Consider the following 72,089-nt stretch of genomic DNA (forward strand, 5'->3'; position numbering starts at 1 on the left):
ATCAAGACTGAAAACACATCTGTTTAGCTGTGCCTTTACTGAATGAGCACGGTGCTGCGTCCGACAGATTGCACTATTATGTTTTTCTCTTCTTCTTCATTCTTTTATATCACATTTTACCTGTTTTTATGTTTTTTAATCAGTTTTATTATATGTTTTTATTTATTTATTTTTTTTACTTGTTTCTTTTATTCTTGTTTATGTAAAGCACTTTGAATTGCCACTGTGTATGAAATGTTCTATATAAATAAACTTGCCTTGCCTTGCCTATAACATTGCATCTTGTTTGGAAATGAAAATCAATGTCAACGTCTAACCGAAAAGCAACTAAATATGTACATTTAATGACGTTACAGCTTGACGTTATGTGGATGTTACCACTATAACTTGTATCAGATGTTGGATTTTGGTTGCTATACCTGACGAATAAATGTCAGTATTTGACGTCAATATAACGTTGGCTTAAGATGTTGGCTCCACGTTGGATTTTGGTCACTTTCCAACTAAGGGATGCAACGATTAACCAATTTCACTATTACCCGCGATTTGTCACAGTTTATTAATCATAAAGGTTTCTCAACACAGCGTTTCTGCAAGGAACAAAACTGCTGTAACTAAAAGTTATAAATACTGTGTGCTAGTTTGAAGTTCTGAGCTTGTACACAGAGGCTAAATAACTACAGCAAAAGCTTTTAACGAAGGGTTATTCACATATTGTGTCTTTTGTGTGCGCAAGTTTATTTCTAATGGAGGCACGGCTTGCATTGCGACTCACACTTTCCAGGTACACCTAGTTGAAAGAATGCCGCAAGCACACCCAAAAAGAAAAAGAAAATGAACAAAGAATTTTGTAATATAGTTGATTAAATGTGCCTTTCAGGTAGATTTTGAGCAGCCTTTGACAACACTTATTCTCTTTAAAAGGGAAATATTAACTAATAGCTTAGATTTACATTAATTAAATTAGTAGACAAATACAATTTTTTTATTTATTCCATTTTTTTATTGAATTATTTATTCACTGTTAATCATTACTTCTGTTTAAATGGCAAAACGTTTTTGCCACTTTTTCATATATATTCATATATTTTTCATATATATTCATTATATATATATATATATATATATATATATATATATATATATATATATATATATATATATATATATATATATATATAGTTCTGAGCTATATATATATATATATATATATATATATATATATATATATTTAAAATTCTAATACTCGTTAACTTTACATAACACCTTGTCTAAGGAGTCTAGGGACTGTAAATAAATTTTATCCAGCGCGTCTGGTATAACGTTCATGTTGTTGTTTTTTTTGTGGTTACCTTCATGTTTAGGAGCACTGTGTAAATACACAATACAGTTCGCGCTTCATGCAACATGATCCATTAGTCATAACAGGGATGCCTGAGGAAATCTGGAGGATCATATGTTTGAGCTGAAAATGAAAAATGGACCTTTTTGAATGACATCTCGTGTGAACTATGAGCTAGTGATAATGATGTGTTCTAGTTTAGTGACGTCCCATTTTTTAACGGGAATGTTTTCATCCCTACCCCTTCTGACTTATTATTTTATTAACTTTTTTTTTTTTATAAAGGACCAAGGGGAGGATTTCAGGCTCTAAACTGGTATTGGGATTCGGCCTTAAAGACCTGAAATGTCGATCAGAAAAAGAACACGTTTGAAATGTAAAACAAGCTTCAAAATGGCATCCATCAGAAATAAAAAATAACAAAGCACATTCAGTCATTGTTTTCATTTTATAAGACTTCATCAAAGCTGGCAGGAGTGCGAGAACCTTGCAAATGGAATCGCATCTTTGATATTGTTGAGTCCCAGAATGCATTGCAGGTACCTCTCAAACCCCATCCCAAAACCACCATGAGGTACGGAGCCAAATTCTCTCAGCTGTAGATACCTGTTAGTCACAAAGTACACATATTAAATGACCGCATTTTTGACTAACAACTGAAAACTTGTCATGTTTTGACCATTTATATACACAACAACAGTGTTTTGGTGGCCTAAAAATTTCAATTTAGTTTACATGTACTTCACTTAAAGTATACTTAAAAAGCAAAATAAAAATGGCAGACAACAGAGTTCTATAGGTGCGTTCCAAATCACATACTTAGGCACTATTCTATGCCATTTTGTAGTATAAATAGTGTATAAGTTGTGTGCTCACATTGTAAAATAAAAATAATAAGTGCACTTTAATTACCCAGATGATGCACTTATTTAACCATTTAAATGAAATGTGTAATGATGGACACTTCACGGACTCAACGACCGCAGTTTTGCTCACGTAGCGGAAGTGGCTGAGCTTTCGGCCACTGATGTTTGATTATTTGTTTTGGATGGTGAAAGCGAGAGTGAGAGTGATTATTCCACCTCTCGATGGTGAACGCGGTTATAATCATGGCAGGTATTGTTTAGTAGTTTGGTCATTTATTTCACTAATTTGGCAACTGTCTAACGTCATATGGGAAGTGGTTTGAATTTCCACTTTGTTAAAAAACGTTAGTGTTTCATTTGGGACGACACTACATACATGTAGTATGCTGTCGAGTATGCAAGCGCATAAGTACATAGTGCATAAGTGCATTGTGTGCCATTTGGGATGCAACTTATGTGTGTGGGTGAGAAGTATTTCTTTACAAAGTGACATTGCCACTTATTGGTCTGTCATGCAGAATATGGTGCTTTAGATCATCTGTTTTTAATGGGATTATTTTTACCTTTGTCTGTATGCATAACTTTTCAAAAATCACTCAGGAAAAAAAAAAAAAAATTATATATATATATATATATATATATATATATATATATATATATATATATATATATATATATATATATATATATATATATATGTATATATATATATATATATATATATATATATATATATATATTTTTTTTTTTCAAGATGTTGTTAAAGAGTAAACATACCCTCAGTTAAGAATAAAATAAGTTTGATTGGTAAATATCAACCTACCATGCATATGTGTCCTCCAATCCAGCCCTGTGAAACAAGGCAAACATAACAGGGTCAGAGAAGAATTAAGACACAACAACAGGATTGATTTCAAATGTTTAGTTTCACAAGTACAACTTTTACAATTGCCTTAATTATTAAAGGTGGTTGAATTAGCTATTGTAGTTCAAATTCAAAATACTTTTGAAATTATGCAAATGCAGGTTGCTGCTATCGAGCCCATAGTTTAAACACCTACAACAATATATGAAAAAATGAATGTTTTCCATGTTAATAGGAGTTTTTGTCCAAACTACCATCCGAAATATCATGTTTAGAAACGTTTTCAATTAGGGTTGGGCGATGTCAACCAATTTGGCATCGTACGATGTCTAATGTGAAATATCGTGATGGACGATGGCATAGGCGAAGATGAATTAATCATTTATGACTACTTAATTATTGCATAACAAATATTTATTTGTAGCCTACTATTTTAACTACCTGACCCGCATAGTCTTTGTTTTACCCATAACCAAATCATAAATAAAATAAGTTCACACAAATTACTACCTGTCAATCACTTTTTCCGCAGGACTCTGGCATGAATAGGCAGAGTGACCTGTGTCGTTATAATGGTCTCGACAAACTCGATTGGTATAAAGTTGAACATCCACAGGAACCAACGAACAATATCTGAGATTTTCGCTAAGTACAAAAGTAAAAGTGAAAGATTGAAGCAGTGTGCTGATGCTGTGATAAGTTACATGATAGATTCAAAAGGCTGAAGAGTGGTTATATAGAGAAAAGGTTAATTAAATATCTCCTTTAACAACTATAGTGAGACACCATCCAGCGATACATCCTTGACAAACTGTCTGACGTGCACTGCTCTATGGAGCTCAGCCGAGCGCATAGAAGTGTGTGTGTGCAGCTGTGTTTGTGTGCGTGTGGCTGTGTGATTGTGTGTGTGTTTTTAGCGGACGGAGGGCTGTTCCGAAATGCTAGATGAAACACCAGTGTGGACGTGGATAATTTTCGTTCTAAAATTTTATTTTTATTATTTTTGTTTATAAAACTGAGACGTATTAGTGTAAACAGGGCCTAAGTGTGTATTTTTTCGAAGCGGGTTTGCGACGCAGGCGGGGCGGAGGATCGGCGATGCCAGCTCAGCATTGTGATACTGGCCATCAGCGATGAACGATGGCATCGTCTATTGACAGAACCCTAATTTCAATATCTCATGGCTAAACGACAGCATAAACTACTAAGACAATGATCACCTCAGCTACTGATCATGTGTGCTTTTTTAATGGTAAATGGTAATGGTCAGTTTGATTGACATTTTTTACGTGACATTTGTTGCCATATTGAAAGCAGCAGCAGACAGTTGACAATGATGACAAAAGTATTAGAAAACTACTCAGCATGTACTTTTAATAACGTTGAAGAGAATTAATACGTATTAATTAGATTCTAAACATTACCACTAAACTACCATTTAGTTGCTGAATGCACTATTCTGTGCCTCTGAATGAATGCTTTTAAATGTTTTTCTCATGTTGCATCTGGTGTAGACATTTAAATTGCTTGTCACTAGAATCTTGTCGCGTTGCGTGTTGTTAGGGTATGGAATTACAATTTACGCTGCTCAGCTAATGTTTACATTTGTAATATTTATATTATTTGCTCATTAAAAAAAAAAACATCTTATCTCGCAGAAGATGGCTGAATACACTGAAGAAGCCTTCAACACTGAAATGAAATACAGTACATTTTCTTCCAGGACAACCCTAATCAGGCAGCAGGTGGAACAAAGAGAGCAAAACAAGGACAGACATTCCAGCATGGAATGCATATTTTAAAGGAGAATAACTTACTTTAGCATTCTTTTTCACCAGTGATTAATTTGTAAATGAATAATTTCCAGAACAAAACCAGGAAGTAAAAGTTACATTGACTGACGTCCATCAAACAATTTCAGTTTTCCCAGTACATGACGTCATTAAACAGTGATAGCGAAAAAAAAGCATCACATTTTTGAATGGTCTTTCAATAATTTGAGCCATATAACGTTATAGGTCAGTCATGATTAAAATCGTGTAGCGGCAAACATAAAATATATAAGAACAATCTCCATTCAGTTCACTTTACTATTATGTGCCAAGTGAAAATCAAATAATTTAATGGCTCACAGTTACCTCCATTGTCATGTTGCCTGGCTGACTTGAGATTGTTTAGCGTCTGTCTCCTGCTATTCTCATCCATTCGTGCTGTTTCAGCCTCTCAAGATCTCTTTTGATCAAGCTCATTATCAGATTTACTCAAGGTTTTAAAAATGAAAACAGGCGTGGCCTCTATGCCATTTTGAAAAAAAAAACAAATATTATTTAGGAATGTCAATGGCATACATAGTCCAATTAAAAGAAGCAAGATAATTGCGAAAATGAAACAAGAAAAAATACAAATAATTAATTGGCAGGAGACACACCTATCACCTCAAGAACACGAGAAATTAAAGAGATTTGGCTTTAAAAATACTTTCTATTCATCACATAAATCAGGACGTAAGAGGGGTGTAGCTATTCTGATTCCTAATTCAGTGAACTTTGAACTTATATCAGAAATTAAAGATAAAGAGGGTAGATATATTTTAGTTAGGGGGAAATTAGATAATAAAGAAATTACATTATTTAATGTGTATGCTCCACCAGGAAGTACAAAAACATTCTTTAAGAAAATATTTAATTTGATAGTTACAGAGTCACACGGTACTTTGACAGTAGGTGGGGACCTTAATGTTCACATTGAACCCAGACTTGATACAACTAGTCCCAACAGAAAGAAAACTTCAAATGCTAAAATGATACAAAGACTGCTTAAAGAACTTGGCATGTTCGATATATGGAGAGAGTTTCACCCTAGGGAAAAACAGTTTACCTTTTATTCAGCATGTCATGCAATGTACTCAAGATTTGATTATTTATTCATGAATAATTCAGATAATCACAGAATTAAAATCGTGCAGCGGCAAACATAAAATATAAGAACAATCTCCATTCAGTTCACTTTACTATTATGTGCCAAGTGAAAATCAAATAATTTAATGGCTCACTCTAATCTAATCTAATCTAATCTTCAAGAAGAGCCCAGTTACCTCCTTTGTCATGTTGCCTGGCTGACTTGAGATTGTTTAGCGTCTGTCTCCTGCTATTCTCATCCATTTGTGCTGTTTCAGCCTCTCAAGATCTCTTTTGATCAAGCTCATTATCAGACTTACTCAAGGTTTTAAAAATGAAAACAGGCGTGGCCTATATGCCATTTTGAAAAAAACAAATATTATTTAGGTAGGCCACTATGCCATTATTTATTTTCGCTGCTCACTGCGTGCAAAACAATAATCACCAACCAATGAGAGTGATTGTAAACCTAAGAAAGCCAGTTGGCTGAAAATATTGTTGAGACCATCATGTGTTTGTGTGCGCATATACATTTATTTTTTAAAACAGGCTTTAAACACACATGTATGCGTGTGAGTGAGTAAAGGTGTACACCACGCACAAGTTAATGCCGGACCATTTAAAATAAATACCAGAACGCAAAACACAAATATCTGACATTTTCCTGAACAGAATCTGGTAAGATCCGGCTCAAATTAAGCCCTGATGTTCACCGAGCATGTTTCTTAAATATCTGCAAACATATTGTGCCATTTTTATGCTTCAGTGGAGTCAAAGCACCTTTAAATGCATCTGTGTTGTCATTTTAATTTAATAAATTTAACTTATGCTTCGGTCAAATCACAAAATCAGTTTAAAACTGTACATTTTACATTTTGAGTTTAGTGGTAAATGATCTAAACACCTCTGACTGTCTACTGTGCTCATAAGCTTGTGTGTGACTGGTTATAAGGTTCGGCAGCAGAAAAACAAACACAATGATGCAATGCATGAACATCTAAATGTAATGCCACAAACTGTCGTTTTACATTCATTTTGCAGGGGGATTTTTGTGCTCACCTTAGTGGTAAATTTTAATGGCATCTTTAGTTTTATTTTGCAGTAATAAAACATGTTCACCATCTAGAAAGCTTCACATTTCACAATTGCATATTTGTCTATTTTTAAATAATTAAAACAATGTTTTCATTATTAATCTGTGATAAATTTGCTAATATAAAATGTACCCGTGTATACAGTATATTATAAAGTGCATCTGGAAAGTATTCACAGCGCTTCACTTTTTCCAATTTATTTAATGTTACAGCCTTGTTCCAAAATGGATGACATTAATTTATTTCCTCAAAATTCTACACACAATACCCCATAATGACAATGTGAAAACAGATTTTTTATAACTGTTGCAAAGTTATTAAAAATAAAAAAAACCTGAAAAATCATATGTACATAAGTATTCACAGTCTTTGCTCAATACTTTGTTGATGCAGCTTTGGCAGCAATTACAGCCTCAAGTCTTTTTGAATATGATGCCACAAGCTTGGCACTCCTGTCTTTGGGAATTTTTACTTTGCAGTACCTCTCAAACTCTATCAGGTTGGATAGGAACAACAGTGTACAGCCATTTTCAGATCTCTCCAGCAATTCAGCATTCAATAGGACGATAGGACTGGCTGAGCCACTCAATGACATTCACAAAGTTGTTGTAAAGCCACTTCATTGATATTTTAGCGATGTGCTTTGGGTCATTGTCCTGCTAGAAGATGTACTGTCGCCCCAGTCTGAGGTCAAGAGCACTCTGAAGCAGGTTTTCAGTCAGGAAGTCTCTGTACATTGCTGCATTCATTTTTCCTTCTATCCTGACTAGTCTTCCAGTTCCTGCTGCTGAAAAATATCCCCACAGCATGATGCTGCCACTATCATGCTTCACTGTAGGGATGGTATTAGTCTGGTATTGAGCGTTGCCTGGATTTCTCCAAACGTAACGCCAGGCATTCACTCCAAAGAGTTCAATTTTAGTCTCATCAGACCAGAGAATTTTGTTTCTTATGGCTTAAGAGTCCTTCAGATGCCTTTGGGTTATTGATCACCTTCCCGACTAAGGCCCTTCTCCCCCGATCACTCAGCGTAGATGGCTGGCCAGCTCTACGAAGAGTCCTGGTGGTTTCAATCATCTTCCACTTATGGATGATAAAGGCCACTGTGCTCACTGGAACTTTCAGAGCAGCAGTAACCTTCCCCAGCCTTGTGCCTCGAGACAATGTCTTGGAGGTCTACAGACAATTCCTTTGTCTTCATGCTTGGTTTGTGCTTTGGCATGCACTTTCAACCCTGGGACCTTATATAGACTAGTGTATGCCTTTTCAAATCATGTCCAATTAACTGAACTTACCACAGGTAAACTCCAATTTAGCTGCTGAAACATCTCAAGAATGATCAGTGGAAACAGAATGTACCTGAGCTCAATTTAGAGCTTTAAACCAAAGTCTGTGAATCAGGGTTTTTTTTTTTAAATAATTTTTAACAGTTTCAAAAAAATCTTTTTTCACATTGTCATTATGGGCTACTGTGTCTAAAATTTTGCGAAAATAAATTAATTTAATCCATTTGGAATAAGACTGTAGCATAAAAAATTGTGGAAAAAGTGAAGTGCTATAAATACTTTCCTGATGCACTGTATATTTGGGCCTCATAAGTGTTGAATTATTATATCGTGCATCCTATATTATTAATTGTTAAAAAATTTGAATAAAAATTCTTACTGTGATAGTCTTTGTGTTAAAAGTTGTAGTCTCTCCTCTCTCAGAGATCCACCACAAAGCTCCCCGACACCAGGAACCAAGAGGTCTACAGCAGCTGCCTGTCGAAAAATACAAAAATAAAATGATTAAAAAAACAAAAAGCAGCACATGGGGTGAAGAAAATCAAGATGAACATACTTCATACCTCAGTATTCTGCGTTCATGCAGTCAAAATCATTATAATTTAAAAACGACAACTGATATTCTATCATGTGAGTGTTCATTTCCCCTGACTGACTGAAATATGACATGGCATGAATGCTAATTAACTAATAAATGTTTGTCAAGAGTGCTGAAAAGAGCTTATTCTTACTGTATGTCTGGGGTGGTCCTGGTTGTCTCTGGCATAGAATGGCTTTAACTCGTAGGGATAGTTTACAACAAACACAGGGGTGTTTCCGCAGTGCTTAACAAGGAACTTCTCATGTTCCGTCTGAAGATCACAGCCCCACTAATGCGAAGAAAAGAAAGGGGTAGAAAGTAAGTATAGATGTAAGAGAAAGGCAGAAAAGATGCTTTATGAACTAGACCTGCCACGTTTTTGAAAAATTGTCTCATTATGAACTTATCACTTGAGTTCATCGTGATAATGTGCTGTATTATGATTTTAGTATCAAGTTGAAAATATTTGAGCATTAAATGCATTTAATGCTCATTTAGGCATGTAGACATGGTCAAAACAATCTGCTGCAGTTTAAACAGAGCATCAACATGGGGAAGAAAGGTAATTTAAGTGACTTTGAATGTGGCAACGTTGTTGGTGCCAGATGGGCTGGGGTCCGTTCTTCGTACGTGGATTACTCAGTTAGCTGGATTTGGATATTGACGATTTGACACGATCCAGGATCGTTTCGTTCTTCAAAGCTGATCCGAGAGTTGTTGTCATGGCAACAGTTCTGCTAGGTCAAACCTGATCGGGAGCAGGTTCAATTCATGTAAACAGGATTAGATCGGCTCAGTTCAAGCAAAGATAATACAGAAAGTATGTTCGGAATTCTGATATTTTCTTACAGTAGTAGTTATATACACTTGGGAAAATAATACATAATTTTTAAATATATATATAAAGTTATAGTCATTAATAAAATAAATAAAGTTATACATATTAATAAAACGTATGCAATCTGCACCCTCGAAATGAAAGTACAAAGACTGCCATCTGGTGCAAAGAGAAAACTTATTGAAATGAACTTTTTAGATCGCTTTAGAACAAATTGTGTATAATAGAAATGCACAATATGTGACTTTTTTTGAAGCAATAATACATTTCAGCAGTCATAAACATGTTTTGATAGTTAATATGCCAGTGATTTGATGCTTCACAAAAGTTGCAGACACCTTTACCAATATGAAAATGCTTTTGTAAACAACCAGTTATTCTTTATACACCGATTAAAAAACGGCTACATTAATAAAGAAAATCTTTTCTAAATGTAGAACTAAATGCATTGATTTGCATTGAAATACATGATGAATACTCTTGTCTTGACAAATGAAAGTGTAAAGCCTGCAGCTCACAACAAATGTGGAAAGTTCTTGCGTGTCATATTTAACAAACCATTTACTGCTAATTTAATGTAATTTTGCTCACATGGATAATTGAATATTAATCAGATGATGTCATTACGCTGCTATGCCGTCAGCCAATCGTTGCATTGCTGATCATGATTTCGAGGATCGATAGATCTGTCCTTCATAACACACGCACCGATCTCAGATCAGTTCATCCAGACATTCTAATCTGATTCGCGAACTTGTTTGAAGAACCAAATTAGCGAGAGATCAGTTATCAAGATTAGAAGATCCAGGATCTGCCAAATCATCTTAGATCATTTAAGCGAGGTACGAAGAACGGACCCCTGGTCTGAGTATTTCATAAACTGCTGATCTACTGTGATTTTCACGCACAACCATCCCTAGGGTTTACAGAGAATGGTCTAAAAAAGAGAAAATATCCAGTGAGCAGCAGTTCTGTGAGCACAAATGCCTTGTTGATGCCAGAGGTCAGAGGACAATGGTCAGATGGGTTGGAGTTGATAGAAAGGCAACAGTAATTTAAATAACCACTCTTACAACCAAGGTATGCAGAAGAGCATCCGTGAACACACAACATATCAAACCTTAAGGTGGATGGGCTACAGCAGCAGATCACACCAGGTGTAACTCCTGTCAGCTAAGAACAGAAAACTGAGGCTACAATTCACACAGGCTCACCAAAATTTGACAATAAAAGATTACACAAATGTTGCCTGTTTTGATAAGTCTCAAGTTTTGCTGCCACATTCGGCCGGTAGGGTCAGAATTTGGTGTCAACAACATGAAAGCATGAATCCATCCTGCCATGTATTAATGGCTGAGGCTGGTGGTGGGGGTGGTGTAATGGTGTGGTAATATTTTCTTGGCACACTTTGGGCCCATTAGTACCAATCAAGCATTGTGTCAATGCCACAGCCTACCTGAATATTGTTTTCTGCCCATGTCCATCCATTTATGACCACAGTGTGCCCATCTTCTGATGGCTACTACCAGCAGGATAACATGTCATGTCATAAATTGTGAATCATCTCATACTGTTTTTTTGAACATGACAATGAATTCACTGTACTCAAATGGCCTCCACAGTCATCAGACCTCAATCCAATAGAGCACATTTGGGATGTGGTGAAACGGGAGATTTCCATCATGAATCATGACAAATCTGCAGCCACTGTTCTAAGGCCTTTCTGAAAGCAAGAGGGGGTCCAACTAGTGTTGGGTATCGTTTGGAGTTATTTTAATATCGGTGCTAAAATGCTTTTAATACTGTACCGTTGCCAAAACAGTGCCTGAACTGATACTTTTAGCCACAAAATTATGGTGGATGACTCTAGAAAAATCTTTTATTTGACAAAATCTTTTAAAAAATGTTTTTAAATAAACATAAATTCATATTTTATAAATTTTGAATTGCGTTGATATATTTAATTTGATCATTTGTTGATTAGCATGAATATAAGATTTGCATTATGAAACTACATTAGCTTACTACTGTTAAAAGGCTGTCATCAAATTACTGAACTTGTTTTTTTTCTAGGGTTGGGGCTTATGACTGTGTTTACATGGTTATCAGTAATCTAATGATTTGCCTTAATCTGAATAAGGCAATAATATGGTCAAGGTGTTTACATGACTTGCTTTTAGATCGACTAACGTCATAGCATCAAAACATTACCCATGTTTCCCCCGGAGTTTCATTTAATTTCAGGTGTTTAATTTTTTATATTTCAACTTTAACTGCCGTTTCACTTTTATTCAGGAACATCTCATTTATGCCCCCATGATAAACAGGTATTTGATGGACTGGTATAAGTGTGCTCTTTTAATGCAATTTGATACTGCACAGTGAATGGAAAGAAAAAACCTTAGCAATTCGCAACGCAGGTGTCTGTGGTCCTTTAAGGTTATCAAAAATCACTGTTTACACGGTAGTCTAGACTCTTAATCAGAGTATTGTCTAAATCATATTAAAATCGGAGCATTGGTGTCCATGTACCTACTCATCGAAAGTGCCAGATGATGTTGCAAGCTTTCAGAGTAAATTCCTCTGCCTTTAAGTTGATTCCATGAGCCCTCAAAAATTTTGACGAGTTTCCCCTTACACGCAACTTTTGTAAAGCATCTGCTTCACATTGCTGTGTCAGAATCCTTGCTAAAATATGCTTTAGAATGCTTAATTTAAGGAAAATTTGATGAACGCGATCTTGTGTGTTGATCTGAAGATTCCCTCTTGCTCACCGAATGCTCTGTACTGCGTGCGTTCATTCCCTAAGCAACAAGAACAATTGCCTGACATTGCCTGTCCGTATTCGTCAAAGTTGTTTAGAATAAAATGTTCAGAGATGGTGTAACAATGCGTACCTCTGTGTGCCTTTGAGGCACGCCTTGATACTTCTTACGTCCTTGTCGCAGCACCAGTGGCACTGAAATTAGGCACTAAAATTCATATCCTAATTCAGTCCGGTACATACCGGTTACAAAGGTACTGGTTCAAAGCAGGTTCTAGTACATTGTATGTAATAAAGTGATCGGTACATGTATATTATTTTATCAATTATTTTGCAACATAATAAGTAATAAGTAGATTAGTATTAAGTGCAATTTAAAGGTTTGCCTATTTTAGCTAGGTTAATTAGGCAACAGTGTTTTGTTCTGTAGCCAACTGAAAAGGGGGCTAAAAATATTGAACCAAATTTTATTTAATTTTTTTACAAAAAATTTTAAACAGCCAAATTAAAGACTTAAGACCTTCTCAAAAATATTAAATAATAAATACTATAATTGGTACTATAATATAATTGGAGTTGATCTTTAAAGCAAAGAGGTCTCAAGGGTTGGTGTATATTAATTAGCTCAGAAATATACAGGGTCAAGGCTATGGATGGATTTAAAAACATACAGCAGTACTTTGTATAAATTCTAAACTGGACTGGTAGCCAGTGTAGGGAAAACCAGTACAGGTGTAATGTGTTCTTGTTTTATGGTGCCTGTTAAAAGCCCAGCAGCTGCATTTGGGACCAGCTGCAGTCACAAGAGAGAGGCCTGTCTCACACCCAGATACAATGCATTGCAACAATCCAGATGAGAAGAAGCAAAGGCATGAACCACCTTTTCCAAATCACTGAAAGATAGGACACACTTCAGCCTGGCAATATATATAGAAAAAATAGATATAGAAAAAAAAAATAGAAAAAAAACAACTATTTTTGACAATCACATTAATTTGGTGATCCAATTTAAAGAGTCAAAGACAACAACAAGACTTTTTAACAGAGGAATGTCATTTTCAAGGAATCATCAACAGATTGCCATTACAATCTGAACCTTTTTGACCAAAAACAATCAATTCACATACAGTTGAAGTCAAAATTAATAGCCCCCCTGAATTATTAGACTGCTTGTTTATTTTTTCCTTAATTTGTGTTTAACAGAGAGAAGATTTTTTTTCAGCACATTTCTAAAGATAATAGTTTTAATAACTAATTTCTAATAACTGATTTATTTTATCTTTGCCATGATTACATAAATAATATTTTACTATATATTTTTGAAGACACTTCTATACAGCTTATAGTGACATTTAGAGGCTTAACTAGATTAATTAGGTTAACTAAGCAGGTTAGGGTAATTAGGCAAATTATTGTAAAACGATGGTTTGTTCTGTAGATTATAAAGGAAAAATTAGCTTAAAGGGGCTAATAGATTTGTCCCTAAAATGGTGTTCAAAAAAATATAACTTTGAAACTGCTTTTATTCTAGCCAAAATTAAACAAAAAAGACTTTTTTCCAGAAAAAAAAAAATCAAAAATTTCAGAATAAAAAGACAAAGTGAAAATTTCCTTGCTATGTTAAACATCATTTTGACAATATAATAAAAAAAAAGGAAAAAAATTCAAAGGGGGCTAATAATTCTGATTTCAACTGTATGTCCTTGTTCAGTAAGAGAAAGTTATTCGCTAACTAACTCTTCACATCAGCCAAACAATTTGACAAAGCCTAAAGGGAGCATTGATCCCCAGATTTTATGGGGAAGTAGATTTGAGAGTCATCAGCGTTTAGGTGATAATTTATGCCATGCTTTTCAAATATTTTTCCCAACAGAAGTAAGTAAATGGAAAACAAAACAGGACCCAGTATCGAGCCCTGTGTAACCCCACACATTAATTGAATGACAGAAGAACAAGAGTTGCCCAAACTGACTGATATAGTTCTATCCTTTACTTCAGATATGAAGAGAACCAATTAAGATATATAAAAAACATTATATTTTAACTTCACAGGAGGGCTAATAAATACAAAATATGTATTTACATATAGTGTGTATACTTTGTGTATTATTTCATTAATATTTAGAAATATTATTATATATAATAATAAAAAAAACATATGGTCCTATTGAATACTTTATACAAGACAATTCTTAAAAAGGGGAAAAAATATATATGAGCAAAACAGTCAATTAAATGTTTAATCACAATTCATCATTCTATCATATATCATAATGCATTACATAGGTTAAGCTGCGATGTAAATTTTAGTGTACACAACTAATGCTGTTCTGTACTTGCCTCAGGGCTGAATGTGAAGTTCTGTGAGCTGCTCTTGAGAATGTCTATCGCCTCTGTGTAAGAAATGCTGGAGATAGCAAATATAACTCAATTTAGATTTACAAGAGCGATGACAGTTACTCATATGATTTAATAACAATAGTCTTATATTCAGCATATTTTAGATCTAATAAAATAATGTAGTGTTTTTGCAGTGCCTACTTTGAAAAGTACAGTGAGCTAAATCTGGGAAATGAAGACAAAATTGAAAAATAATACGTACACATTAAATTTTCTGTTCAACATGGGATCCACTTGCTCCTGGGGATGAAAAGGAGTTTATTATTACCAACATTTGTTTTGCACAAACACTCAATGCTCTAATAAAAGCTTTGTTCATCATACCCGATGTCCTGGTGCCACATGTTTGTGAAATAACTCTACATCCTCTGTGCAATTTGAAAACACATGCTCTGTGGCAGCCTTGAATAAGTCCTCCATTACCTGGAGATGAAAAACAAGCTTTAAGATGAACAAAGTATAACTTGTTGATGATCAATCCAACTTAAGTGCCCCATTATGATCTTTTTTTTTTTTTTTTTTGCACATAGTGTATAATTAAGATGATTGTGAATGTAAAAGGTGTGTAAACAAACAAAAATGGGAGATCCTGACTTACGAGATAACTCAAATTAAAAATTTAAAGTCAGAATTGCGAGTTATAAAGTCACAATTCTGAGTTATAAAGTCGTAATTCTGAGTTAAGTCAGAATTCTGAGTTATAAAGTCAGAATTGCGAGTTATAAGTCAGAATTCTGAGATATTAAGTCGAAATTCTGAGTTAAAAAGTCGCAATTACAGGTTATAAAGACAGAATTGCGAGTTAGAAAGTCAGAATTCTGAGTTATTAGGTCAGAATTGCAAGTTATTAAATCAGAACTTTGAGGTATAAAGTCAGAATTGCAAGTTATAAAGTCAGAATTCTGAGTTATAAAGTCAGAATAGCAAGTTAAGTCAGAATTCTAAAATATAAAGTAGCAATTCTGAGTTATAAAGTTGCAGTTTCGAGTTACTAAGTCAGAATTCCGAGTTATAAGTCAGAATTTTAAGATATAATGTCGCAATTCTGAGTTTTTTAGTCGAAAATTTGAGTTATTAAGTCAGAATTCTAAGTTATAAAGTCAGAATTGCAAATTATTGTTGCAATTCTGAGATATAGTCGCAATTATGAGTAAGGCCAGAATTCTGAGTTATAAAGTCAGAATCCTGAGTTATAAAGTCAGAATTGCGAGTTATTAAGTCAGAATTCTGAGTTACACAGTTGCAATTCTGAGTTATAAAGTTGCAATCTTGAGTTATTAAGTCAGAATTCCGAGTTGCACAGTTGTAATTCTGAGTTATAAAATCAGAATTGCAAGTTATTGAGTCAGAATTCTGAGTTCTAAAGTCAAAATTGTGAGTTAGGTCAGAAGTCCGAGTTATAAAGTCAGAATTGCGAGTTATAAGTCAGAATTTTGAGTTATAAAGTCAGAATTCTGAGATATAAAGTCGCAATTGTGAGTAATAAAGGAGTTTCCTGTTATCGCGACAGGCCATTAATGGAGTGACTCTTTCTTTAGGTTCTCTGCTTGTGAACTGATATGGATTTGCAGCCCAATTTTCCCAATAAGAGGGCAGAAGGACCAATAGTATCTGGATGCAGCCGTTATGATGCAAGCTGAGATTGCATTGCCCAGAGATGCAGAGTCAGACACAATGTACTCAGTGGAGCTAGTGACGTCACTGTGAGGGGTAGGGTTAGGGGTGGGGTTAGGTGAGTGCATTAAAAAGCTTTAGATGCAGTTCAGATTGCATCTGCACCGAGTCTGCAGGCAGACCCCTCTCAGGATTACACACTATTTGGTTGACACTTTTACTGAATTGCAATATGAACTAATACAACCCTTTTAGTTTTAGCCCATAATGTACAATACATGTGTCTGCAGCTCCAAGTACACCACATGAGGGCACCCTTACATCATGAAATTACAGCTGCAACTAAATGTAAATCATATCAACACAAAGAGATAAATAATATAGAAGTCATAATTTTAGCCTTTTAGAGCAATCACACAACTAATTGTTTCAGATGCTCTGTTTAATGCTTTATAACTGCTATTTAGACCAAATGGTGAAATAAGTGGCATAATTCATAATGATCAAATCCATACGAATGAACAGCCTAGTTAGACCTACATATTTCCTTTTTGAAAGTGTGATAAACAATAAACAGTCGTATACAAGCTTTTTGTTTTTATTAGGGGCTAATGTGCATGTGTCTTTAACGCCCCATTGATGGACAGTTTTTATAACAGAAAACCCTTTATAACTCGCAATTGGCTTTATCACAGAATTGCGCGATATAAAGCAAGAATTCTGACTTTATAACTCACAATTCTGACTTTATAACTCACAATTCTGACTTTATAACTCACGGTTCTGACTTTATAACTCACGGTTCTGACTTTATAACTCAGCATTCTTACTCAACTTGCAATTCTGACTTTATAACTCACGATTCTGACTTTATAACTCAGAATTATGACTTTATAACTCAGAATTATGACTAAATAGCTCAGAATTATGACTTTATAACTCAATTCTGACTTTATAACTCAGAATTCTTACTCAACTTGCAATTCTGACTTTATAACTCACAATTCTGACTTTATAACTCAGAATTCTTACTCAACATGCAATTCTGACTTTATAACTCACGATTCCGACTTTATAACTCACAATTCTGACTTTATAACTCAGAATTCTGACTTTATAACTCAGAATTCTGACTTTATAACTCACAATTCTGACTTTATAACTCACAATTCTGACTTTATAACTCACGATTCTGACTTTATAACTCAGCATTCTTACTCAACTTGCAATTCTGACTTTATAACTCACGATTCTGACTTTATAACTCAGAATTATGACTTTATAACTCAGAATTATGACTAAATAGCTCAGAATTATGACTTTATAACTCAATTCTGACTTTATAACTCAGAATTCTTACTCAACTTGCAATTCTGACTTTATAACTCACAATTCTGACTTTATAACTCAGAATTCTTACTCAACATGCAATTCTGACTTTATAACTCACGATTCCGACTTTATAACTCACAATTCTGACTTTATAACTCAGAATTCTGACTTTATAACTCACAATTCTGACTTTATAACTCACGATTCTGACTTTATAGCTCACGATTCTGACTTTATAACTCAGCATTCTTACTCAACTTGCAATTCTGACTTTATAACTCACGATTCTGACTTTATAACTCAGAATTATGACTAAATAGCTCAGAATTATGACTTTATAACTCAATTCTGACTTTATAACTCAGAATTCTTACTCAACTTGCAATTCTGACTTTATAACTCACGATTCCGACTTTATAACTCACAATTCTGACTTTATAACTCAGAATTCTGACTTTATAACTCACAATTCTGACTTTATAACTCACAATTCTGACTTTATAACTCAGCATTCTTACTCAACTTGCAATTCTGACTTTATAACTCACGATTCTGACTTTATAACTCAGAATTATGACTAAATAGCTCAGAATTATGACTTTATAACTCAATTCTGACTTTATAACTCAGAATTCTTACTCAACTTGCAATTCTGACTTTATAACTCACAATTCTGACTTTATAACTCAGAATTCTTACTCAACATGCAATTCTGACTTTATAACTCACGATTCCGTCTTTATAACTCAGAATTCTGAATTTATAACTCAGAATTCTGACTTTATAACTCAGAATTATGACTAAATAGCTCAGAATTATGACCTTATAACTCAATTCTGACTTTATAACTGAGAATTCTTACTCAACTTGCAATTCTGACTTTATAACTCACAATTCTGACTTTATAATTCGCAATTCTGACTTAATTAATCAAAACAGCGACTTTATAACTCTAAAGTCTGACTTATTACCCCAGAATTGCGACTTTATAACTCACAATTCTTTCTGACTTAATAACTTGCAATTCTGACTTTATAACTCAGAATTCTGACAATTTACCCCATAATTGCGACTTTATAACTCAGAATTCTGACAATTTATCCCATAATTGCGACTTTATAATTCAGAATTTTGACTTAGTAACTTGCAATTCTGACTTAATAACTTGCAATTCTGACTTTAAAACTCAGAATTGCGACTTTATAACTCAGAATTCTAACTTCTCGCAATTCTGACTTAAATTAAAATCTGAATTTATAACTCACGATTATAGTCACTATATCAGAAAACCCTTTATAACTCGCAATTGGCTTTATCACAGAATTGCGTGATATAAAGCAAGAATTCTGACTTTATAACTCACGATTCTGACTTTATAACTCAGAATTATGACTAAATAGCTCAGAATTATGACTTTATAACTCAATTCTGACTTTATAACTCAGAATTCTTACTCAACTTGCAATTCTGACTTTATAACTCACAATTCTGACTTTATAACTCAGAATTCTTACTCAACATGCAATTCTGACTTTATAACTCACGATTCCGACTTTATAACTCACAATTCTGACTTTATAACTCAGAATTCTGACTTTATAACTCACAATTCTGACTTTATAACTCGGCATTCTTACTCAACTTGCAATTCTGACTTTATAACTCACGATTCTGACTTTATAACTCAGAATTATGACTAAATAGCTCAGAATTATGACTTTATAACTCAATTCTGACTTTATAACTCAGAATTCTTACTCAACTTGCAATTCTGACTTTATAACTCACAATTCTGACTTTATAACTCAGAATTCTTACTCAACATGCAATTCTGACTTTATAACTCACGATTCCGTCTTTATAACTCAGAATTCTGACTTTATAACTCAGAATTCTGACTTTATAACTCAGAATTATGACTAAATAGCTCAGAATTATGACCTTATAACTCAATTCTGACTTTATAACTGAGAATTCTTACTCAACTTGCAATTCTGACTTTATAACTCACAATTCTGACTTTATAATTCGCAATTCTGACTTAATTAATCAAAACAGCGACTTTATAACTCTAAAGTCTGACTTATTACCCCAGAATTGCGACTTTATAACTCACAATTCTTTCTGACTTAATAACTTGCAATTCTGACTTTATAACTCAGAATTCTGACAATTTACCCCATAATTGCGACTTTATAACTCAGAATTCTGACAATTTATCCCATAATTGCGACTTTATAACTCAGAATTCTGACAATTTATCCCATAATTGCGACTTTATAATTCAGAATTTTGACTTAGTAACTTGCAATTCTGACTTAATAACTTGCAATTCTGACTTTAAAACTCAGAATTCTGACTTTAAAACTCAGAATTGCGACTTTATAACTCAGAATTCTAACTTCTCGCAATTCTGACTTAATTAAAATCTGAATTTATAACTCACGATTATAGTCACTATATCAGAAAACCCTTTATAACTCGCAATTGGCTTTATCACAGAATTGCGTGATATAAAGCAAGAATTCTGACTTTATACCTCACTATTCTGACTTTATAACTCACGATTCTGACTTTATAACTCAGCATTCTTAACTCGCAATTCTGACTTTAAATCTCAGAATTCTGATTTATATATATTTTTTAAATTGTATTTATTTTTTTATTCAGTGGCAGGAACAAGCTTTCATAGTTTTTACTGCATTTCAGAAAAATTATTTTAGTCCACACAGAATAAAGTGCATCATATGCGATGCTCAGAGTATGCACACAAGTACATCTGTACTTGCAGTCTACCGATTGTGTAATGGTCATATGAGAGAGACTTGACGAATCAGCAAACAATACACAATCGTTTTGAAGACCAATTAGAAAGCGATTGTGGATAGCCACGCCTCATTTTTCAAAAGTTTGTCTGAACTGTGCCCAAGTTTGAGCCCCTAATTCTATTGTGAGTGCTCTGTATTGTGACCAAAGGCAGTCAGTTTGGCCGGTGTCCGGATATTTTATCCTACCAATCAGATTATGCAACCAACACTGTATTTGAATGATTCTGAGGTTGGGGTTATGGATTAGGTAGGTTAGGGCAATATTACAGCTTCATATCACAGTACTCCACATTTAAATTTACACTGATAGCCAAATCTGATGGGTAGCATATTGTATATTGTTAAGTGTAGGTCAAATCTAACAACTCGTAGTAGCATGTGTTAGCTATACTACTTTGCAAATATTTTTAAGCATAATTACAAGTTGCGCACGTTGGTGACCTTGAGATAACACACATGAATGAAGGCTCCGGCACCTGTCACTGAGTACCTATGGTTACTACTAATATTTAAGAGAAGTACATTTATTTCAACTGTCATCAAAACTGACTGAATTTTAACAGACCATGGGATAAGGGGGCTAAAGTCTTTATCAGTTGCTTGATAGTGTCTTTTACCCTACAATGATTTCATTCCTTTTGTGAGTTTTACCTTCATGAGGTCATCTAGTGACTCTGTGAAAGCGATCTCTGCCTCTACCATATAAAACTCAGCCAAGTGCCTCCTGCTTTGAGAATTCTCCGCTCTGAACGTGGGTCCAAATGTGTACACAGCTGAAAAGGCACTGCAACAGGCACAAACATATCATTCACAACATAGATTAGCATTCAGCTTTAGCAAAGAACACTTCTAAAGTTACAGCTCTATGATAAGTACTTTCATTTTTGTGTACATGCTTCTAATTCTTTAGAGTTTTTAATACAAAATAATACTTAAGGTGATCTAGAATGGTTTTGTTTTGATTACTAAAGATTATATATTTTTATTTATAATTAATTTTGTTGTTGCTAGTTAAAAAAAACTGTGGTATATTCAATGCTTTCATTTACACAAAATTTGTAAATGACTGTATTTCCTGGAAATCATTATTGTTGTGAAGGGGCATGGCCGAGAGACGTGGGAGCTGAGCCTAATATATATATATTAGGGCTGTCAAATGATTAAAAAAATTAACATAATTAATCACACTTTTTTGTAATAATCAAGGTTAATCATGATTAATCACGAAACGTCGTATTTATTACAGAAATAAAAGCACAGGCATTAAATGCCATTTCAATTTCAAAACAATCAAGGCCAATAACAAAAAAAAAAATTTACATGTTGGATTTTAAATGGACTACACACACACACACACGCATGCACGCACGCAAGCACGCACACACGCACGCACGCAAGCACGCACAACACGTGCAGTACAGAGGATCCTTGGAGCGAGGGAGGTATCCCTTCAGATTCATCAACACGCATGATCACCTTCATCAAATTTGCTTAAACTAAGCGTTCTAAAGTATGGCTGTATTTTACAAGCAAGGATTTTGACACAGCAACATGAAACTTATGAAACGTGAGGGCTCATAAAGGCAGATAATGGGGCTGTCTTTGACAGCTTGCGACTTCATCTGCCATTTTCACTGAGCACATTTACATCGACACCAATACTCTGCTTATATGATTAAGAAACTGATTAAGAGTTTACCATGTAAGCAGCCATTTTTGATTACCTTAAAGGATCATGCATGTCTTTCCGTTCGCCATGCGGTATCAAATTTCATTAAAACATCCTGAATGAAAATATGCTGGATGAGAGAGACCTGCTAAACTGCAGTTAAAGTTTAAAGAATAAAAATGAAACACCCAGAATTGCATGAAACTCCATGCAGGATAGCCTGGTGATGCCACATTAATTGTTTTATACTGAAACTTTTCTTCTAAAAGTGCGTCCTTTGTGTTATCCAAATTTCTTTGCACGTAAAACACACGCAGGGCCAGAGCAAGCTGAACTGGCACTCTAGGAAAACGACAATCACGCCGCCCTCAACCCGAAAGTGAAAAAAGAAAGTAACTTTTTTGCTGATAAAAGCGAGGACTGTGAGGTAGAGGGTCGGTGTAGCTGAAAGTGAAAGTTAAGACCGGGGGGGTTCGCTCATTATTCTGCTGCCCAAGGCTAGGTTGCCTCTATGCACACACCATCCCTGAACACACGTCGACCACAACAGGAAAAGAAAAAAAAATGCAACTGCGTATAATTATTTAACTGCGTTAAATATTTCAAATTAATCATATATATTTGGAGAGTTAAGGTGTGGAAAAGCCCCATGCAAGTATACAGTACCACCCAGACTGCTGCATGCCCAGAGTGAAGCATGGTGGTGGATCAGTGATGGTTTAGGCTGCAATATTATGGCATTCCATAAGCTAAAGATTTGTGCTACATGGGTGCATCCCCTCTAGAATGGACTACAGAACCATTCTGGAGGACCAGGTGCACCCAATGATAAAACAAAATATCCTAAAGGTGGTGCCGTGTATCAGGATGATAATGCACCAATACACACAGCAAGACTGTTGACAAAGTAGCTTGATAAGCATGAAGGCAAAGTTCTCATATGGCCTGCACAGTCACCAGACCTAAATATTATTGAGCCACTTTAAGTGTTTTGGAGGAGCGAATCAGCAACGGGGGCGAGGCAGTGGCGCAGTAGGTAGTGCTGTCGCCTCACAGCAAGAAAGACGCTATGTCGCTGGTTCGAACCTCGGCTCAGTTGGTGTTTCTGTGTGGAGTTTGCATGTGCTCCCTGCCTTCGCGTGGGTTTCCTCTGGGTGCTCGAGTTTCCACCACAATCCAAAGACATGTGGTACAGGTGAATTGGGTAAGCTAAATTGTCGGTAGTGTATGAGTGTGTCTGTGAATGTGTGTGTGGATGTTTCCCAGAGATGGGTTGCGGCTGGAAGGGCATCCGCTGTGTAAAAACTTGCTGAATAAGTTGGCGGTTCATTCCGCTGTGGCGACCCCGGATTAATAAAGGGACTAAGCCGACAAGAAAATGAATGAATGAGTCAGCAACGGCTTTCTTGCACCAGCATCAAAAAGTGATCTGGCAACTATTCTGCAAGAAAAATGGCTCAAAAACCCTCTGGCAACTGTGCAGGACTTGAATCTGTCATTCCCAAGATAACTTCATGCAGTATTGGCTGCAAAAGGAGGCCCTACACCATTTGATTGAATAAATTATTGTGGTTGAATTATTGTGAGCTATTTAGTTGTTTTTTTTTATTTTATAGATGTAAATTAATAGATTATTTTGTACTATCTACAACCCAATACCTTGATCATAATAAACTTGTTAAAGCAAAACTAAAACCACCAAAGATGCGTATGATTCGCTATACAATTTGCTGACTGTGTTAATTACAAAATAAAAGCCACAAATTCCCAGCCAATGCCATCACGGAATTCTGAATTAGAATTAATAAAGTTAATATATTGACAGCCCAGATAATTAAGCTTTAAATAAGAATGTAGTGCGATTAAGAAGTCTGTCTTTACCCTGCCATCACCTCCAGATGCAGCTGTCCTGAGACTGTTAGATAAGCTGGCACAGAGAAGAAATGTGGGTCATCTGAGTCCTTTTTATCCCCTGTAGGCTTCAGAAAACACACACACACACAGAGCGATCAGCAAAAGCATATATGCGCTATATTTTGCTTTGTACAATTCACTCAAAAAGAAGAGGGTAATGATGTAAATTATATGCACCTCGACCTGGAAAAGCTCTCCAGCTCCCTCACAGTCATTCGAGGTGATGACTGGTGTGTGAATCTGCACATAACCGTGATCCTGTGACAATTAACACAATCAATATTCAGGCCAGGCATTCACATACAGATGGTGTAGGAACTCGATACCTTTAACATTAATTTGCACATGTAAATTACACGTTATATGGCTCAAAGATCTGTTTAATAGATCTGTATAATAGAATGTGCGTAGTTATTTGTTTTTTTTTTGTTTTTTGGAGCAAACATGAATGCCTATAATATGATTTAGAGAGGGTCCCTACTAAAATGTCTGTTTTTGTCATTGTATGGAATCTATGACATGCTGTATTCTAATGAATGAAATAGATAATAAAAAAAGTTAATAAAGATGGTATTTCCATCATTCAAAAAGTACAGAAATGTAAATAAAAAACTGTAAATGAAAAAGCTTATTTAATGACTGTCCTATCACTTAAAAACAACAAACCCAGCGCATCTCTCTATATTGAGGCTAAACACTGCTTTATTAGTATTATTATTATATTTATTTAATTAATTCAATCATTTATTTGTGTATGTATGTTTATACTTTCATTTGTTGTCTTTTATTTCTTTAATTTTACTTTCCAAAATGAATCCTCATTTCACTTAAGTTTAAAATGATAATAAAGTTTGTTAACAAGTTTTTAATGATTATTGAAGGACTTATAATGCTTTGTTTCGTTGTTTCATCTTCATTTACAAGTTACTGTATATTTTGTATCCCGTTCTTTTGAGCCCCCCAGGCATAGTCACAAACTGCTGTTACTCTTAAAAACATGCTCTTAATTCCTTAGTGCTGCGGCAGCACTGCATGCATCGGCAATGGTCATTTTGAAGTGTCACTCACTGTTTGTTTCCAACAAAATATTTAATATTCAGTATATAAAAAATATACATTTATTCATTAATATTCCTTTGGCTTAGTCCCTTATATAATAGGGGGTCACCACAGTGGAATGAATTCGCCAACTATTCCGGCATATGTTTTACGCAGCGAATGCCCTTCCAGCCACAACCCAGTACTGGGAAGCACCCATACACTCCTTTACACACACAAACACTTCGGCCAATTTAGTTTATTCAATTTAGCTATAGCCTGTCTTTGGACTGCAGGGGAAACTGGAGCAGGGGGAAACCCACACAAACACACAGAGAACATGCCAACTCCACACAGAACTGCCAACTTGCTCAGCTGGGACTCGAACCAGTGACCTTCTTGCTGTGAGGCGACAGTAACAACTGAGCCACTGTGCTTGCCTCAAAAATATACATGTTAAAATAAACTAATAAATAAATGAGCAACAAAATTAAGAATTATATATATTTTTCAACTTAATTAAAAATCATTTCAATGATATTGCAAGAGAAACCTTTTTAAATATGTCTAATAATATGTTCTGAATGAAAACAATGTCTGTAATCATTTAAAAATGGACATGCTATTAAAATGCTTTTTCAAATGATTATTACAATACAACTACAAATCACAAATAGTTTTTTCTTTTTCAATAATGAAGAACGAGTAAGTTCTGTATGTCTATTTTCAAAATAATAACAGCTTCTTCCTTTATTTAGTAGTGCTATTCATTGATTTTAGTGATTATATACATTTATTTATTCATTTCAATGCATTAATCATGTGTTAAAAATGTTGGTGTAATCTGGTAATCGTCCACATTTGATGTTTGTTAGTGCAACTGGCATTAAAATGACATAAGCTTAAAAAAATGTATATACACAGTTGAAGTCAGAATTATTGACCCCCCCTTTTTTAAATATTTCCCAAATGATGTTTAACAGAGCAAGAAAAATTTCACAGTATGCCTGATAATATTTTTTTTTCGTCTGGAGAAAATCATGTTTGTTTAATTTGGGCTAGAATAAAAGCAGTTTGTAATGTTTTAAAAACCATTTCAAGGACAAAATTATTAGCCGCTTTAAGCTATTTTTTTTCGATACTCTACAGCAGTGATTCTCAAAGTGAGGGTCGGGACCCCCCGGGTGGTCGTGGGACAATGAAGCGTGACATGGATGATAAATCTATTTATTTTTAATAAACCATTAGAATTACCATATTTTATCCATAACCTACTGAAGAGGGGAAAACAAAGTCGTTTAAAGACACTATTTACTATATAGTTACTATAGTAGCTTATAGTTACTAGTTCTATTGGATATGACCCCTGGGGTAGTAAATAATATTAAAGACACAGCAATAGTGTCAGATGCAGCAGATTGATTTTATGGCACCAGGTAAAATTTTCTGGCCAATTTACAGCACTGACATACATTAAACAAATTAAACGAAGAATAGACTTGGGTCTATTGGTGTGGGTGCGTCATTGCATGCAAGGTTTCTGTATATTTATAACCACCTCAGAGGATATTGGCTGTCACGAATCACTGGAATTGTCATTTTGTGGGTGGCAGGCTAAAAAAAATTGGGAACCCCTGATCTACAGAACAAACCATAATTACACAATAACTTGCCTAATTACCCTAACCTGCCTAGTTAACCTAATTAACCTAGTTAAGCCTTTAAATGTCACTTTAAGCTGTATAGAAGTGAAAAATGAAAAATATCTTATATTTTATGTACTGTCATCATGGCAAAGATAAAATAATTCAGTTACTAAAACTAGTTATTGAAACTAATATGTTTAGAAATGTATTGAAGAAAACTTCTCTCTGTTAAACAGAAATTGGGGGGAAAAAATAAACAGGGGGTCTAATAATTCTGACTTACTCTGTATTTAGGTGCATTTGAACAAAACATATTTATTACCAGGATATATTTTTAAAATAATATTTTAGTTACAGAACATCTTTAGAAATAAAGAAAATAAAATTACAAATTACAACATTTCAACAAATTTGTAAATATTTTTTTTGTTTCTCTTGATTTTAGCTATATTTGAAAATGTTATTTAATATTTTTTTGTTAAACATATAAATTGGGCTGCAAACTTTTGAACCATTATTGTAAGTTATTTTGTTAGATTAGCTCCAGATAAGGCTTCAGTCCTGACTGAACTAATGTACATGCACAAATATAATATTGTAAAGCATCCTATAAAAAATATTAATTTAAATGAGAGCTCTTCTAATTTTTCCAAGCCTGTTAATGATATCATGAATTATAATGTATTATTTATATATTATTTAACAATTTATAGGAGTCTTACTGACCCACAATGCTCGTACAGCTGTGCGCATTTCTTTGTTTATTTATTGCCACAACAGCAACTTATTACTTTTTTTGGACAAGATCTATATAGAGAAGTACATATTACATACCAATTAGGGGTGTAACGGATCACAGTTGATCCGTGATTCGTACTGATCACAACCCACAGTTCAGAACACATGCGACCTGCAGATTAATACTTTTTTTAACTTTACTAAATTTGTAACGATCACAGAGAGATCATCTTTAGCATCATTTAAATCACACATATGAAAGCATTTAGGCTTTCCTGTAAATTGTAATGATGACAGAAGAAGTTGTGGGAGGTTATTAGAGATGTGGTGGGTTTCTTAGGTTATTAAAGGTGTTTTCTGTCACTACTTGTTTAGCCTGCGTAATTGCATTCAGTGTAAGCTGGACTATTAACCATTAAAAATCGAGATCTCAACAATCGGGATCTCAACAACCAACGAACATACATTATAAATAATGGTGGTTTGCATGTTTATTAATCCTCTGAATCGCTGCATTCAAATCTGTGTGTGAAGAAGTTTAAATTTATAGTTTAAATATAACCAGGGCTTGACATTAACACCTGCAGTACTAGCCTGCCAAATGCTGGTAGATTTTAGCTGTGGCAGGTTAGACAGACACCTCCACTAGCCACTTCGCCTGGTTGAAAATAATTAAGTTGCCAGACCTGCCTCATCCCTATGTATACAAATTTAGTTTAGGAGCGATCGTCAATTTGCGCGCAAATGTGATCTTAAAACCGAAAAGTAGCATGATTGATAGCTGTTCCCCCAAGCAAAAGAAAGCAGGTGAATACTGAATAAGAGGATAATTGGGCGCACACTGAGACACAGGCGATCTAGCTTGCTGACGTTGTGAGCAAGGCACAGCTAAGGTGAAGCATGCGAGTGCTAAAAAGCTCCAGTTCCCAAAACAACTGTGCCTGAAAACGTAAATGGTGCGCTTGTTCATTCATTTATTCATTCATTTTCTTTTCGGCTTAGTCCCTTTATTAATCTGGTGTCGCCACAGCATAATGACCTTCCAACTTATCCAGCACGTTTTTACGCAACAGATGCCCTTCCAGCCGCAACCCATCTCTGGGAAACATCCACACACACTAATTCACACTTATACACTACGAACAATTTAGCCTACCCAATTCACCTGTACCGCATGTCTTTGGACTGTGGGAGAAACCAGAGAACCTGGAGGAAGCCCACGCAAATGCAGGGAGAACATGCAAAATCCACACAGAAACACTGAGGCTCGAACCAGAGACCACCTTGCTGTGAGGCGACAGCACTACCTACTGCACCACTGTGTCCCCTGGTGCACTTGTTTGTCTTTGAAATAGGTTGGAAAAAGTTGTGCTCATGCACCAACAGTTATCGCTTTGGCTTTTACCATTCTTTGAACAGATTATTAATAGGCCTAAAGTTAACTGTGTGCATGATCATCCTTTCCCACACAGAATGTTTTTCACTTTATTTTTGTCAATATTTTTGTTTATCCATTTACCTGTAGTTATCTGATGATCTGGGGTCTTTAGCCTGGGCAAATTACTATGTATAGCTTTAAATAAATGAGAATAATTTTTTTGAAACGTCAATTGTTTTTTTTAAAGAACATTTTTGTTCTTGTATGTATACACAATGTTGAGCCCTAAAAAGTAATGGGACATAATATTAATAAAAAAGTTAAGGAGGTGTATAACACAATTTAAATAAAGTATTTTTAGCTTGCCAAAATCAAATTTTTGCACATAAAATATATTTATCTAACAACAAACTTGTGGCTATTGAAAACGGTGAGTGGTTAGTAACGTTGCACAACTATCAGCCACAGTGGCTGGTGATCAAAAAAGTTAATGTCAAGCCCTGGTGATACATGGTAAATCACTGATGTTTATGGTAAAGATTAAAAACACCATCATAAGCATTTAACTTGACGCTAAAAAATAAAAGTTGTAGGCAGCAATTACATTATTTAACCAATAGATGGGCATTAAAAATATGCCACTGAATAATTCCTCAAAAATTATCCATCTAGCAATGAAACACGTTTTATGAGTGAATAATTGAATTACTTTTTGAAAATCAGACTAAAAATAAATATGGGTTATACAAATTTTAATGTTAGATTTATACTTTTAGCATTTTCAGTAACAGTAGTAGTAACAGTGAATTTTCACAGCACTGAATATTTATTTTTATTCAGTTGACTATTTATTTGTTTTATTTTTAATAAAATAACAGGTTCTAAGTTCTGTTTGTTTAAACCAAATGCTTTTTGTAGTACTGTTTTTGCATTAAATGGAAAGCAAATGACTTTTGTCTTCTCCCCTTGTTGGCTGATCCGAAAAATGGTCTGATCCGTGACTAGAAAACCATAATGTAATCCAAATGGTGGGATTTTTGTTTCGCTACACCACTAAAACTAATAAATAAACACAATAATAAGACAATACAAAAAACACTTCACAATGTACATTAAAACATTAAATATGATTTATCACTTCAGTATAAAAATAATCACTTTCCTGCAAGCAAATTCTTGCAGGAGAGACATTTTTAAAAATACGCATCAAAGTACCCTCAGTGGAGCAACCTGCGAAATTTGACGCATGACCCTGTGTTTCCGATCTGACGCATTCGCGTGCGTATGAATAGAGGTCTAGGGGAGGAAAAGCCCAGTGTAACTGCAATTTTCGAGCTGCACAATTAATCGTAAAAAGATTGCGATCTCGATTTGACCCCCTAGACGATCTTAATCCAGCATTTCTACGATTCTGTCAATCATATTTTCAAGTTCAGGAGAGAAGCATTGGTGGCCGCACAAGTCTTCACATTGTTTTACATACGTTGTTCAGCAACGTGGACACCTCCAAATAGTGTTAAAAGAGTCTCATGCTGTATTTATAAGATACAATTAACCTCAAAAATGTAATTTCTGTCTTCATGTAATGTATTTGCGACCGCAAAATCACACTTGACGTGAGCTGACCGTCAGTTGTTACCACAGAGAGGGCGTGAGCACGTGCACGCCTCTGAATGAATTTACTTTAGTGAACAGAACCTGTTGTGAATAACAGGTAATAAACTTGTAAGTAACATTCAGTTTGTGCCACAGAGTGATCTTTTGGGAGCCGCGTGCGAAGTGAACCGCTGAGCAGTGAAAATGAAACCAAAAGCGCACAGTGTTGCCAGATGTAGCTGACTGGTTCCAGCCCAAAAAGTATCCAAAACCCGCCGAAATGCAAAAATACCCACCCTGCTTCAGTTCTCACGAAGATCACGTCAGTGATAGACATTAAGCAGAAATTTACAGATTGCAAGCATATGTCTCGAACCGAATAATTAAACATCAGAATTATCATCAGCATCAATGACCAGGACAAATCTAAAATCTGTTCAAGTCCACCATTCTAAGTCTATACAAAATTTAGCATTTTAACCAACAGTACAGCTAAACAAAGCCTATTGCAGTTTTACCATGTTTGAGAATAACAATAATAATAGCCTACTCATATTAACCTTTATTTTATATCTACAGAATCGTGAGAAAATTTTAGGCAAAAAAAAAATAATAATAAAAATCGCTATTCTCATTTTAACCAGAATCGTGCAGCTCCACTCAGTGTAATATCCTTGTCTTGTAGTCTTTAAAGGAGACCTATTATGCCTATTTTTAGAGTGTGTCTGTAAAGTTTCAGCTCAAAATCCCCTATACCTAATGATTTATAACTTTTTGAAACTGCCCATTATAGGCTTTGATCTTAATTTTGCCATTTTAGGGACTGTCCCTTTACATTCAAATGAGATTATGCTGCCAGCCCTCTTTTCAAAAGAGGGTGGAGCTATGAATGCCAAATGCCTATGTGTCAGCATAGTGGCAGTTTAAAAACAAGGTTAACGTCCTATGCTAAAGAGGTAGATGCCCCTAATGGGCAGGGCTTTCCCCCTCTGATGACATACTTAGGGAGAATGTTAATCAAAGTGTTTCTGCAGACTTAATCTGTTTTTTATTGAATATGATTACAAAAAATGTATGACTTCTTACCATTAGAAGCTGGTTATATTCACAGTTTGTTGCCACACAACTGTTTTTAAACCTCTTCTAAAAGTAATTTTTGCATAATAAGTCCCATTTAATACTTCATATTGTAACAAGATGATTATGGTGAGAAAGGCTACGGTTGTGAGTGTGTGTGCGCATTTAAGCAAATTTTACCCTGAAGAATGACTGGATTGCGGCTGTAGCTTCACTGCGTATCCTGAGCATGGAGCTGAAGGCATTAGTTCTGCATCTGAGGTGAGGAAACTGCCTGATATACTCCAGAGGATGACGCTCCTTGATCTTAAAAGGAAAGTCCTGCAGCAGACATCATGGCTCAGTATATTCAACATGACCTGATCAAGATGTTTCATTAATCTCTGTCCATCGATTTTATCTGATGGATTAATTTTGATGTCAAAACTCACCATCGGATTACATTCTCCAACCACTTTAATACTCTGAGCCTGTAACTCCACGTTTTGCCTCTTATTTGGGCTCTTCTCTAATGTGCCGGTAATGTCGACAGCACAGCCAAACGTGAGGTCTCTTGACAAGAAAAGAAGAAACATCAAAAATAAACATTTCAACCCTTAAATTGTAATTTTCAAAGCATTTTAGCAATTACAAAATCATATCATCAGGAACCACAATTTTTTTTTTTTTTTTTTTTTTTTTTGGTGAACTCCAAAGATGCTGGTAGCTGTTGACTTGGATAAAATGAATCACATTATTGTGAGCACCTGTGTGTGCGCGTGCATATACACACAAAATTAATAGCCCTCCTGTAAAATTTTAATTATTTTTCAAAATATTTTCCAAGTGATGTTAAACAGATCAAGGAAGTATTTCACAGTATTTCCCATTATATTTTTCTATAAGAGAAAATGGTCTTCTTATTTCTTTTAGTTTAACTGGAATAAAATTAATAATAATAAATAACGTTAAATAATGCTAAGGTCATTATTATTCTCAGTTGGCTACAGAACAAACCACTTGCCCATTTGAACCATGTCTAGTTAACCTAGGGCGACAGGTGGCTCAGTGGGTAGCACTGTTGCCTCCAACCACAAAGTCGCTGGTTCGATTACCAGCTGGGCCAGTTGGCATTGCTGTGTGGAGTTTGCATGTTCACCCTGAGTGGGTTTCCCCTACAGTCCAAAGACATGCTCTATAGGTGAATTGGGAAAAACAAAATTAGCAAATGAGTGTATAAGGGTGTTTCCCAGTACTGCGTTGAGGCTGGACGGCTTAAAAAGCTCTCTAATTGTCTGTCGGTCAGTTTGCTAAAGCTGCGTAAAAAAATATTTCTTAAAGTTTTTTTTTTTTTTCTATTCCAAATATCTCAAATAAATATATAAATGAATCAAGAATCATTTTCTACCAAAATAAAATATCTTGTTTTTATAAATAATATGTAAAAAATTGCTAATTTTTTCCTTCAAACAAACAAAATAATCTGCCAAATGGGTAAGCAAAATAATCTGGTTTTCACGTAACTATTTTGCTTGTTTTCAGTGAAAAACTCACTTGATATTGGCTTACTTTTGTTACATATTTGCTTGTCTAGAAAACGCTTTTTTTGACTAGATTATTTGGACTAGAAACAAAACAAAAAACTTCAAGTAAGAAAAGCACTTTTTGCAGTATTGTATTTAATATACATTTGATCTTAAAAATAGTGTTGAATACACAAGAGCAGAAAGCACCTGGTGTTCAGTTGTGAGCTGGCAACAACCTGTAGTGGTTGCAGTGAACTTCCATCATTCAAATGTAAGAAGAGATTGTCTTTCTGTGGCCTGACCGATCGAACCCAGCCCTGCAGGAACAGCATACAGAATTTCAGCATATGCTACTATAACTGTGGGCATTACCATTAGGATCAGGTTTTGTTAAGAAAATAATAGATAGCATACACTATACTAAGATCTTTTCTTTAATTTCATTGATTCCAAAATGTGATTTTGGCCACAAAAATGTAATGCTACAACAGAACAAGATAAGATTAAGAGATAACTTAATATTCAACCATACAGACAATCCTCACACACATTTTAATTAATCATTTGCAGGGTTGGGAAAAGTTATAACTTTGAAGTTTACATACATTTTGAAGCGACTTCTTCAATAATAAACTAAATGTGGTACATTTTAAGGAACGTATTGCATTACTTTTTCATCTGGGCTGGCTTTTTAGTAATAAAAAGAAAAAAACTTATATTTTTAAAGAAATGCCATTAAAAATGCTAAATAAGGTGTAGATGTAAAAAAAAAAACTCAACAGTGTATATTAGTGATATTTTAGTAAAATATTTTTATGAAGTTTAATTTGTTTTATAAATAAAATTATTTGATATTTTCAGTTTTCATAATTCATCCTTTTTGTAATTTTACTTTTTTTTAATTAGATTTTCATTACTAAGATTACAATTATTATCTATTAGGGCTGGATGATATTGTAAAATCAATATTTTATTTTTCTGCGATAAATTTTGTGATACCAATACAGTTTCATAAAATAGTTTGAATAGCACTATTTGACGTTTTTCAGGGGAGCCTAACAACATTCTGGTACAGAAATTGTAAAACCACAATGAAATAATTGCTTTTCTTACTTTGTCTTATTTGTAGACCAAATAATGAAACATTCTTAGATCAAGTAAATATATTGTTTCGCTTTCAACTTAAGATGAAATAAGTAAAAATTAAGAGATTTTTTTTCTTGAAATAGGTGAAATGATCTGCCAGTGGGGCAAGTAAAATTATTTTGTTTTTGGTTTGATATGAAGACATTTGGACTAGCAAAAAAGACAAAAATTCTAAGTAAGAATAACTATTTTTCTTTTTTTTCCATAAATCATACATATTCCTTATAAATACAGTAATTACATACAAATGCTAATGATTTATAGATCTTCTAACATTTCCATTACACACCAATTTTTAGGTAGTAAAACGTTTTCAATGGTTTCAATAATATATATATATATATATATATATATATATATATATATATATATATATATATATATATATATATATATATATATTTTTTTTTAAAGTACCATTTGAATGCCCTAAGTTACAGTTGAAAATTTAAATTTATAGTTGAGAGTTTAAATTATTAAACTCTCTTTGATTTTTTCATGTTTTTTATATTTTATAATATTATAATATATTTTTTTAAATATTTCCCAAATTATATTTAATAGAGCAAGGACATTTTCACAATATGTCTGATAATATGTTTTCTTCTTGAGCAAGTCTTATATGTTATGTTTCGGTTAGAATAAAAGCAGTTTTTTTCTTTATAAAAAAAATAATAATAATAAGTAAAAAATGTTAAGCTACAATAATTTAAGATAGATAGATAGATAGATAGATAGATAGACAGACAGACAGACAGACAGACAGACAGACAGACAGACAGACAGACAGACAGACAACAGAACAAACAATCGTTATCCAATAACTTGCCTAAGTACCCTAACCTGCCTAGTTGACCTAACGTTAGTTAAACCTTTGAATGTGACTTAAAGGTATATACAAGTGTCTTAAAAATATCTAGCAATATTTTATCTACTTTAATCATGGCATAGTAATATATTATTTTCTGTAATCATGGCAAAGATAAAATAAATCAGTTATTAGAAATTAGTAATTAAAACTATTACGTTTAGAAATGTGTTAATAAATCGTTTCTCCGTTAAACAGAAATTGGGGGGGAAATAAACAGGGGGGCTAATAATTCTGACATCTACACATTCTCGTTTACAATGTAGTTTCTCACCTGTATTCTAACATCTGAGCCCGTCTCTTTGCATGCAAGCGCATCAGATACTCTCATTTTCTTGGAAATCATGCGACTGCAGAGTCGGTCCAGAAATTTCGAGCTACACCGACAGAATAACGACGAGGAGAAAGCAGGAATCCGCTGTAATGTGAGCGACATGCTGTCAGCCTAGTGTAGAGAGTGAACCAGATTATGATGTTTATCTCTGCTTCTTCCGCTTTTGAATGCCTGTGCCGTTGACACCCACTAACGTTAATTTGGATATAATAAAATAAAATATGAGAATAAAAACTTGCGTTTCTATAACAGCTCGGATAGTTAGTTTCGTTTGTCTCTGTTTTGACATTCACCCTGCTCTCCACGCGCTTCCTGAGTCGAATGACCGTCATGAGCAACGTGACGTGTATGTGGCGTCCCATTGGTCAAAGGTGCCATGCGCAGGAACTGTTTATCATTTAAAGGGATAGTTCACAACATAATATAATTTACAAACCACTCAACTTAAAATTATTCATAGATTTTATCCAGTGAAACAATTTTATAAAAATATTCAAAAATGACATTGACGTGTCTTGCTCTTTCTGTGAGACTTCTTCTGAGTCTATTACTTGTTTTGGGAATGTCCCTTTGTTAAATCTTTCTGGTCTGTTGTGAATTCTCGTCCAAACGGTTTGTAGTGATTTTTATTTAAGCTACAAGCATAATATTTTAAAAAATAATTCCTTAATTCAACTTTTTATATAAACCTCCTTATTTATTTATTGGAAAGTTTTAATTATATACATAAATGCAAATATACTCAATGTAAGCTAAATATTGTATTTGTAAAATGAGAATTGGAAGTCTACTTTAAAACCGTCATGGAGTCTCAGAACAAGAAAGCAATTCAAACTTCAAACAAAAAAGTGCTTTATTTAAAATTCTACATTCATTTGTATTATTTTTTTATGTGCCCTCGTTTATTTAATTATATTTAGTTTCTTTTTCTTTCTTGTTGTCTTTCTTTTGCTTTACCTTTAATATATTTCTTTAAAATGTTCACATTTCTCTTGTTGCAAAAAATGTCATCTTTGTATTTCTTGTACTATGCTTTCATCTGTTTGTATTTCTATTGCATTTCTGTTGTTATTGACTGTTGTAATTGCAATAAAAGGTTGTAGTTGTGCAGGATCATAAAAAGGAAAAATAACATTTAATCACACTTCATTCATTTATTCATTTTCTTTTCGCCTTAGTCCCTTTATTATTCCGGGGTCGCCACAGCAGAATGGACCGCCAACTTATCCAGCACAGATGTCCTTCCAGCTGCAACCCATCTCTGGGAAACATCCACAGACACTCATTTACACTTGTACATTACGAACAATTTAGCCTACCCAATTCACCTATGCTGCATGTCTTTGAACTGTACGGGAAACCAGAGCACCCGGATGAAACCCACGCGAATGCAGGGAGAACATGCAAACTTAACACAGAAACTCCAATTGACCCAGCTGAGGCTCGAAACAGTGACCTTCTTGCTGTGAGGCAACAGCACTACCTACTGCGCCACTGTGTCGCCTAATCACACTTCACTAAATATTCACAAATTCTATTGTTTCCAGCATTTGTTGATACTGATCATTAACTTACAAAATCCATTATAATGTTTTTGGGCGATTCTATGTAGTTGCCAGGTAGCCTTGGTGTCCAAAGCCATCATTTTTCACCTTTTTTAAGTTTAGATAGTTGGTTATTAAAATGTATTACATGACATAAAAATACATTACATATACATATTTTTTATATACAATACATATTTTTTTGTAAAATTTTGTAAAATGGTTTCTTGATGTCCAAATTAGTCAGTGTATTTTTCCACCATGTATTGTTGTTATTATTAGTAATAATAACACATATTATTTTATTTGACTTTTCTTTTGGCAATACAAATTTGGTTTTGTAACAAAAAAAAAAGTTTTATAATGTACATATATATATATATATATATATATATATATATATATATATATATATATATATATATATATATATAAACATATATATATATATATATATATATATATATATATATATATATATATATATATATATATATATAAATAAATATAAATATAAATATATATATATATATATATATATATATATATATATATATATATATATATATATATATATATATATATATATATACACACAATTGAAGTCAGAAATATTCGCCCCTTTGAGGTTTTATTTTTAACATTTCCCAGGAAGGGCATCCTCTGCCTAAAAACATGCTGGATAAGTTGGCGGTTATTCTGCTGTGGTGACCCTGTATTAATAGAGGGACTAAACCGAAAAGAAAATGAATGAATGAATGAATGAATGAATGAATAATTGAATGAATGAATGAATGAATGAATGAATGAATGAATGAATGAATGAATGAATGATTTTAGATTAACAGAGCAATTTTTTTTTTTTTTTTTTACAGTATGTCTGATAATATTCTTTCTTCTGGAGAAAGTCTTATTTGTTTTATTTTGGCTAGAATAAAAGCAGCTATTTTTTTAACCATTTTAAGGACAAAATAATTAGCCCCTTTAAGCTATATTTTTCCGATAATCTATATACAGAACAAACCATCATTATAAAATACCTTGCCTAATTACCATAACCTGCCCAGTTAACCTAATTAACCCAGTTGAGCATTTAAATGTCACTTTAAGCTGTATAGAAGTGTCTTGAAAATTATCTAGTCAAATATTATTTACTGTCATCATGGCAAAGAGAAAATAAATCAGTTATTATAAATGAGTTATTAAAATTATTATTTGTAGAAATGTGTTGAAAAAATCTCTACATTTACAATAAATTTGGGGAAAAATAAGCATTCGGGCTAATAATTCAGACAACTGTATATATATATATATATGCTTAACATTTATTATTATTATTATTATTATTTTTATCATCATCATCATAAAATCACATCTAGCAAAAGATAAAAGCTGTCTGCACTTAAAAACAATACTTTTTTTTTTTTAACTGTCCGGCCCACATTTAAAAATTGGTCCAGCCCTTCTGGCATTTGCCAGAATTGCCAGATGGCCAATCCGCCCCTGCACCCACCCCAAAAAAGGAATACAATATAAAACCTAGTTATTCACTTACATTTCCTTAAACATATCTAATCTGATTCTGGAATATTCCATGACTAAAAGCATGTTTTCCATATTTTTTAGGAGAAGTCGCCACAACTGCCAACTATACCAGTATATGTTTTTCGCAGCAGATGCTCTTCTAGCTGCAATCCAGTACTGCGCAACAATCCTTCATTCACATACGCACTCATACACTGGACAATTTAATTAATCCAATTCATATACCGCATGTCTTTGGACTGCTGGGGAAGCCGGAGCAAGGAAACCCACGCCAACATGGGGAGAATATGCAAACTCAGTGTTACACAGTAACACAGAAATGTGTTCTATGTGGTAAACCATCAAATGTTATGTGGTAACTGTGTAGTACTTTGTTGTTTTTTGGGACGTTTTACCACATGATTCTGTGCTGTACAGTATGTGATACTCCTGTAGTATTCTTGTGGTAGTGTATCACTTTCATATTGTGGTAGTATTTACCACAGGATTCTGTTATACAATATGTAATATTCCTGGGATATTCTTGTGGTAGAGCGTGTGGTATTACTGTTATATTCCTGTAATATTTTTGTGGTAGCATGTGGTATTTCATGTGGTAAACCATCAAATGTACAAAACAAAAACCATGGGATGATTGTGTAGTACTTTGTTGTTTTTTTGGGATGTTTTACCACATGATTCTGTGTTGTACAGTATGTAATACTCCTGCGGTATTCTTGTGGTAGTGTGTGGTATCACTTAAACATTTCTGTGGCACCACAGGATTCTGTTGCTTAGTATGTAATACTCCTGTAGTTTTCTAGATATATTAGATGTATATAAGTTCCTATTTAAATAGGGTATATGCCGAGCTAGTGCTGTTTCCATGCTGATACACTTCCGGTGACCTGTTATTGTGAACTTTTTTTCCATTTTATACGGTTCCTTATACAGCATCGATGTTGTAATGTCATTAACATACATTCAGTTAAATAAACTTTTGCATTTATTTAGTTGCTCAAGCGTAAAACGAGACAAAAAGCTGTTTACTCGCACGCGCCCGTCAGAATCGGCAGGCTAACGCAGAAGCTCCATTGAATGTACTGGGGTAAAATATATTGCTCATATTATAAGGATATGGCGGGGGAAATGTAATTTAATGCAGTGCTTCTTGTACAATCTGAGACCCACTTTAAATCGGATATCACTCAGCTTGTGGAGATCGCTGATTTTGAAAGAAAACAGACCTTAAACGCACCGGATTTTGCATTGGCATTCAATTCGCCGGAAACGCTTAATTTACACCATGGATGCTGTAAAAGGAACCGTATAAAGTATCTCAGAATATTACACAGCAAATGTAAAAATATATATTAAATATATTTAATATATTTTTTGTCCACAGCAGACGGCAACTCGCCCTGACGCAGATTCCCTGGTCCAATCAGGTGAGCCCTCCTCAGCGCTCGCCATGACAGCGAGACAACAGTGACGTGCCTTGTAAAAATTTGCATATGCATTCCTATAAAGCTCGTGTGCTCTGTCAGCGAGGCGGCCTTTGAGCCCTAGGCAGGGAGAACACAACCCCCGAGGACCCTCGGGGAAACACGGGCGGCCGGTAGTGGGGCCTCGCTGCGAGGGTTATGGTGGGTGGGAGTAGCGAGGCCCACTCATCTTCTATTTTAAACTATAGTTTCAAACTTTAGTTTACTATAGTTTGAAATAGAAACCATGGTAACTGTTATGATTAAACCTTTAGCAAAGAGCTTAGAATGACCAAGAGCAACAGACCCGGATTCCGCCAGTTTCAAGTGATAGCGATCGCTCGTCATTGCTGTCGCGATGGAAAGCAGCTGCTTTTTATTTATTTATTTTATTCAAAAAGCGCGTTATTGTTTCCCAAATTGTAGAGTGTCGCCTCTTGGTAATTCTATGCTCTTTGCTCCATGTCTGACTGTTGTAATGTTTTGCTTTGTTTTTCAGCTCAGTTGTTGAGCAAAGAAGGACTATTGAAGACAACAGTTGAAGACAACCGCGGGTTATATTCACGAGCGCGCGCATTATAATGTTTCCGGGCTGTTTTCTGAAAGTGTGTCTTGTTTAGATAAGTTTGCATGTCAAACTAAATAAACTATACTCTTTCTAAACACCTGTCTCGTGTTTTATTTGTCCTCTACAGCAATGCACTGTCATATAGGTCTGTTGAATGCATTTGTATGCAACATGGTTTGACAATACAGAAGTCTAACAAATAAATAGTTGTTATAAATGTACTTTCATTAGTCAACATTTGGTGTTATGGTTGTTTCATAACTATATTTATTATTATTCTGTATGTTTAAAACCAGCAAATTATACTATATATTTAACATGTCACATATACTTACTGTTATTTTAAAATTTGCCAAATAAAATGTCCTAAGACAAGAATGGGTGTTATTTTCGTTTTATGTCAACCTACTGTAGGTTTTAGGTTGACTGCAGCAGGTATAGGTATTCTACACAAACACACACACAAAGTGCTGCGGTGAAATGTGTTACTCTCTCCTCAATGCTGACCATGCAAAAAAAAAAAAAAAAAAAAAAAAACTAATTATTTTAAATGTTAAAGTTTAAAATAATTAAAAACTCAATTCTCAATAAAAAGTTACAAATAATTATATAAACAAAAATAAAGTCGGCAACACCGAAAAACCAAAGAATCCAATATTTTATTGTTATAATTATTATTTACTTAAAAAATCTCATGACAACAAACTTTTCTATTGTTTCTAATATAAATTCATAGGTGGAAACACAGCTCTGAAAAATACTTAGCAACAAACTCACAACCTGGGAGCTGACAGTGGAGCTTTTGTGTGTGGATGGTTAAGTGTATCATATGTTTTTGTGATTCCCTGTGATGATTTCTGTGCACATGTTACCTTACTGAGGCGATGGAATTTAATTTTGGCTTAGTTGCCAGAAAGATACATAAAACTGTTAACATCTGTACATTATGGCAGTATGCAATATACAATAAATGTAAGAAGTTATATGAGGAGGGGCTAACTAGCTAACAATGTAGCTTTCAAGTACACAGTTCAAGATAACAACAATATAACTTAAAACACAGCCTTATTTTAGAAACCCTCAAAAACATTTGAACACATTTTACTTACTCATTGTAGATTCTTATTTAAAGCCTAAAACATATCAGACTCTACATCTGAATTGATGGACAGAGAATGAAGCACACTCAGCAGTAAACAAATCAAACACCTGACTCCCTTAAAGGGCCAGCATTTTCTGAAAACTTTTTAAGACAGACAGCCTGTGGGAGTGTGTGGTGATGCCCAAATCATTGTTTTCAGCCTTCAAAATGCACGTCTCTATAATTAGCAACATAAAGCATCAGAGTGGATGGGACAGTAATGGTTGAACAGTAATTTGCTATTTATTGTCAAAGCTGTAATGAGTACATAAAATAAATTACTGTAATTTATTCTTTGCACTACACAATTTCATACAAAGTCTACTCCTTTTACAGTAAAATACTGTTTCCTTTTATTACAGCAAAACACTGGCTATTTTACAGTTATTTACTGCACAATCTACAGGGTAACACTGCAGTTATACTAATTAAACACACCTGATCAAACTAAATCTAAAGGTAGTGTGTTGAAGCAGGGCTGGAACTAAATTCTGCTGGGCTGCGGCCCTCCAGGAGTTTGACATCCCTGGTACATAGCATATTTTCAAAGGAACTGCCTACATTTATCACAATCATGCACATATCATTGAATAAAAACAATAAAAATATAAAAACTTCATCCAAAGCAAAAAAATAAATTAATAATAATAATAAATAATCTGATCCTCATGTTGTTCCAAACCTGTAGTAATAAAAAAGAAATCAAATAAAATGACGAAAAGACTCACTAGTTAACCCTTCACTATCTGTTTTACTATAATACGAGGAGTTCTTTTGAAAATGTGAATTTTTATGATAATTAATACTAGAGGATGACATTTAAAATATTGTCTAGCTAGCACATGCCCTTATGTCGTTACAAACTGTTGGGCTTTTCTGTAGCACAAAAGTTGGACTTAAGTTCGCTTCTGGTGTGCGACCGGATTTACAAAAATGTCCTGTGGTAATCCTGTGGTATTTCAGCAGTACAACATAAATTTACCACACAAAAAAATGAGCAAAGCTAAATATGACAGGATTACTACAGCCCTTTCTGCAGTGAAATTTCACATGAATTTACCATTGGATGAAGTATGTGGTTTCTCTGTTGTTTTTGTGTGGTAATACCAACACAGCTAAATATCACAGGACTGCTACAGCAATTTCTGCAGTACAATATCACAAGAATTAGCTTTTTTGTTCTGTTTTTTTCTAAAACATTTTTTTTTTCTCAGTGCAAGGTAAAATCAGTATGTTTTAAGTCGTTTAATTAAGAAATACCTATTCTTACAAAGTAACATCACATGTATTCATATTTATTGTAAAAACTTTTCAGTGTGCAAATGTTTGTGTACTGGAATAAATTTGCAATTGAAACAACAAGATGACCGACACCCTCCATTACAAACATTACCTGCGGTATTCTATGTGGTAAACCATCAAATGTTATGTGGTAACTGTGTAGTACTTTGTTGTTTTTTGGGACGTTTTACCACATGATTCTGTGCTGTACAGTATGTGATACTCCTGTAGTATTCTTGTGGTAGTGTATCACTTTCATATTGTGGTAGTATTTACCACAGGATTCTGTTATACAATATGTAATATTCCTGGGATATTCTTGTGGTAGAGCGTGTGGTATTAGCTGTTATATTCCTGTAATATTTTTGTGGTAGCATGTGGTATTTCATGTGGTAAACCATCAAATGTACAAAATAAAAACCATGTGATGATTGTGTAGTACTTTGTTGTTTTTTTGGGATGTTTTCTGTGTTGTACAGTATGTAATACTCCTGCGGTATTCTTGTGGTAGTGTGTGGTATCACTTAAACATTTCTGTGGCACCACAGGATTCTGTTGCTTAGTATGTAATACTCCTGTAGTTTTCTAGATATATTAGATGTATATAAGTTCCTATTTAAATAGGGTATATGCCGAGCTAGTGCTGTTTCCATGCTGATACACTTCCGGTGACCTGTTATTGTGAACTTTTTTTCCATTTTATACGGTTCCTTATACAGCATCGATGTTGTAATGTCATTAACATACATTCAGTTAAATAAACTTTTGCATTTATTTAGTTGCTCAAGCGTAAAACGAGACAAAAAGCTGTTTACTCGCACGCGCCCGTCAGAATCGGCAGGCTAACGCAGAAGCTCCATTGAATATACTGGGGTAAAATATATTGCTCATATTATAAGGATATGGCGGGGGAAATGTAATTTAATGCAGTGCTTCTTGTACAATCTGAGACCCACTTTAAATCGGATATCACTCAGCTTGTGGAGATCGCTGATTTTGAAAGAAAACAGACCTTAAACGCACCGGATTTTGCATTGGCATTCAATTCGCCGGAAACGCTTAATTTACACCATGGATGCTGTAAAAGGAACCGTATAAAGTATCTCAGAATATTACACAGCACCAAAAATGTAAAAATATATATTAAATATATTTAATATATTTTTTGTCCACAGCAGACGGCAACCCGCCCTGACGCAGATTCCCTGGTCCAATCAGGTGAGCCCTCCTCAGCGCTCGCCATGACAGCGAGACAACAGTGACGTGCCTTGTAAAAATTTGCATATGCATTCCTATAAAGCTCGTGTGCTCTGTCAGCGAGGCGGCCTTTGAGCCCTAGGCAGGGAGAACACAACCCCCGAGGACCCTCGGGGAAACACGGGCGGCCGGTAGTGGGGCCTCGCTGCGAGGGTTATGGTGGGTGGGAGTAGCGAGGCCCACTCATCTTCTATTTTAAACTAGAAACTTTAGTTTACTATAGTTTGCAATAGAAACCATGGTAACTGTTATGATTAAACCTTTAGCAAAGAGCTTAGAATGACCAAGAGCAACAGACCCGGATTCCGCCAGTTTCAAGTGATAGCGATCGCTCGTCATTGCTGTCGCGATGGAAAGCAGCTGCTTTTTATTTATTTATTTTATTCAAAAAGCGCGTTATTGTTTCCCAAATTGTAGAGTGTCGCCTCTTGGTAATTCTATGCTCTTTGCTCCATGTCTGACTGTTGTAATGTTTTGCTTTGTTTTTCAGCTCAGTTGTTGAGCAAAGAAGGACTATTGAAGACAACAGTTGAAGACAACCGCGGGTTATATTCACGAGCGCGCGCATTATAATGTTTCCGGGCTGTTTTCTGAAAGTGTGTCTTGTTTAGATAAGTTTGCATGTCAAACTAAATAAACTATACTCTTTCTAAACACCTGTCTCGTGTTTTATTTGTCCTCTACAGCAATGCACTGTCATATAGGTCTGTTGAATGCATTTGTATGCAACATGGTTTGACAATACAGAAGTCTAACAAATAAATAGTTGTTATAAATGTACTTTCATTAGTCAACATTTGGTGTTATGGTTGTTTCATAACTATATTTATTATTATTCTGTATGTTTAAAACCAGCAAATTATACTATATATTTAACATGTCACATATACTTACTGTTATTTTAAAATTTGCCAAATAAAATGTCCTAAGACAAGAATGGGTGTTATTTTCGTTTTATGTCAACCTACTGTAGGTTTTAGGTTGACTGCAGCAGGTATAGGTATTATACACAAACACACACACAAAGTGCTGCGGTGAAATGTGTTACTCTCTCCTCAATGCTGACCATGCAAAAAAAAAAAAAAAAAAACTAATTATTTTAAATGTTAAAGTTTAAAATAATTAAAAACTCAATTCTCAATAAAAAGTTACAAATAATTATATAAACAAAAATAAAGTCGGCAACACCGAAAAACCAAAGAATCCAATATTTTATACTTAAAAAATCTCATGACAACAAACTTTTCTATTGTTTCTAATATAAATTCATAGGTGGAAACACAGCTCTGAAAAATACTTAGCAACAAACTCACAACCTGGGAGCTGACAGTGGAGCTTTTGTGTGTGGATGGTTAAGTGTATCATATGTTTTTGTGATTCCCTGTGATGATTTCTGTGCACATGTTACCTTACTGAGGCGATGGAATTTAATTTTGGCTTAGTTGCCAGAAAGATACATAAAACTGTTAACATCTGTACATTATGGCAGTATGCAATATACAATAAATGTAAGAAGTTATATGAGGAGGGGCTAACTAGCTAACAATGTAGCTTTCAAGTACACAGTTCAAGATAACAACAATATAACTTAAAACACAGCCTTATTTTAGAAACCCTCAAAAACATTTGAACACATTTTACTTACTCATTGTAGATTCTTATTTAAAGCCTAAAACATATCAGACTCTACATCTGAATTGATGGACAGAGAATGAAGCACACTCAGCAGTAAACAAATCAAACACCTGACTCCCTTAAAGGGCCAGCATTTTCTGAAAACTTTTTAAGACAGACAGCCTGTGGGAGTGTGTGGTGATGCCCAAATCATTGTTTTCAGCCTTCAAAATGCACGTCTCTATAATTAGCAACATAAAGCATCAGAGTGGATGGGACAGTAATGGTTGAACAGTAATTTGCTATTTATTGTCAAAGCTGTAATGAGTACATAAAATAAATTACTGTAATTTATTCTTTGCACTACACTATTTCATACAAAGTCTACTCCTTTTACAGTAAAATACTGTTTCCTTTTATTACAGCAAAACACTGGCTATTTTACAGTTATTTACTGCACAATCTACAGGGTAACACTGCAGTTATACTAATTAAACACACCTGATCAAACTAAATCTAAAGGTAGTGTGTTGAAGCAGGGCTGGAACTAAATTCTGCTGGGCTGCGGCCCTCCAGGAGTTTGACATCCCTGGTACATAGCATATTTTCAAAGGAACTGCCTACATTTATCACAATCATGCACATATCATTGAATAAAAACAATAAAAATATAAAAACTTCATCCAAAGCAAAAAAATAAATTAATAATAATAATAAATAATCTGATCCTCATGTTGTTCCAAACCTGTAGTAATAAAAAAGAAATCAAATAAAATGACGAAAAGACTCACTAGTTAACCCTTCACTATCTGTTTTACTATAATACGAGGAGTTCTTTTGAAAATGTGAATTTTTATGATAATTAATACTAGAGGATGACATTTAAAATATTGTCTAGCTAGCACATGCCCTTATGTCGTTACAAACTGTTGGGCTTTTCTGTAGCACAAAAGTTGAACTTAAGTTCGCTTCTGGTGTGCGACCGGATTTACAAAAATGTCCTGTGGTAATCCTGTGGTATTTCAGCAGTACAACATAAATATACCACACAAAAAAATGAGCAAAGCTAAATATGACAGGATTACTACAGCACTTTCTGCAGTGAAATTTCACAGGAATTTACCATTGGATGAAGTATGTGGTTTCTCTGTTGTTTTTGTGTGGTAATACCAACACAGCTAAATATCACAGGACTGCTACAGCAATTTCTGCAGTACAATATCACAAGAATTAGCTTTTTTGTTCTGTTTTTTTCTAAAACATTTTTTTTTTTCTCAGTGCAAGGTAAAATCAGTATGTTCTGCATTTAAGTCGTTTAATTAAGAAATACCTATTCTTACAAAGTAACATCACATGTATTCATATTTATTGTAAAAACTTTTCAGTGTGCAAATGTTTGTGTACTGGAATAAATTTGCAATTGAAACAACAAGATGACCGACACCCTCCATTACAAACATTACCTGCGGTATTCTATGTGGTAAACCATCAAATGTTATGTGGTAACTGTGTAGTACTTTGTTGTTTTTTGGGACGTTTTACCACATGATTCTGTGCTGTACAGTATGTGATACTCCTGTAGTATTCTTGTGGTAGTGTATCACTTTCATATTGTGGTAGTATTTACCACAGGATTCTGTTATACAATATGTAATATTCCTGGGATATTCTTGTGGTAGAGCGTGTGGTATTACTGTTATATTCCTGTAATATTTTTGTGGTAGCATGTGGTATTTCATGTGGTAAACCATCAAATGTACAAAACAAAAACCATGTGATGATTGTGTAGTACTTTGTTGTTTTTTTGGGATGTTTTCTGTGTTGTACAGTATGTAATACTCCTGCGGTATTCTTGTGGTAGTGTGTGGTATCACTTAAACATTTCTGTGGCACCACAGGATTCTGTTGCTTAGTATGTAATACTCCTGTAGTTTTCTAGATATAGTAGATGTATATAAGTTCCTATTTAAATAGGGTATATGCCGAGCTAGTGCTGTTTCCATGCTGATACACTTCCGGTGACCTGTTATTGTGAACTTTTTTCCCTTTTTATACGGTTCCTTATACAGCATCGATGTTGTAATGTCATTAACATACATTCAGTTAAATAAACTTTTGCATTTATTTAGTTGCTCAAGCGTAAAACGAGACAAAAAGCTGTTTACTCGCACGCGCCCGTCAGAATCGGCAGGCTAACGCAGAAGCTCCATTGAATATACTGGGATAAAATATATTGCTCATATTATAAGGATATGGCGGGGGAAATGTAATTTAATGCAGTGCTTCTTGTACAATCTGAGACCCACTTTAAATCGGATATCACTCAGCTTGTGGAGATCGCTGATTTTGAAAGAAAACAGACCTTAAACGCACCGGATTTTGCATTGGCATTCAATTCGCCGGAAACGCTTAATTTACACCATGGATGCTGTAAAAGGAACCGTATAAAGTATCTCAGAATATTACACAGCACCAAAAATGTAAAAATATATATTAAATATATTTAATATATTTTTTGTCCACAGCAGACGGCAACCCGCCCTGACGCAGATTCCCTGGTCCAATCAGGTGAGCCCTCCTCAGCGCTCGCCATGACAGCGAGACAACAGTGACGTGCCTTGTAAAAATTTGCATATGCATTCCCATAAAGCTCGTGTGCTCTGTCAGCGAGGCGGCCTTTGAGCCCTAGGCAGGGAGAACACAACCCCCGAGGACCCTCGGGGAAACACGGGCGGCCGGTAGTGGGGCCTCGCTGCGAGGGTTATGGTGGGTGGGAGTAGCGAGGCCCACTCATCTTCTATTTTAAACTATAGTTTCAAACTTTAGTTTACTATAGTTTGAAATAGAAACCATGGTAACTGTTATGATTAAACCTTTAGCAAAGAGCTTAGAATGACCAAGAGCAACAGACCCGGATTCCGCCAGTTTCAAGTGATAGCGATCGCTCGTCATTGCTGTCGCGATGGAAAGCAGCTGCTTTTTATTTATTTATTTTATTCAAAAAGCGCGTTATTGTTTCCCAAATTGTAGAGTGTCGCCTCTTGGTAATTCTATGCTCTTTGCTCCATGTCTGACTGTTGTAATGTTTTGCTTTGTTTTTCAGCTCAGTTGTTGAGCAAAGAAGGACTATTGAAGACAACAGTTGAAGACAACCGCGGGTTATATTCACGAGCGCGCGCATTATAATGTTTCCGGGCTGTTTTCTGAAAGTGTGTCTTGTTTAGATAAGTTTGCATGTCAAACTAAATAAACTATACTCTTTCTAAACACCTGTCTCGTGTTTTATTTGTCCTCTACAGCAATGCACTGTCATATAGGTCTGTTGAATGCATTTGTATGCAACATGGTTTGACAATACAGAAGTCTAACAAATAAATAGTTGTTATAAATGTACTTTCATTAGTCAACATTTGGTGTTATGGTTGTTTCATAACTATATTTATTATTATTCTGTATGTTTAAAACCAGCAAATTATACTATATATTTAACATGTCACATATACTTACTGTTATTTTAAAATTTGCCAAATAAAATGTCCTAAGACAAGAATGGGTGTTATTTTCGTTTTATGTCAACCTACTGTAGGTTTTAGGTTGACTGCAGCAGGTATAGGTATTATACACAAACACACACACAAAGTGCTGCGGTGAAATGTGTTACTCTCTCCTCAATGCTGACCATGCAAAAAAAAAAAAAAAACTAATTATTTTAAATGTTAAAGTTTAAAATAATTAAAAACTCAATTCTCAATAAAAAGTTACAAATAATTATATAAACAAAAATAAAGTCGGCAACACCGAAAAACCAAAGAATCCAATATTTTATTGTTATAATTATTATTTACTTAAAAAATCTCATGACAACAAACTTTTCTATTGTTTCTAATATAAATTCATAGGTGGAAACACAGCTCTGAAAAATACTTAGCAACAAACTCACAACCTGGGAGCTGACAGTGGAGCTTTTGTGTGTGGATGGTTAAGTGTATCATATGTTTTTGTGATTCCCTGTGATGATTTCTGTGCACATGTTATCTTACTGAGGCGATGGAATTTAATTTTGGCTTAGTTGCCAGAAAGATACATAAAACTGTTAACATCTGTACATTATGGCAGTATGCAATATACAATAAATGTAAGAAGTTATATGAGGAGGGGCTAACTAGCTAACAATGTAGCTTTCAAGTACACAGTTCAAGATAACAACAATATAACTTAAAACACAGCCTTATTTTAGAAACCCTCAAAAACATTTGAACACATTTTACTTACTCATTGTAGATTCTTATTTAAAGCCTAAAACATATCAGACTCTACATCTGAATTGATGGACAGAGAATGAAGCACACTCAGCAGTAAACAAATCAAACACCTGACTCCCTTAAAGGGCCAGCATTTTCTGAAAACTTTTTAAGACAGACAGCCTGTGGGAGTGTGTGGTGATGCCCAAATCATTGTTTTCATCCTTCAAAATGCACTTCTCTATAATTAGCAACATAAAGCATCAGAGTGGATGGGACAGTAATGGTTGAACAGTAATTTGCTATTTATTGTCAAAGCTGTAATGAGTACATAAAATAAATTACTGTAATTTATTCTTTGCACTACACAATTTCATACAAAGTCTACTCCTTTTACAGTAAAATACTGTTTCCTTTTATTACAGCAAAACACTGGCTATTTTACAGTTATTTACTGCACAATCTACAGGGTAACACTGCAGTTATACTAATTAAACACACCTGATCAAACTAAATCTAAAGGTAGTGTGTTGAAGCAGGGCTGGAACTAAATTCTGCTGGGCTGCGGCCCTCCAGGAGTTTGACATCCCTGGTACATAGCATATTTTCAAAGGAACTGCCTACATTTATCACAATCATGCACATATCATTGAATAAAAACAATAAAAATATAAAAACTTCATCCAAAGCAAAAAAATAAATTAATAATAATAATAAATAATCTGATCCTCATGTTGTTCCAAACCTGTAGTAATAAAAAAGAAATCAACCCTTCACTATCTGTTTTACTATAATACGAGGAGTTCTTTTGAAAATGTGAATTTTTATGATAATTAATACTAGAGGATGACATTTAAAATATTGTCTAGCTAGCACATGCCCTTATGTCGTTACAAACTGTTGGGCTTTTCTGTAGCACAAAAGTTGGACTTAAGTTCGCTTCTGGTGTGCGACCGGATTTACAAAAATGTCCTGTGGTAATCCTGTGGTATTTCAGCAGTACAACATAAATTTACCACACAAAAAAATGAGCAAAGCTAAATATGACAGGATTACTACAGCCCTTTCTGCAGTGAAATTTCACAGGAATTTACCATTGGATGAAGTATGTGGTTTCTCTGTTGTTTTTGTGTGGTAATACCAACACAGCTAAATATCACAGGATTGCTACAGCAATTTCTGCAGTACAATATCACAAGAATTAGCTTTTTTGTTCTGTTTTTTTCTAAAACATTTTTTTTTTCTCAGTGCAAGGTAAAATCAGTATGTTTTAAGTCGTTTAATTAAGAAATACCTATTCTTACAAAGTAACATCACATGTATTCATATTTATTGTAAAAACTTTTCAGTGTGCAAATGTTTGTGTACTGGAATAAATTTGCAATTGAAACAACAAGATGACCGACACCCTCCATTACAAACATTACCTGCGGTATTCTATGTGGTAAACCATCAAATGTTATGTGGTAACTGTGTAGTACTTTGTTGTTTTTTGGGACGTTTTACCACATGATTCTGTGCTGTACAGTATGTGATACTCCTGTAGTATTCTTGTGGTAGTGTATCACTTTCATATTGTGGTAGTGTAGGGATAGTTTACAGTTTAACCCAAAGAATGACCAGTCTGGTAGATGAAGAAGAGCCGGAGTCAGAGATTTAAAAAAAATAAATTAAGTTTACTGAAGATAGTTTGCAGTTTCATTCGCAGAAGCCAGCTTCAACACTCTCAATGAGTTCCTAGGCCGCTCTCCTTACAGTTTCAACAATCGAACAATTATACTCTTTACACAAGTCCAGAAAGGGTGGGATCCAGGTAGACACAGTTCTCATTGGTTACAACAGAAATAGACAATTCTAAATACATGCGTCAAAGAAACATAGTATCTACTTCCAGATATGGATGACCCTAATGCGTGCGTCAAAGAAAGCATTGTATCTGTCTCCAGATATGGATGGCGACCTGATGCCTAGAGGTGAGGTCGCCTTAAGTTATTAGGAGCTGATCTCCGACCTGTACAAAGCTAAACCAGGAACACAATAGACACAAAAGACCATCTGTGTTAAAGACTTAAGGATGTTTCTTGTACGTTCAGCTGTGTTATCAGGCTGGTTCAAGACTGTTTCCATCAACAGTCTGCTGCAATATCTTTACTCCACACAGTCTGTCTCCACACAAAAAGGAATTACATTAAAATTAATTATACTCAAAAACAGATCAATCAAACAGCTATAATATTATAGGCAATATATCAGGACAATAAAACAGGTGTCTTCTTCTCCTCTGTATTGGACCTCTAGTCATAGGAACAGATAGAGAGAGAGAGAGAGAGAGGTCTCCATGACCTATGACCTGGTCTGTGTGTCTCCTGAAAACAAAGTTAAAATAGACAGGCAAAAAGAGAAACAAGGACACAGAACATTCTTGCAGTAAGCAGTTTTAACTTAGTCATTAGTTAAAATCAATTCACAGTTAAATACTAAGAAACAGGATGATGAAAAGGATAAACGTTGGTCCATGATGAGACGAATTGGAAAGCAGAAATCCGAATCCTTCAGTCCCCCCTTTTGACCCGAATGGAGTCCAAACTCCACTTCCGGTCAGCCAGTGAGGTCACTAAGGAGAGTGAAAGTAATGACTCATGCTCCCTTAATAAGTTCGCAGAGTTTTCTTCACCCCTTCTTGGACAAGCTGGAACCTAAAAATTCCAGTCCCCAAGCTAAGGGCTCTTCCACTCTCCACCCACAAAAGGAGTTCACGTTTCTCATCATCGGTGGGATTAAGGGTCCTGCAAGCAGAAGTGAAAGCATACAAAAAAACAACAACAGAGGACCAAAGTCCAGAATGTGAACACAAATGCGCAAGCCCTAAAAGTCCTCCAGAAGTAAACAACTCATAATTTCCATCAATACTTCCTCTGATGCATCTACAACTTGCTCCAACTCTAAATCCAAACATCCAGGCCAATTCTAAGGCTCAGAGATCCTCTGATCAGACACAAAAGGTCATCCACTCGAGCTAAGCCACACAGGATTCAAATTCATGACCTGCAAAAACATCTTTATCTTCACCAGTTTTAAAACCTTCATCAGCATGTTCTGTAACTTCAAATTAGAATAATGAAGCATTTTTACATTAACACACATTAAACATGCCAACAGCACAATAGTCCAATTCAGCACCATTACCATGTTTAATTATCACCTCGCTGAACTTCATGTCAGTCAAGTCCACTTAAAATATATTTTTATTCAAATAATGTTGTGATTGTAGTGATGCAACACATTCCTCTGTATCATTGATAGGAAGTGTACAAGCACCATTGTCCTGGCCATAATGAGCTAAATTCACCTTCACAGTTAGCAAACTAATATCAAATCCACTCTCTGGAAGCCGGGCTAAATGAATTGAGCCAGACCCTTAGTCACCTCAAAGAGACTAGATATAGATATTACCTGTTACCTCAAGACCAAGAAAGATGTAATGGTTTTTACAAACTATTAATCCAAGTCATTAACATGCAATAAGAGGGATTGTGAATCCATTTCTTTTGTTCCCACGTTTTAGGGGTTTAACAAAATCTTAGTCAAATTTAACAAAGATCAAACCTGAGTAATTCAAACTCAAGCATCTTTTAACAAAAATAAGACTAAACCTTATAATTATCTTCTCAACTTGTCATTTGTACCATTTACTTTACTCTGACTAAACCATTCAACATAATCAGAAGCAAACAGTATGATCTTGTATAAGATTCATTTGATTCTTACTGTCTGGTCAATTAGAAATGCTCACAGGTTAGCTATTTGCTCAAACTTTTGATTATTTGAAAATCTTTCATACCTGTCATTTGACAGTAAAACCTGTTTGAAAGCATTACCAATTGAACAAGAACAGACTGAGTTAACAACTCTTTTACCACATATAATCAAGACTCTTGCTTGGATATGGACTACTAAATTTTCATTTAAAGGCAGTCTAAGTTTCTGTAAAACTTGTCAGTATTCACAATAATAATATTGACTTGAGTTGAGTTGACTGCTTAAAAATGCTGTTAAAGTTCACGCTGCATTTTTGTTTCCTAAAATGTTAATTTTCGCTGCAGCAGTATAAATACTTCTTACTGTATTCAACCATCAGATGCAAATACTTTCATTCAACTTTATCTCTCTGTTCTACACAACATCCAAACAATTATGTTCCTCTACCATTGAGGACACACACAGACAGAGTGATTTACTGCAGCATTTGCCTTTAACACAAATGACTTCAACTCAATTCTCTGCTTATTTTTCCTATGCTAGAGTGAGGATGCTTTCTGGACTATTGTGGTTAGTGACTTAGCCAATGTCACTGTTTAAATGCCATCAAGTCTAAAATATTTAACATTAATATGCAGATAGCAAAGAATTAACTGTATTTAACATTTAAACTTCTCAGACAATTTAGACATGGGTTTGTAACCTGAAATGGATGGCAGTGTTCAATTTCACAGCTATAAGCTAATAAAACTTGTTTTAAAATTATTATTATTCCAGAGAGTAATCTGAACCAGGAAAAGAAGTCATTATTAACGATTGCAAACAGAGCTGGATAACCCATCCATTTAAAGCTCATCTCATGTTCTGCATCATCTTTTCATCAGATTCACTCAGTATTATTGACTTCTGTAATGTCTGGCATTTCGCTTATACAATCTGTAATAGTATAACACTCATTCCAGAGGCTAGTGACAATATTCATACAACAGGGACAAATCATTCCCTCAGGAAAAAAAAAAGCATTATTGTACCATAGATATGAATACTGTGACAGCTCATAACTAAGTTTGCTTTAGGTGTTGAACTCGCACAAATTTATTCTTAAAATTCTCTGTCCAGTTTCAACTGGATTTACATGATCTTTTATCAAGTTTCAAAGTTTCTGTTCATAATCAATGTCTTTTCTGAGACAATCAGCTGGTGCATTTTGTTTTCTTAATATCGTTGCTAAGCAAGTCGATAACAGAAACGAAACACAACTCATGGCTTCACTTAAACAGTCTCTGTCTCTCTGTTTTATGCACATAAATTTTCAATAGTCTTAGACTATAACATTAAAATTATTACAATTCAGAATCTTTAATCATTCACCAACGTTCCAAATGTCAAACGTTTTTATCTCTCAAACTCAGTTGGAACTATTTAAAGACTAAGAGAATTTCTTGTAATTATTTTACCTTAACTGCTTAATTCCATTCAGCTGTGTTATCCAAACCATCTCACAGCCAGTTTTTATCTTTAGCCAGCACCATCTCGAAAATGTCCTTTGCCATGAATAAGGACCTGCATCAGTAAAATACTATGAAAAATCAGACACATTATTTAAAAATCATCTCAGCTTCACATTCAGGAATTCAGCATTCTTAAAAATCAGACCTTATATATCCAGTGCTGTTAAAGCAGCCAACCACATTGATATTGGTAACATTTTAAGAAACTTTACTGTCTCCAATGGTTCTTGAAAGCCCATTGCCATTATCTTTTTACCAATCATCTCCTTCAGGGTATCATACCCTGGCATAGTCCGTTGATGCTTGTCACAAGGACAGACATGTCCTCACTAAAGGCAGGATTCTCGTGATCAGGTCTGGACGGGGCCACTGAGGCAGACTACTGTAACTTCAAACAGTTCCCCTCTAAGGATGCTTTAGGCCGATAGAGCATCACCCCAGTCCAGCACCATCTTTCACATTAAACATCCCCCTGTTCGGGTAGATGCCCCGGGGTTTACGAGGGGTCCCATGCCTTAGGTTGTTTTCCGCTTTGGCCAAGGGAAAATCTTACCCGTCTTAGGGAACCCCCCTTCGTGCCCACCGGTCAACTGCCACTCACACTGCAAGCTCCTGTGCAGGCTTCCTCCTTGATTCAGAATTTTCTGCAAACTTGGGAAAGCGCAGTCAAGAACCATGAAAGCCATTGAGACTACCTACTAGAATTCAAACATTGAGACAGGTTAATCAAACACTTAAATCAACTGAATATCAAGCTGAGATTATTCAGGGAGTTTAGATATCACCCTGATCCATTCAGTGTCAGGGTCTGCTACCTCAGTATAGCCATCAGGCCCTGTATGTGATGGTGGAGACTAAAGATAAGACAAAAGTTACAAACAGTAATAAACCGCTGAAGACAAGACAAGAAATTTCCAAACAGTAATAACAACTGTTCAAATTAATTATCTCTATAGCTCAGCGGGTATATTAGTGTTTTTCAAGATGCTTTAACAAAAGCATTTTCATTCATTCATTTATCTGTTTACTTAGTCCCTTTATTAATCCGCAGTCGCCACAGCGGAATGAACTGCCAACCTATCCAGCACGTTTTTATGCAGCTGGTGCCCTTTCCAGCCGCAACCCATCACTGGGAAAACAAAAAAAAGCATTAGTGTATACAAATTGAAATGTAGAATTTCTGTATTCATTCTAGCATTTCCTTTACATTGTGATTTCCAACTGAGCACTGTGCTTATCAATTGTTATGGAACAGGCAGATAGCAGCTCTTAGCTGACATCTAAAGAGAGAGAAAGAGAGTTTTGAGCAATCTAGAACGAAAATGCATGTTTACTAAATTTAAACATAAAAACATAACATTAACCTCAATAACATAATTTTATTGTAATATCTTTTTACTCAAGCCCGTCCTAAAACATATAAAACAGAGTTGACATGCATTTTCAAAGTAATGCTGTTACAGTCAACAATAGTTTTAGATCTTTCAGGGGTTAACTGCATCCATCAAAGTATTATTTGAAACCCCCATTTATGTTACTTATATATTATTAAAAATATATATATCCAACCATAAAGCTGCTTGTTTGCACAGACTTACATGGCACATTTTTATTCAGACATGTCTCTGTTACTTTTACAGCCAAAACTCAGTCAAAAGTCATGGTGAGGGCTAAACCAAGATAGCAGTGCAGTCACACAGAATCTTATCTTCTAAGACAAAACATAAGCTATTCTTTATTCCCATAATGTTACTGTCAATTTCTGTGCTTAGTTTTTGCTACTAGCCCCTCAATATTTAGATTTTAGCTTTTCAATGACAATTAAATTCCAAAGGAATACTTTTTTTTTCTTAAAATCTGTTCTAAAATAATAATTTTATACCTGAGAGCTTAGCTGAGCCATTTACTACATTCTGCTCTCATCTATTTCTTTTTATATCTGAGTTCAACACCAAAAGCAAGAAGAAATTGAGAGGGCAATCTTACCAACAGCGCTTGGCTTCTGCTTGATGAATCTGCAAACCATCCCAAGATATACAAACTGTCCAGACCGGTCCAATCCAGTTAGGGTCATAATTTTCTCGGGATTGCTCCTGGTGCATCATTGGTCAATCAACCTCACCCTGATATTTCTAGGTATCTTGTCTGACTTTTGTGGCCACTACTATCTAATGGATCTCTATTATAATGTTATTTTTATTCAATTATTTCTTTCCCTAATAATCTGACCTACACTATTCTTATGGCATGCCTTTTGTCTGTGATGCAGTTAGATAGCAGTGGTGGAACTCAATTACAATCTCGGGTTAATTTAGTCCACTACTAAATAGAAAACCAGTCCAGGTTTTATGCCCGAGAATGTCCCAAAAGCCTCCTAAACACCCATCAAATGAGTACACTAACTCCGGGTGAAGGAGAAGGTACACCTCTCAACTACTGTTACACTTATCAGTATCGCTATAGGTGTACCACAAAATGCACCAGCTCGCTAAGGGATTCCACAGCAATCTACCACAAAATTCTGTGAATCCACCGGCGCCTTTCATTTACGTCTAAATGAGAACCAAAAACGTTCCGTTACTACCCACTACTTCACAGACAATCCCTAGTCTATAATTTTTAAATCTTCCTACCTTCATTTTGTTGATTGATCAATGGTGTTACCAGTATACAAGTGCCACGCGTCCTCCACCAAAACTGTAGGGATAATTTACAGTTTAACCCAAAGAATGACCAGTCTGGTAGATGAAGAAGAGCCGGAGTCAGAGATTTAAAAAAAATAAATTAAGTTTACTGAAGATAGTTTGCAGTTTCATTCGCAGAAGCCAGCTTCAACACTCTCAATGAGTTCCTAGGCCGCTCTCCTTACAGTTTCAACAATCGAACAATTATACTCTTTACACAAGTCCAGAAAGGGTGGGATCCAGGTAGACACAGTTCTCATTGGTTACAACAGAAATAGACAATTCTAAATACATGCGTCAAAGAAACATAGTATCTACTTCCAGATATGGATGACCCTAATGCGTGCGTCAAAGAAAGCATTGTATCTGTCTCCAGATATGGATGGCGACCTGATGCCTAGAGGTGAGGTCGCCTTAAGTTATTAGGAGCTGATCTCCGACCTGTACAAAGCTAAACCAGGAACACAATAGACACAAAAGACCATCTGTGTTAAAGACTCAAGGATGTTTCTTGTACATTCAGCTGTGTTATCAGGCTGGTTCAAGACTGTTTCCATCAACAGTCTGCTGCAATATCTTTACTCCACACAGTCTGTCTCCACACAAAAAGGAATTACATTAAAATTAATTATACTCAAAAACAGATCAATCAAACAGCTATAATATTATAGGCAATATATCAGGACAATAAAACAGGTGTCTTCTTCTCCTCTGTATTGGACCTCTAGTCATAGGAACAGATAGAGAGAGAGAGAGAGAGAGGTCTCCATGACCTATGACCTGGTCTGTGTGTCTCCTGAAAACAAAGTTAAAATAGACAGGCAAAAAGAGAAACAACACTGTAAAAAATTTCCAGGTTTTCACAACAAGGTACTGTAATTTTTCACAGTAAATTACATTAGTATCTCTTCACAGTATTTAACTGAAAAATTCACAGTAATATGTTGTATTCATAATTTTATTGTGAAATTACGGCAGGTAGCATGATTACAGCAAATTACTGTGAAAAGGGCTATATCTTTTGCACGTTAGTTATAGAAATTCAAACCTTTTTTTAACTCAACGTAGAAATTAATAAATACAAATGAACTTTTAACAGATAAAAACAGAATGTTATAGCCCCCAAAACGATTTGGTTACCAACATCTTTTTGGTTGTACTGCACCTTTATTTAATTTTATACAGTTAACATAGAATAGGAAATAATATTTAATGAACAACTGTGTGCTTAGCCAAAACATAATAAACTGGAATAAAAAGTAATTAATTAATGAAACCAAAGACTGTTAAACAGCCAACAATTATTTCAATGTCAGGGTAAATGTCTGCTTTAGACGGTTTCATGAGTATTGGGCACCTGTCATCGCCTGGAGGTCACTAATCTCAGAATTAAATATATATATGTATAAGTTATTATTTTTTATCTATATAAATAAACCACAGATTAGAGTTTTAAACAACTACATTCTAGCATGAAAAACAGTTAAACTTCATTTTCGGACGCATATAGAGCCATCGAAGACGGGGCAATTGTCCCAATGTCTAGCCTGAAGACAGGCGCCTCTCGGCGGATACATGAGTAATGAGCGCCGTTACCGCCTGGAGGTCATAGATCTCCGCTACCGGCAAAACACACTTAAAATTACACACAATCTTTACTAACAATCCACACATTTGAGTTTTGAAGAACTACATTCTCGCATGAAAAAGTGTTAAAACTTTATTTCATTACATATTACAAGCAATATTTATAATATTATGTGCCTTCTCATCCACCATTACAGCTTGATGCAGCTTGGTGCGAAATGAATCCTGGGAGGAAAAAATAATAATTCTCAATACACTCCAAACGAACTTTATTCTTATTGTTGAAGTCAGAGATATGTAATATTTTGAATGGCGAAGAAAATAATTAACTTTATATTTCAATCAATATATTACTTTTGCACTGCTTCGGTTCAGGACTCGTGTTGCATTGAATCAGATTCAGATATTTTATCAGACGTGTTCATGAGCTCATAGTCATCAACAAGCAATTCGTTTACAAGCAGTACACGAACCAAGCAATATGATGAAATATTAATGAATTATATGTTTGCGTCTTACAATATTATACAAAACGGAATCGTTTTCAGGCGAATTCGACTCTTTACTGTTCACTTAAAGGAGCCGATTCATTGAACAGGACTGACTCGACTCGAACGCAAACAAGCGCCATCACCACAGACAACGCCCGAGTCGTCTCTTCACCCAACGGATTCATCCTCGGTAAGTGTTAAAATATGACTTTTGTCCGTTAAATGATTGTTGTATGTGTATTTCTGTATAGTGCATGTCGTTTAACAGGAATTTACCGAGTACTTTAGTTGTACTCGCACGTACAGGGTTTAAGCGCGCCTTTTTTTAAAAACAAGAAATTAACGACGCCAGATGGTGCCTGTAGTGTTTTCTGAGGTATTACCATAACGTTAACGTTAGTTCCTGAAAAAAGAAAGGGAATTTTCTTTAATTAACTTCTTGTTAACTGCATTTTCTGTTTCAGTACAAGACTGAAGTGAAGGTGAAATGACTAAAGTTAAGGTAAGCTCTGACCTTCACTTAAGTTAACCTTACGGTTACGTTAGTCACCATCATGTACGTTAATTTTGTTCACTGTAACGTTAACGTTAAGTTAGTTAAATAAACTAAACTCATTATGAAACAAGTCTTAACTGTTTTATTAAATGAGGCTTATAATACAATTCAATTCTTTTAAACTAACACAGTACATATTGTATATTTCTCACTGGTGTTAATGCAGTACTAACATTTACTAATGAGAACTAATTGCATATTGTCACTAACTGTAGATTTTATTTTTTGGTGTTCAGGTGTACCTGATAATAGCTGAAGTGTGAGGTGAGTAAATTCTGAGCACACAAATATAACCTAAATTCATTATCACAATCTAAACATATATATACACGAGTATGTGTGTGTTAGGTTGAGTCTTATTATACTCTTATTATATTCATGTTTTTTTTTTGCAGCCACAGCCATTGATGTTGAAACACTGATGCTACCAATCAACCATTGCTTGATTATTAAAGGTAATGTTGATGCCTCATTTTTATTAGATTTTTAAATGTCAGGTTTTTCACAGATTTGTTGTGAGCAGTTTCTTGTACAAACTCCTTTTCTTCTTCCAGAAGTTCCACCAGTACCTTCAGTAGTAGTAAATATTAGACAAAGATTTTTTTTTTTTTCTATAGTTTTTATTTTTATTAGCAATTATACTGGGCATGTGTGTTTGTTTGCTTGGTTTTTAATAGGCAGAGCATGGAATGTCAACTTTGTTTCTACAAACAAATTTAATTATTCACAAACACCTCTAATTTAGTCCTTCTTTCCACCTTTTAGTCTTATTCCTTGGAGGGTCGAGTGGTCATGGGACCTCACCTGGATTTCACAACTGACTTTGGATCTGGTCTGAAACTGAAGTATGCTGAAGATGCCTTTTGCACTCTGGAATTTAAGGTAATGTCTACAATAAATATTGTAACTGAGGGCTTGTTTTGGGGGGGTTAAACAAGGAATGTATTGGAGCACAAGTCATGACTCCCCTTGTCCCCTTGTTATAAAGGGCCGTGTTGCAGACACAATTTGTTTGTCTGTGCTAGAGACCAGAGGGGAAGCTGTCTTTAAAAGGATGGGGCTCTTATACCATATGTGAAGTTACCTATTCAGGTGAGTGGATTACATGCAAGTCATTGCAAATGCATAAATAGTGGGAAATTTTTACTGGGCAGCACAAATTAAGTGAATCTCAAAAAAGTTGAAAAATATTTGGAATATTTGCAAAAAACTTGATTGAAATGAATACAACACAAATGTAGTTTTTTTTGCAAAATTTTCCTAATATTTAAATCATGAAAAATTAGCTTGATGCAAGAAACATCCTGCTAGTATTCAAGAGCAAGTGCTGTGATGCATGTGTTAACTTTGCAATAAGTGTGAACCCAGCATTAGATTATAGTCTGTAAACAGAATGTGTAAATCAAATCAACTGTTTTAAAATGCTCTGCCTAGGTCATTAAACCACTATTTGTTGTTGGACTGTTCTTGATTGTGTGTTTGTGATGGAAATGTTTTTCAGATGTTTTTGTTTAAATAATTGCAGTTTGACTGAGCTACAGTATTGTCAGCATGTTCAAACTGAGCTAACAGTAATTTTGCTCTGTAGTGCAGCAGTAGTGTCCCAGTAGTGTTGTATGAAGCTAACTGTTTGTCTGCCCTTTTGCTTATAGGTGCTTTTTGGGCACCAGTTTGGAGATGGAAGACAGACGAAGTCAAAGAAGCGGAGAAGACGCATCAACCAGCAAGTGTGTAAAATTATCAGGAAAATGATTGACTTTGAATAGACGACTGCCTAATTTAGCAATAAGTTTTGTCTCTCTCTCTCATGTATGTATATATATATATATATATATATATATATATATATATATATATATATATATATATATATATATATATATATATATATATATATATATATAAATAATGAGAGAGAGAGAGAGAGAGCACTCTGAAGCACTGCTTTTTATATGTATGCTAAATATGATTTCAGATTTTTTTTATTAATATGTTCTTATAGTATTTTTTGAGGCTTCACCTTCACCTTTTGAAAGTTTTCTGAAATGTTTACACAGATGTCATTAAGCTGTTAAATAAATCTGTAAAATGTATGTGTGTTTGTTTTTATTTTGATTTTAGAGTCTTCTCAGATCACCCAAAAATGAAGATTCTGTCGTCATTTACGCATCCTCAGGTTGTTTGGACACAAAGAGGAATATTTGATATTTTTATTCCTGTGTTTAACAAAAAAATCATTTTTAACAGAGCTGGAACAACCTGAGGGTGAGTAAATCAAGATAGAATTTTCATTTTTGTGTGACCTAAAATTGCTTTGAAATTTTACAGCACCAAACTGTTAAATTACAGTAATCCGGGATATAACTGTAACTTTATAGTTAAATCAGGTATTTAAACTGCAACCTATTGCTAAATCACAGTAATCGTTTTGCAAATTCACAGTAAAATATAGTTAATTCTACAAGATAATACTGTGAAATCACAGTAACGGACTTTATTATCTACTGTAAAGTTACAATATATGGTTGTAATTTCACAATAATTTAATGTGACAAAACCACAGTAAATTACTGTGAACTACCTCACAATAATTTACTGTGAATTTACATACAGTAATTTACTGTGAAAGTAATGCAATTATTAGCCAGTAATTTACTGTGAATTTAAGGTCAAATTTTTACAGTGAAGGACACAGAACATTCTTGCAGTAAGCAGTTTTAACTTAGTCATTAGTTAAAATCAATTCACAGTTAAATACTAAGAAACAGGATGATGAAAAGGATAAACGTTGGTCCATGATGAGACGAATTGGAAAGCAGAAATCCGAATCCTTCAGTAGTATTTACCACAGGATTCTGTTATACAATATGTAATATTCCTGGGACATTCTTGTGGTAGAGCGTGTGGTATTACTGTTATATTCCTGTAATATTTTTGTGGTAGCATGTGGTATTTCATGTGGTAAACCTTCAAATGTACAAAACAAAAACCATGTGATGATTGTGTAGTACTTTGTTGTTTTTTTGGGATGTTTTACCACAGGATTCTGTGTTGTACAGTATGTAATACTCCTGCGGTATTCTTGTGGTAGTGTGTGGTATCACTTAAACATTTCTGTGGCACCACAGGATTCTGTTGCTTAGTATGTAATACTCCTGTAGTTTTCTAGATATATTAGATGTATATAAGTTCCTATTTAAATAGGGTATATGCCGAGCTAGTGCTGTTTCCATGCTGATACACTTCCGGTGACCTGTTATTGTGAACTTTTTTTCCATTTTATACGGTTCCTTATACAGCATCGATGTTGTAATGTCATTAACATACATTCAGTTAAATAAACTTTTGCATTTATTTAGTTGCTCAAGCGTAAAACGAGACAAAAAGCTGTTTACTCGCACGCGCCCGTCACAATCGGCAGGCTAACGCAGAAGCTCCATTGAATATACTGGGGTAAAATATATTGCTCATATTATAAGGATATGGCGGGGGAAATGTAATTTAATGCAGTGCTTCTTGTACAATCTGAGACCCACTTTAAATCGGATATCACTCAGCTTGTGGAGATCGCTGATTTTGAAAGAAAACAGACCTTAAACGCACCGGATTTTGCATTGGCATTCAATTCGCCGGAAACGCTTAATTTACACCATGGATGCTGTAAAAGGAACCGTATAAAGTATCTCAGAATATTACACAGCACCAAAAATGTAAAAATATATATTAAATATATTTAATATATTTTTTGTCCACAGCAGACGGCAACCCGCCCTGACGCAGATTCCCTGGTCCAATCAGGTGAGCCCTCCTCAGCGCTCGCCATGACAGCGAGACAACAGTGACGTGCCTTGTAAAAATTTGCATATGCATTCCTATAAAGCTCGTGTGCTCTGTCAGCGAGGCGGCCTTTGAGCCCTAGGCAGGGAGAACACAACCCCCGAGGACCCTCGGGGAAACACGGGCGGCCGGTAGTGGGGCCTCGCTGCGAGGGTTATGGTGGGTGGGAGTAGCGAGGCCCACTCATCTTCTATTTTAAACTAGAAACTTTAGTTTACTATAGTTTGAAATAGAAACCATGGTAACTGTTATGATTAAACCTTTAGCAAAGAGCTTAGAATGACCAAGAGCAACAGACCCGGATTCCGCCAGTTTCAAGTGATAGCGATCGCTCGTCATTGCTGTCGCGATGGAAAGCAGCTGCTTTTTATTTATTTATTTTATTCAAAAAGCGCGTTATTGTTTCCCAAATTGTAGAGTGTCGCCTCTTGGTAATTCTATGCTCTTTGCTCCATGTCTGACTGTTGTAATGTTTTGCTTTGTTTTTCAGCTCAGTTGTTGAGCAAAGAAGGACTATTGAAGACAACAGTTCAAGACAACCGCGGGTTATATTCACGAGCGCGCGCATTATAATGTTTCCGGGCTGTTTTCTGAAAGTGTGTCTTGTTTAGATAAGTTTGCATGTCAAACTAAATAAACTATACTCTTTCTAAACACCTGTCTCGTGTTTTATTTGTCCTCTACAGCAATGCACTGTCATATAGGTCTGTTGAATGCATTTGTATGCAACATGGTTTGACAATACAGAAGTCTAACAAATAAATAGTTGTTATAAATGTACTTTCATTAGTCAACATTTGGTGTTATGGTTGTTTCATAACTATATTTATTATTATTCTGTATGTTTAAAACCAGCAAATTATACTATATATTTAACATGTCACATATACTTACTGTTATTTTAAAATTTGCCAAATAAAATGTCCTAAGACAAGAATGGGTGTTATTTTCGTTTTATGTCAACCTACTGTAGGTTTTAGGTTGACTGCAGCAGGTATAGGTATTATACACAAACACACACACAAAGTGCTGCGGTGAAATGTGTTACTCTCTCCTCAATGCTGACCATGCAAAAAAAAAAAAAAAAAAAAAAACTAATTATTTTAAATGTTAAAGTTTAAAATAATTAAAAACTCAATTCTCAATAAAAAGTTACAAATAATTATATAAACAAAAATAAAGTCGGCAACACCGAAAAACCAAAGAATCCAATATTTTATTGTTATAATTATTATTTACTTAAAAAATCTCATGACAACAAACTTTTGTATTGTTTCTAATATAAATTCATAGGTGGAAACACAGCTCTGAAAAATACTTAGCAACAAACTCACAACCTGGGAGCTGACAGTGGAGCTTTTGTGTGTGGATGGTTAAGTGTATCATATGTTTTTGTGATTCCCTGTGATGATTTCTGTGCACATGTTATCTTACTGAGGCGATGGAATTTAATTTTGGCTTAGTTGCCAGAAAGATACATAAAACTGTTAACATCTGTACATTATGGCAGTATGCAATATACAATAAATGTAAGAAGTTATATGAGGAGGGGCTAACTAGCTAACAATGTAGCTTTCAAGTACACAGTTCAAGATAACAACAATATAACTTAAAACACAGCCTTATTTTAGAAACCCTCAAAAACATTTGAACACATTTTACTTACTCATTGTAGATTCTTATTTAAAGCCTAAAACATATCAGACTCTACATCTGAATTGATGGACAGAGAATGAAGCACACTCAGCAGTAAACAAATCAAACACCTGACTCCCTTAAAGGGCCAGCATTTTCTGAAAACTTTTTAAGACAGACAGCCTGTGGGAGTGCGTGGTGATGCCCAAATCATTGTTTTCAGCCTTCAAAATGCACGTCTCTATAATTAGCAACATAAAGCATCAGAGTGGATGGGACAGTAATGGTTGAACAGTAATTTGCTATTTATTGTCAAAGCTGTAATGAGTACATAAAATAAATTACTGTAATTTATTCTTTGCACTACACAATTTCATACAAAGTCTACTCCTTTTACAGTAAAATACTGTTTCCTTTTATTACAGCAAAACACTGGCTATTTTACAGTTATTTACTGCACAATCTACAGGGTAACACTGCAGTTATACTAATTAAACACACCTGATCAAACTAAATCTAAAGGTAGTGTGTTGAAGCAGGGCTGGAACTAAATTCTGCTGGGCTGCGGCCCTCCAGGAGTTTGACATCCCTGGTACATAGCATATTTTCAAAGGAACTGCCTACATTTATCACAATCATGCACATATCATTGAATAAAAACAATAAAAATATAAAAACTTCATCCAAAGCAAAAAAATAAATTAATAATAATAATAAATAATCTGATCCTCATGTTGTTCCAAACCTGTAGTAATAAAAAAGAAATCAAATAAAATGACGAAAAGACTCACTAGTTAACCCTTCACTATCTGTTTTACTATAATACGAGGAGTTCTTTTGAAAATGTGAATTTTTATGATAATTAATACTAGAGGATGACATTTAAAATATTGTCTAGCTAGCACATGCCCTTATGTCGTTACAAACTGTTGGGCTTTTCTGTAGCACAAAAGTTGGACTTAAGTTCGCTTCTGGTGTGCGACCGGATTTACAAAAATGTCCTGTGGTAATCCTGTGGTATTTCAGCAGTACAACATAAATTTACCACACAAAAAAATGAGCAAAGCTAAATATGACAGGATTACTACAGCCCTTTCTGCAGTGAAATTTCACATGAATTTACCATTGGATGAAGTATGTGGTTTCTCTGTTGTTTTTGTGTGGTAATACCAACACAGCTAAATATCACAGGATTGCTACAGCAATTTCTGCAGTACAATATCACAAGAATTAGCTTTTTTGTTCTGTTTTTTTCTAAAACATTTTTTTTTTCTCAGTGCAAGGTAAAATCAGTATGTTTTAAGTCGTTTAATTAAGAAATACCTATTCTTACAAAGTAACATCACATGTATTCATATTTATTGTAAAAACTTTTCAGTGTGCAAATGTTTGTGTACTGGAATAAATTTGCAATTGAAACAACAAGATGACCGACACCCTCCATTACAAACATTACCTGCGGTATTCTATGTGGTAAACCATCAAATGTTATGTGGTAACTGTGTAGTACTTTGTTGTTTTTTGGGACGTTTTACCACATGATTCTGTGCTGTACAGTATGTGATACTCCTGTAGTATTCTTGTGGTAGTGTATCACTTTCATATTGTGGTAGTATTTACCACAGGATTCTGTTATACAATATGTAATATTCCTGGGATATTCTTGTGGTAGAGCGTGTGGTATTAGCTGTTATATTCCTGTAATATTTTTGTGGTAGCATGTGGTATTTCATGTGGTAAACCATCAAATGTACAAAATAAAAACCATGTGATGATTGTGTAGTACTTTGTTGTTTTTTTGGGATGTTTTCTGTGTTGTACAGTATGTAATACTCCTGCGGTATTCTTGTGGTAGTGTGTGGTATCACTTAAACATTTCTGTGGCACCACAGGATTCTGTTGCTTAGTATGTAATACTCCTGTAGTTTTCTAGATATATTAGATGTATATAAGTTCCTATTTAAATAGGGTATATGCCGAGCTAGTGCTGTTTCCATGCTGATACACTTCCGGTGACCTGTTATTGTGAACTTTTTTCCCTTTTTATACGGTTCCTTATACAGCATCGATGTTGTAATGTCATTAACATACATTCAGTTAAATAAACTTTTGCATTTATTTAGTTGCTCAAGCGTAAAACGAGACAAAAAGCTGTTTACTCGCACGCGCCCGTCAGAATCGGCAGGCTAACGCAGAAGCTCCATTGAATATACTGGGGTAAAATATATTGCTCATATTATAAGGATATGGCGGGGGAAATGTAATTTAATGCAGTGCTTCTTGTACAATCTGAGACCCACTTTAAATCGGATATCACTCAGCTTGTGGAGATCGCTGATTTTGAAAGAAAACAGACCTTAAACGCACCGGATTTTGCATTGGCATTCAATTCGCCGGAAACGCTTAATTTACACCATGGATGCTGTAAAAGGAACCGTATAAAGTATCTCAGAATATTACACAGCACCAAAAATGTAAAAATATATATTAAATATATTTAATATATTTTTTGTCCACAGCAGACGGCAACTCGCCCTGACGCAGATTCCCTGGTCCAATCAGGTGAGCCCTCCTCAGCGCTCGCCATGACAGCGAGACAACAGTGACGTGCCTTGTAAAAATTTGCATATGCATTCCTATAAAGCTCGTGTGCTCTGTCAGCGAGGCGGCCTTTGAGCCCTAGGCAGGGAGAACACAACCCCCGAGGACCCTCGGGGAAACACGGGCGGCCGGTAGTGGGGCCTCGCTGCGAGGGTTATGGTGGGTGGGAGTAGCGAGGCCCACTCATCTTCTATTTTAAACTATAGTTTTAAACTTTAGTTTACTATAGTTTGAAATAGAAACCATGGTAACTGTTATGATTAAACCTTTAGCAAAGAGCTTAGAATGACCAAGAGCAACAGACCCGGATTCCGCCAGTTTCAAGTGATAGCGATCGCTCGTCATTGCTGTCGCGATGGAAAGCAGCTGCTTTTTATTTATTTATTTTATTCAAAAAGCGCGTTATTGTTTCCCAAATTGTAGAGTGTCGCCTCTTGGTAATTCTATGCTCTCTGCTCCATGTCTGACTGTTGTAATGTTTTGCTTTGTTTTTCAGCTCAGTTGTTGAGCAAAGAAGAACTATTGAAGACAACAGTTGAAGACAACCGCGGGTTATATTCACGAGCGCGCGCATTATAATGTTTCCGGGCTGTTTTCTGAAAGTGTGTCTTGTTTAGATAAGTTTGCATGTCAAACTAAATAAACTATACTCTTTCTAAACACCTGTCTCGTGTTTTATTTGTCCTCTACAGCAATGCACTGTCATATAGGTCTGTTGAATGCATTTGTATGCAACATGGTTTGACAATACAGAAGTCTAACAAATAAATAGTTGTTATAAATGTACTTTCATTAGTCAACATTTGGTGTTATGGTTGTTTCATAACTATATTTATTATTATTCTGTATGTTTAAAACCAGCAAATTATACTATATATTTAACATGTCACATATACTTACTGTTATTTTAAAATTTGCCAAATAAAATGTCCTAAGACAAGAATGGGTGTTATTTTCGTTTTATGTCAACCTACTGTAGGTTTTAGGTTGACTGCAGCAGGTATAGGTATTATACACAAACACACACACAAAGTGCTGCGGTGAAATGTGTTACTCTCTCCTCAATGCTGACCATGCAAAAAAAAAAAAAAAAAAACTAATTATTTTAAATGTTAAAGTTTAAAATAATTAAAAACTCAATTCTCAATAAAAAGTTACAAATAATCATATAAACAAAAATAAAGTCGGCAACACCGAAAAACCAAAGAATCCAATATTTTATACTTAAAAAATCTCATGACAACAAACTTTTCTATTGTTTCTAATATAAATTCATAGGTGGAAACACAGCTCTGAAAAATACTTAGCAACAAACTCACAACCTGGGAGCTGACAGTGGAGCTTTTGTGTGTGGATGGTTAAGTGTATCATATGTTTTTGTGATTCCCTGTGATGATTTCTGTGCACATGTTATCTTACTGAGGCGATGGAATTTAATTTTGGCTTAGTTGCCAGAAAGATACATAAAACTGTTAACATCTGTACATTATGGCAGTATGCAATATACAATAAATGTAAGAAGTTATATGAGGAGGGGCTAACTAGCTAACAATGTAGCTTTCAAGTACACAGTTCAAGATAACAACAATATAACTTAAAACACAGCCTTATTTTAGAAACCCTCAAAAACATTTGAACACATTTTACTTACTCATTGTAGATTCTTATTTAAAGCCTAAAACATATCAGACTCTACATCTGAATTGATGGACAGAGAATGAAGCACACTCAGCAGTAAACAAATCAAACACCTGACTCCCTTAAAGGGCCAGCATTTTCTGAAAACTTTTTAAGACAGACAGCCTGTGGGAGTGTGTGGTGATGCCCAAATCATTGTTTTCAACCTTCAAAATGCACGTCTCTATAATTAGCAACATAAAGCATCAGAGTGGATGGGACGGTAATGGTTGAACAGTAATTTGCTATTTATTGTCAAAGCTTTAATGAGTACATAAAATAAATTACTGTAATTTATTCTTTGCACTACACAATTTCATACAAAGTCTACTCCTTTTACAGTAAAATACTGTTTCCTTTTATTACAGCAAAACACTGGCTATTTTACAGTTATTTACTGCACAATCTACAGGGTAACACTGCAGTTATACTAATTAAACACACCTGATCAAACTAAATCTAAAGGTAGTGTGTTGAAGCAGGGCTGGAACTAAATTCTGCTGGGCTGCGGCCCTCCAGGAGTTTGACATCCCTGGTACATAGCATATTTTCAAAGGAACTGCCTACATTTATCACAATAATGCACATATCATTGAATAAAAACAATAAAAATATAAAAACTTCATCCAAAGCAAAAAAATAAATTAATAATAATAATAAATAATCTGATCCTCATGTTGTTCCAAACCTGTAGTAATAAAAAAGAAATCAAATAAAATGACGAAAAGACTCACTAGTTAACCCTTCACTATCTGTTTTACTATAATACGAGGAGTTCTTTTGAAAATGTGAATTTTTATGATAATTAATACTAGAGGATGACATTTAAAATATTGTCTAGCTAGCACATGCCCTTATGTCGTTACAAACTGTTGGGCTTTTCTGTAGCACAAAAGTTGGACTTAAGTTCGCTTCTGGTGTGCGACCGGATTTACAAAAATGTCCTGTGGTAATCCTGTGGTATTTCAGCAGTACAACATAAATTTACCACACAAAAAAATGAGCAAAGCTAAATATGACAGGATTACTACAGCCCTTTCTGCAGTGAAATTTCACAGGAATTTACCATTGGATGAAGTATGTGGTTTCTCTGTTGTTTTTGTGTGGTAATACCAACACAGCTAAATATCACAGGATTGCTACAGCAATTTCTGCAGTACAATATCACAAGAATTAGCTTTTTTGTTCTGTTTTTTTCTAAAACATTTTTTTTTCTCAGTGCAAGGTAAAATCAGTATGTTGTGCATTTAAGTCGTTTAATTAAGAAATACCTATTCTTACAAAGTAACATCACATGTATTCATATTTATTGTAAAAACTTTTCAGTGTGCAAATGTTTGTGTACTGGAATAAATTTGCAATTGAAACAACAAGATGACCGACACCCTCCATTACAAACATTACCTGCGGTATTCTATGTGGTAAACCATCAAATGTTATGTGGTAACTGTGTAGTACTTTGTTGTTTTTTGGGACGTTTTA

General features: G+C 34.7%; 1 protein-coding gene and 2 long non-coding RNA genes across 4 annotated transcripts; 1 reads left to right on the plus strand and 2 right to left on the minus strand.

Moving 5' to 3' along the window:
• Window positions 1-1,771: 1,771 nt before the first annotated feature.
• Window positions 1,772-35,938, minus strand: nars2 (asparaginyl-tRNA synthetase 2, mitochondrial). Of its 2 annotated transcripts, NM_001077155.1 has the most exon segments (14): window positions 1,783-1,948; window positions 3,032-3,058; window positions 8,730-8,827; window positions 9,082-9,219; window positions 14,873-14,939; window positions 15,135-15,172; window positions 15,257-15,355; window positions 21,358-21,490; window positions 24,257-24,354; window positions 24,467-24,547; window positions 31,943-32,083; window positions 32,194-32,314; window positions 33,475-33,584; window positions 35,556-35,938. In NM_001077155.1, coding segments are annotated over 14 exon segments (1,458 nt in total). In that variant the 5' UTR covers window positions 35,718-35,938; the 3' UTR covers window positions 1,783-1,803.
• Window positions 35,939-51,924: 15,986 nt separating this feature from the next.
• Window positions 51,925-56,175, minus strand: LOC148679593 (uncharacterized). The gene is made up of 3 exons (XR_015944979.1): window positions 54,277-56,175; window positions 53,192-54,165; window positions 51,925-52,542 (listed from the first exon to the last, which is right to left on the minus strand). It is a non-coding gene; the product is annotated as an uncharacterized LOC148679593 (long non-coding RNA).
• Window positions 56,176-60,408: 4,233 nt separating this feature from the next.
• Window positions 60,409-62,625, plus strand: LOC147840504 (uncharacterized). The gene is made up of 7 exons (XR_015509067.1): window positions 60,409-60,491; window positions 60,766-60,803; window positions 61,094-61,121; window positions 61,253-61,312; window positions 61,623-61,739; window positions 61,846-61,949; window positions 62,510-62,625. It is a non-coding gene; the product is annotated as an uncharacterized LOC147840504 (long non-coding RNA).
• The last annotated feature ends 9,464 nt before the right edge of the window (window positions 62,626-72,089 follow it).

This window comes from Danio rerio, chromosome 15, assembly GCF_052040795.2.
Source record: "Danio rerio strain M-AB ecotype USA chromosome 15, GRCz13ab, whole genome shotgun sequence".
In the NCBI taxonomy this organism is placed as follows: domain Eukaryota; kingdom Metazoa; phylum Chordata; class Actinopteri; order Cypriniformes; family Danionidae; genus Danio; species Danio rerio.

What these genes read in the sequence shown, in the direction of transcription:
- nars2 (XM_087283137.1), bottom strand. An exon ending in CACTAGATGACCTCATGAAG is followed by an intron (nt 15,356 to 21,357) that starts GTAAAACTCACA and finishes TTTCATCTCCAG; the next exon opens with GTAATGGAGGACTTATTCAA. An exon ending in ACTTCACATTCAGCCCTGAG is followed by an intron (nt 9,220 to 14,872) that starts GCAAGTACAGAA and finishes TCTTCGCATTAG; the next exon opens with TGGGGCTGTGATCTTCAGAC.